Source organism: Polypterus senegalus, chromosome 11, assembly GCF_016835505.1.
Source record: "Polypterus senegalus isolate Bchr_013 chromosome 11, ASM1683550v1, whole genome shotgun sequence".
In the NCBI taxonomy this organism is placed as follows: domain Eukaryota; kingdom Metazoa; phylum Chordata; class Cladistia; order Polypteriformes; family Polypteridae; genus Polypterus; species Polypterus senegalus.
The window spans coordinates 10,357,391-10,429,479 of record NC_053164.1 but is presented as its reverse complement, the minus strand read 5'-3'; the positions used below and the strand labels follow the sequence as shown (position 1 = coordinate 10,429,479).

The 72,089-nt window shown below is 43.5% G+C and overlaps 1 protein-coding gene across 1 annotated transcript; it reads right to left on the bottom strand.

The window, feature by feature from the left end:
• Nucleotides 1–49,991: 49,991 nt before the first annotated feature.
• Nucleotides 49,992–63,133, bottom strand: rhoub (ras homolog family member Ub). Its single transcript, XM_039768044.1, has 3 exons — nucleotides 62,698–63,133; nucleotides 55,944–56,002; nucleotides 49,992–52,452 (listed from the first exon to the last, which is right to left on the bottom strand). The coding sequence occupies exons 1-3, from the start codon at nucleotides 62,912–62,914 to the stop codon at nucleotides 51,997–51,999; spliced, it is 732 nt and encodes a 243-aa protein (XP_039623978.1). The 5' UTR covers nucleotides 62,915–63,133; the 3' UTR covers nucleotides 49,992–51,996.
• Between the last annotated feature and the right edge of the window lie 8,956 nt (nucleotides 63,134–72,089).

Sequence of the window (72,089 nt, the reverse complement as noted above, 5' to 3'; positions counted from 1 at the left end):
TCTTCTTCCGCTGAAGGAGTACTAAGAGTAGGCAGTGGGTGTCTGGGTGTGCGGCTGAAGAACATCTTGATCGGCAGTTGCTGGCGCTGTCTTTTCATATGCGTGAGGAGGCTTTTGTAGGGTATTGCCATCTTTAATCATATCCAAGAGTTTCACCTTCTCCTGGATAGTAAACATCTTCCTCCGGTGCTTAGTTTTATTGTCAGAAGGCTTAGAAAAAGCAGCACATTTAGTAGCCATCATAGGGCTTAGATAAAAGTTCTCAGAAAGCGCATGCGTAGTGACGTAAGCGTGTATGAGAAAAAAATCGCAATAGAGTGAAGCCGCGAAAGTCGAAGCGTGATGTAGCGAGGGATCACTGTAGTGCCTTTCTCATGCTCAAGGCACTTCGTCCTTCTTAAAGCACTCTGCTTCTGTTTACTAAACCCGATTGCTCCTTAAAAGACCTGGGAGAAGTCTGAGCTTTTTCTAATATTACCACAAATGTTTTTGATGCGCCATCTGTTGGAGTGATGAATGCATTCTTTTTTTATTTCTGGAGACTAATGGTTAGGAGCAAGCGCTGATACAGCATGTTGCCCTCCACATGACCCGGAAGCCGTCCGGGTGTCCCCTGTTGTCTTCCCCCACACCAAGAAGTGCTGGGCTCCAGGGATATTCAGGCACTGGGGTGCCGCCTGGCGGTGGCCACGGTCCCTACAGGGCTGGGCTTCCAAGCCCTTTACTCATGGCCCCCAACATAACCAGGGCGGATGCCCCCTCGTGGTCTGAAGGAGGTACAAGCCCTCCTCCAGTCCTCCTGGGAGTCCCTGCCAGGCTCCAGCCCCGGCCGGATGCCTTTCATATCTATCTATCTATCTATCTATCTATCTATCTATCTATCTATCTATCTATCTATCTATCTATCTATCTATTTATCTATCTATCTATCTATCTATCTATCTATCTTATAGTGCCTTTCATATTTATCTATCAATCTATCTATCTATCTATCTATCTATCTATCTATCTATCTATCTATCTATCTATCATATAGTGCCTTTCACATCTATCTATCTATCTATCTATCTATCTATCTATCTATCTATCTATCTATCTATCTATCTATCTATCTATCTATCTTTTCTATAGTGCCTTTCACATCTATCTATCTATCTATCTATCTATCTATCTATCATATAGTGCCTTTCATTTCTATCTATCTATCTGTCATATAGTGCCTTTCATCTACAGGCACTTTGATGCGCCATCTGTTGGAGTGATGAATGCATTCTTTTTTTATTTCTGGAGTCTAATGGTTAGGAGCAAGCGCTGATACAGCATGTTGCCCTCCACATGACAAACCACCTCTACATGCATTATAAAATACATTCCAGCAGATGCAATTGCAATGCAAATGTTATTGCTAAGCTCAATATCGATTACTTAGATGTCAACCCGTCTTAGATGGATAGCACAGCTAGTGCAATAATAAATGCATGCAAGGTTAGGAAGTGATTCTAGCAAGGACGTAAATTGTTATTTATAGCGCCTTTCACACTCAGGTGAAGGACCAAAGCCTTGTGCAAAATGAAGTGTGGAAGTGCCGTCACGCAGCCTGCATGTCCATTAAGCAAGCGGCCTGAAGAGAAGCCACTTCAGCCAGGGGGTCAGCCACGTGCGTTTTACTTGACCCGTGAGCAGGCTGGGTTCTCCATGAAAGCCTGACTTGTTGGGAATTTCTCCTTTCATTTGCGCTTCTTTGATCAATTGCTTCCTGCTCTTTTGACAGCCCGGGCTCTCCTTGTTTGCTTTCTCTCTTCCTGTTTTGTTTTACTTCCTTTGTCCAGCGCCGCGGCAAAAGATTAATCACCACAATCAATCAAAAATAAAGGCAGCCGAGATCCTTTCAGGACTGTGAAATTATTCTGGTGGGATTTACCAGCAGGAAATGTAATAAAATCCCCCAAATAGACGCAGCGGCAGGTTTAGATCCCGGCTCTTTGAATGCGGGAATTTACAGTTTAAATGGATAATAAAAATTTTCCACTCGTGGAATTTTGCCCGGTTGATTACCGTAAAACAAAAGTGTAATTATTGCAAAATTACTGGGAGGCAAAGCATTGGACTGATGTTACATACCCTCTGCTCCGTCTTTTGTTAATCTCCTATACTAGTGAGTGTTTGAAGACACCATCTAAACTTTATTACTAACTTCATCCAGATCCATCCATCTTCGACTGCTTATCTGGGTCCAGGTCTCAGGGGGCAGTCTAAGTAAAGATGCCAGGATGTTCCTTTTCCCCCCCACAACCTCCTCTTACTCTTCCAGGGAGACACCAAGTTGTTCCCAGGCCACCTGAGAGATATAATCTTGTCTGCATGTCCAATGTCTGGCTCAAGGTCTCCTCCAAGTTGAACATTCATGAAGAAACCTCCATAGCAAGGAGCCCAGGTGGCATCATAATCAGAATCACCTCAATGGGCTCCTTTAGATGCCATCCTCTCCTTTGGGTTTCACCTGAAGGTCTGTGCTCCTCACACTGCCTCTAAGGCTGAGATCATGTTTGCTGCTTGTTATCTTTGGTCACTTCCCAAAGCTCAGAGCCATAGGTGACTAAAGGGATCGTAGATTGATCGGTAAATCGAAAGCATTGCCCGTCTCTCATCACCATGTCTGACCAAATGCTGGCACCACTTCCAATCCACCTGTAGATATCCCACTCCCTTCTTCCCTCCCTTGAGAACAAGACCCCATGCCTTAAAGGACCCCCTCCTCCCCAACCTTGAGATGGCACTCCACCCTTCACTAGATGAGAACAAGAAGAAGAAATACACAACGACCCCCAAACATATGTAAGGACTTCTGCCCCTGATGAGATGATTGGGAGAGGCAATAAGATGGTCAAATCTGTCCTGACGTACCACAGCTTTACAACTTTTGAATACAGCAGGTCCACAAAAGGAAGTCTGCTCCATCGAAAGAAGACACAAACATTCAGATGACTCCAAGTTGAGATGTCAGTGAAACATCTACACTAGGGGTTCTTAATCTGAGGTACGTGGACCCAGATGGTTTCCGAGGATTTTTGAGGGTCAGATAAAAATGAACATTTATATTCACAATTGGGGGCAGCCAAAAGGTCCAAAAGCCAGTGAGAACGCTTAGGGGGCTGGAAATGAGTGTTAATGCCTTTTCTCCTCTTCCCACAGACCTCCAGAAGTCTAATCTCACTTTTACACCCCAATATGAAGAAAACAAATGAATTAAGTCACTTCTGTCCACCCTCCGATGATGTCACTTCTGGCCAATTCTGGTGACGTCACTTCTGGCCAACATCAACATCGTCACTTCTGGCCAAACCAGATGACGTAACTTCCGTCCACCCTCAGATGATGTCACTTCTATAGTGCCTTTCATATCTATCTATCTATCTATCTATCTATCTATCTATCTATCTATCTATCTATCTATCTATCTATCTATCTATCTATCTATCTATCTGTTATATAGTGCCTTTCATATCTATCTATCTATCTATCTATCTATCTATCTATCTATCTATCTATCTATCTATCTATCTATCTATCTATCTATCTATCTATTGTGGTAGAAGGCCTGGACACAGACAGATGGACATCGTTTCTTCACCCAACACACTTTTATTTACACTAATTATATTTACAATTTAGTTCAGTGCACTTCCCAGTGCCTCCAGCACCGATCCCCCAAAGTCCAGGCCTCACAGTTCTTTGTGCCTTTCTCCTGGCCGTCTCCAGTCCCCTCTCCAGCTCCGTCCTCTTCCACCCGACTTCCGCCAACGACTGAAGGGAGAAATAGAAACCCAGATGGGCTCCAGCTGCTTCCTGGCACTCCTCCACAGACACACCCCAGTGTGGCAGAAGTGCCGGCTGAGCATCCGGAAGCCATCCGGGTGTCCACTGTTGTCTTGCCCCCAGCACTTCCTGGTGTGGCGGAAGTGCTGGGCTCCAGGGATATTCAGGCACTGGGGCGCCGCCTGGCGGTGGCCATGGGTCCCAACAGTGCTGGGCTTACAAGCCCTTTACTCGTGGCCCCCAACATAACCAGGGCGGATGCCCCCTCGCAGTCTGAAGGAGGTACAAGCCCTCCTCCGGTCCTCCTGGGCATCTATCTATCTATCTATCTATCTATCTATCTATCTATCTATCTATCTATCTATCTATCTATCTATCTATCTATCTATCTATCTATAAACCACCTTTGCTGTATCTCTGATAGTCAATGGTATTTTTTTGTTACAAACGTCTCTTTTTGACTTCTCCACGGCAGGAGATAATATGCGGGTGCTCTTTTAGACTCTTTATTTCGTGATACTATACAGCCCAGTGCTGTTGATTTTTGTCACATGACGTTTCTCGGTGTGATTTTTGGTTTACTAGGTGAGGTTCACTTTCATCGGTGGTTTCATTTTGCTGATGTGCTCACCTCTGTTGTTTATCAGCGGCTAAGCGAATTTCTCTCTTCTTTGTGATTTCACTTTGGTGACAGAGTCGATTTCTTTGAGCTTCATACTGTAGCCTCGTACTTACAGGCTGGACAGACAAAGACACACTTCCATACATAGACATTTACATATAAAACTAGGGGACATTACCCCCTGCTTGCTTCACTTGCCCACAGGGATCACACTACACGCCACTCACTTTGTGTCTCTGCCGCTCACGTTGTGAAGGGGGCTGCACGTACGCTAAGGAGATGCGGACGGATCAGCTGCTGTCTTTCTCCTGCTGCTGCCAAGCTGCGTGTTCTGCTTGTCGTGCTGCGCGTCGATCGTATAAAAGCCTGTACAGCAGCTGTCCTTTTGTCTCACTGCCTTGTCTCCTGGGATGTTAAAGTGTCTTTCTGAGAAGATGTTAAAATGTCTCTCGTGGGACGTCAAAGTGTCTTTCACGTCTCTGCCCAAGGTTTTTTTATTATAATAGAGAGATTTACTAGCTGTCCCCCGTGACTCCACCCACATCGCAGTATAAAAGTACAAACTTTAAAAATCAATTAAAAAAATAAAATAAAATGTCATTCTGGCCAAGCAGAAGGTGGACACTCCCTAACGTCAGACATTGGCACTGTATCTGATCATGTTCAGCTCTTTCGGGAGAGTGTCCCCCAATGTGGGGAGAAAAGCACGTGGCCGTGATATCTCCGCCAATGAGCACCTACCCTCTGAAACACACGTAGCTCTGATCTCGCTCTCAAAAATGTCAAACGTTACTCCTTCATAATCTGTAGATGATAATGTCTGCTGAGCAAACAACGTATTGCAAAATAAGTGGAGGCAAGGTGCGCTCCAACACATGGCGAGAGGTACAGCGACTCGAATGGAGATTTTCAGAATAAATAAATCGGCACCGCAAAGCAAACTATGATAAGCGTGGTGAGAGAAGTCGCAAAATCAACAAGGAATGTTCTTGCAAATTATAGAAAAAAACCCAATGAAAATCTGTTAAGTAGTTCTCTTGTGAAAAGTGGACAGACATGCAGACAGACAGACTATGGATTTTATATATACAGTCATTTGAAAAGGTTTGTGAAGCCCTCTCAGCCTCCATAATAATTGACTCTCCTTTCAACAATAAAGATACCAGTGGTATGTCTTTCATTTCCTAGGACCATCTGAGCACTGCGGTGTTTTCTGAACAAAGATTTTTAGTGATGCAGTATTTAGTCGTATGAAATTAAATCAAATGTGAAAAACTGGCTGTGCACAACAACAATATTTATTTCTATAGCACATTTTCATACAAACAGTAGCTCAAAGTGCTTTACATATTAAAGAATAGAAAAATGAAAGACACAATTATAAAACAAAATAAATCAACATTAACATCGAATAAGAGTAAGGTTCAATGGCCAGGGGGGACAGAAAAAAAAAACTCCAGACGGCTGGAGAAAAATAAAATCTGTAGGGATTCCAGACCATGAGACCACCCAGTCCCCTCTGGGCATTCTACCTAACATAAATGAAACAGTCCTCTTTGGATTTAGGGTTCTCACGGAAGGGCTTGATGATGATGATGGTCACGTAGACTTCTTCCTTTTAATCCGTCCATCATTGTTGGAGCATCATGAAGCTTTGAGTAGGTGGAGGTGGCGCAGGCGGAAAAAGAAACAGAAAAGAGAGTAGGGGTCAGTACCGATTTTAGAGCCACCATGAATAGTTATTATGATGAATTGAACATACAGAGTATCAGGATTAAGTTAAATTACGATTAAAATGAAGTTATAAAAAGGCCATGTTAAAGTAATGTGTTTTCAGCAGTGTTTTAAAGTGCTCTACTGTATCAGCCTGGCGAATTCCTATTGGCAGGCTATTCCAGATTTTAGGTGCATAACAGCAGAAGGCCACCTCACCACTTCTTTTAAGTTTTGTTCTTGGAATTCTAAGGAGACACTCATTTGAGGATCTGAGGTTACGATTTGGAATATAAGGTGTCAGACATTCCGATATATAAGATGGGGAGATTATTTAAGGCTTTATAAACCATAAGCAGAATTTTAAAGTCAATCCTGAATGACACAGGTAACCAGTGTAGTGACATCAAAACTGGAGAAATGTGTTCTGATTTTCTTTTCCTAGTTAGGATTCTAGCAGCTGCATTCTGCACTAGTTGCAAACGATTTATATCTTTTTTGGGTAGTCCTGAGAGGAGTGCGTTACAGTAATCTAGTCGACTGAAAACAAACGCGTGAACTAATTTCTCAGCATCTTTCAGTGATATAAGAGGTCTAACTTTACTTATGTTTCTTAAGTGAAAAATGCTGTCCTAATGATCTGATTAATATGTGATTTAAAATTCAGATTACAGTCAACAATCACCCCTAAGCTTTTTACCTCCGTCTTGACTTTTAATCCTAATGTATCCAGTTTATTTCTAATAGCCTCATTGTATCCATTATTGCTGATCACTAAAATTTCAGTTTTCTCTTTATTTAACTTGAGAAAATTACTATTCATCCATTCTGAGATACAAGTCAGACATTGTGTTAGTGAATCAATAGAATCGGGTCATCAGGTGCTATTGATAAGTACAGCTGTGTGTCATCAGCATAGCTGTGGTAGCTCACGTTGTGCCCTGAGATAATCTGACCTAACGGAAGCATGTAGATTGAGAATAACAGCGGACCCAGGATAGAGCCTTGTGGAACACCATATTGGATATCATGTGTCTTGAGTTGTAATTCCCACAACTAACAAAAATTTTCTCCCTGTCAGGTAGGATTCAAACCAATTTAAGACACTGCCAGAGAGGCCCACCCATTGACTAAGGCGATTTCTAAGAATGTTGTGATCAATGGTGTCAAATGCAGCACTCAGATCTAAGAGGATGAGAACAGATAAATGGCCTCTGTCTGCATTTACCCGCAAGTCATTTACTACTTTAACGAGTGCAGTTTCTGTGCTGTGATTTGTTCTAAAACCTGACTGAAATTTATCAAGAATAGCATGTTTATTTAGGTGGTCATTTAACTGCATAATGACTGCCTTCTCAGAACTTTACTTAAGAAGGCAGGTTAGAGATGGGTCTAAAATTTTCAAGAGCGAGGGTCAAGATTATGTTTCTTAAGTAGGGGTTTAACTACAGCAGTCTTAAGACAGTCTGGGAAGACCCCAGTATCTAGTGACGAATTTACTATGTCAAGAACATTATCAATTAGCACGCCTGATACTTCTTTGAAAAACCTTGTTGGTATCGGGTCAAGGACGAGGTGGAGGGTTTTAATTGAGAGATTATTTTTGTAAATCAGGTAAATCTATCCTAGTGAAAGAGTTTAATTTGTTTATAACAGGATGCTGGGGTTTAGGAGGATCCTTAGTGTTGGGGAGATATACTATGTTATTTCTAATATCATTAATTTTTGATTGAAAATACAGCGACAGCCTCACAGGTTTCACTGGAAGCACTTAGGAGGCATTCCTTTGAGCTACCTGGGTTTAGTAGGCGATCAATTGTTGAAAATAAGACTCTGGGATTACTAGCATTGTTATTTATAATCTTGGAGAAATAGCAGCGGCTCTCAAGACGGACAGTGTTATTGTATTCTGTTATTTTGACTTTTAATATTTCATGGTGGATAGTAAGTTTAGTCTTCCTCCATTGACGCTCAGCTCTCGGCATGTTCTCTTTAAATCAGACACTCTTTGGGTCTTCCATGGTATAACAATGCTAGAAGATTTTTTCACTGTCTTTTCAGGTGCAACTATGTCAACAGCAGCTCTCACTTTAGAATTAAATCTTTCCACCTTACTATTTACATTATCCTCGCTATTATAGCTGGCACTATAAACGGACTGATTGCTTAAAATGTTTGTAAGTTTTAAAGCTGCTGCGAGTCAAAGAAGCGTTTTTAACAATATGCTTCTCATGAGTGTTTTTATCATTATTTCTATATTAAAAGTAGAAGAAAATGGTCTGATAGACCAATATCAATGATCTGTTTTATATCAACTTTCAGTCCTTTAGTAATCACTAAGTCTAATGTATGACCTGCTTTATGTGTAGGCTGATTTATGAGTTGTCTCAAATCAAAAGAATCCAGGAGGTTCATAAATTCTTTTACTTTTAGATCACACTGATTATCTATATGAAAATTAAAGTCGCCAACTATTAGGAGTGTGTCATAGTTAGTAATTAAAATTGACATTAAGTCAGAGAATTCCTCAAAAAGCGCGCTTATATTTAGGAGGTCTATACACGGATAGTACTAGAACTTGAGAATCTCCATGAATAACAACGGCGAGATACTCAAAGGACTTGAACTTACCAAAACTGACATCTTTACATTTTAATCGCTCGAGTAAATGTTAGCCAATCCCTCTTTTTCCCTGGCGGTTTGCGCGAGTAAAACTGTAATCCGGAGGCGCAGATTCGATTCGATTGAGCTAAGCCATGTTTCATTTAGTGCAATAAGATCTATTTTTTATCACTAATAAGATCGTTGATAAAAAACGTTTTGTTAGTTAAAGCTCTAACATTTAATAGTGCCATATTTAATGTTTCGAGGTGCAGAGATGAGTACTATGTGCGTTATTGTTATTTGGAATAGGAACTAAATTATTATTATTAGCGCTCTGTATGATTTTTTGTTTAATCTGTGATCTGTTTTATAGTTTTAATACATTGTTCCTCTAAAATAGTGATTTTAATTAGATTATTGGAGTTTATGCCGTATTTCCTAGGTTTTCTACGTGCATTGAGATTGCTTATTACAGTATTAATGGTGTGCACTTTAACGGAAGACTCTATTAAACATTCATCATGTCCTGGCACAACAGTATTATTTCGGAAGGGGTTAAGAGCAGAGATAGATAGTCAAGAAAACGAATTACCTTCGATATGTTTTCGGAGAGGACCCGGGCGCCAAACTGTTCGGATGCAGGCCATCACGCTTGAAGAGACGCGGCCTTTCCAAAAAGAGATTCCAATTGTTGATGAAACCGACATCCTTCTTCTTGCAGAAACCCTGTAGCCAGTTGTTCAACCCTAGCAGACGACTGTAGTACTCGTTGGATCGTCTGACGAGAGGTAGTGGACCCGAAATGAAGATCTTTGCCGATGGGGTCCTCTCCTTCGTGTCTTTAATCAAAGCTGCGAAGTCAGCCTTCAGGATTTCTGATTGTCGGTGCCTTATATCGTTTACACCGGCATGCAAGACGATTGATCCAACTGCCCTCTCCTTGTGTTTCTCGTAGACTGCTGGCGCACGTTTCATTACATCTCAGACACGAGCACCGGGAAAACAAGAAACAAACAATTTTGCATTAGGGCATGCGACATTAAGGTTTCTAACGATAGAATCACCTACCACTAATACATCACCAGGTGCTGAAGGCGAAATGGGGACGTGGAGAGGGTCAAACCGGTTCTGAGATAAAATGCTCGCCTGTGCCGATGGAGGTGCTCTGGCCTTGAACCCCCGCCTGCATAGCTGAAATCCACCAAGGTCAGCAGCGGCGTGCTCCTACGAGACTCGGGGGTGAGGTCGGCACAACGCGGGGTTGATGTTTCGCCGGTTCCAGATGGCAAGGACGGTTTATCCAACAGTCAGGCCTTCAGATTTATCAGGTATTTCCGTCGGGACAGGAGTTTCTGAATCTGTTCATCAAGTGCTTGGAGTTCCTCAACTACGATTTCAACACGAGTTACCCCACCGTCGGCCATTTTCTGCTTCGTGCCCTATGAAGTGTTTTTAGTAAATGCTGCACAAATGTGGGTCCCCTTTGTCATTGTGCTGATTTGAATGCCTGTCAACGCTCAGTGCTGATTACTTACAACACCAAATTGGTTGGATGAGCTCGTGAAGCCTTGAACTTCACAGACAGGAGTGTCCAATCATGAGTGGTCAAAGGTATTTAAGGTGGTCAATTGCAAGTTGTGCTTCCTTCCCTTCGACTCGCCTCTGAAGAGTGACAGACAGCATGGGATCCTCAAAACAACTCTCAAAAGATCTGAAAACAAAGATTGTTGAGTCTCCTGGTTTAGGGGAAGGCTACAAAAAGCCATCTCAGAGGTTTAAACTGTCAGCTTCAACTGTAAGGAATGGGATCAGGAAATGGAAGGCCACAGGCACAGTTGCTGTTAAACCAACACAGCAGGTCTGGCAGGCCAAGAAAAATACAAGAGCGGCATATGAGCAGGATTGTGAGAATGGTGACAGACAACCCACAGATCACCTCCAAAGACCTGCAAGAACATCTCGCTGCAGATGGTGTATCTGTACATCGTTCTACAATTCAGTGCAATTTGCACAAAGAACATCAGTATGGCAGGGTGATGAGAAAGAAGCCCTTTTTGCACTCACGCCACAAACAGAGTCGCTTGTTGTATGTCAATGCTCATTTAGACAAGCCAGATTCATTTTGAAACAAAGTGCTTTGGACTGATGAGACAAAAATGGAGTTATTTGGTCAGAACAAAAAGTGATTTGCATGGCAGAAGAAGAACACCGCATTCCAAGAAAAATACCTGCTACCTCCTGTCAAATGTGGTGGAGGTCCCATCATGCTGTGGGGCTGTGTGGCCAGTTCAGGGACTGGGGCCCTTGTTAAAGTCGAGGGTCGGATGAATTCAACCCAATATCAACAAATTCTTCAGGATAATGTTCAAGTATCAGTCACAAAGTTGAAGTTACTTAAGCAGTGGTTGGATATTCCAACAAGACAATGACCCAAAACACAGTTGGAAATCTACAAAGGCATTCATGCAGAGTGAGAAGTACAATGTTCAGGAATGGCCGTCACAGTCCCCTGACTTGAATATCATCGAAAATCTATGGGATGATTTGAAGCAGGCTGTCCATCAAATTGAACTGAACTGGAGAGATTTTGTATGAAGAATGGTCAGAAATACCTCCATCGAGAATCCAGACACTCGTCACAGGCTGCTGCCGGCAAATTGCGCAGCACTTCGAACATTTAAAAGCCCGTACAGCAACTGTCCGACTCTTTGTCTTTTATTTCCAGGCCCTGAGCGTGGTTAAATCTCTTGGCACAAAGTCTCGTCTTGCGAGATGTGAGTTCTTGATATTTTTTAGTTTAGAATTTAAAAACGGAATAAGAATCTGAAAATATAACAACATCATATTAAAGCGCGATACATTTTGAAAAGAATGATACCAAACATACATATTGTGGTCTATGGCCGACTTATTATCCCGGACAATACCCCCAGGCCGCCAGATGGAGCCCTCCCTGCAGTATGGAGGTGCCCCGAAGACCAGCAGGGAATTATGGACAATGGAGTTTTCATCCACAGCTCTGCTGGATACCCCAGGGGCCACAAGAGGGAGCTGCAGGGAGGAGCAAAGAGTCATATGTGCCCTATGACCCGGAAGTGCATCATAGGCAGAGCGACAGCAGAAATGACGTACTTCCGGGGTGAAGAAAAGGACTTTTGATCTGACACGGAAGTAATAGATGATCACATGGACTGGGGATTGGAACACTTCCGGGTCAGGGACTATAAAAGGATTGTGGAAGCTCCCAGATGGCGAGCTGTGCTGGGTGGTAGGAGGGTAACACGTCTGGGAGTGGTGGAGAGTTTATTGTGATTAGTATTGTGTATTCTGTGTGTATAGTGGAGGAGAGGGTGCTTTGTGCACTGTTGTGTAGTAATAAAGTCAACTATTGGACTTTTACTTGGTGTCTGGAGTCTTGGACAGGGGTTCAAGGGAGCGATAGCGCCCCATATCTGTCACAATATGTAGGATTTAAAATAAACCCAATTTAGTGTGACAAAAAACGTGATATAAAATCGTTGCACAAAATCATTGCACTTTTAGGCTTAGGATTTTATATATAGAGAGTAGATATACTGTATATATATATATATATATATATATATATATATATATATATATATATATATATATATATATATATATATACACTGTGAATGGAAAAAAAACACACCAAAATGTTAATCATCACATCTTCAACAATAGTCGGCTGATTTACTTAATGTTTGATACAAAGTGTATGTAATATGTTTTCCAACAACAGCTGTATTAACTACTCACAAGTTTATACAATGTTCCAAATTTTATCAAAATCGGCCGACTATTGTTGAAGATGAAAAACATTTTGGTGTGTTTTTTTTCCACTCACAGTGTATATATATTACTGCTTTGCACACTCTTGGTATTCTCTCAATGAGCTTCAACAGGTAGTCACCTGAAATGGTTTTCCAACAGTCTTGAAGGAGTTCCCAGAGGTGTTTAGCACTTTGAGCTACATTTTTTTTGTATGAATATGTGCTATATAAATAAATGTTGATTGATTAATTGATTGTTGGCCCCTTTGCCTTCACTCTGCAGTCCTTCACTATTTTGAAGAAACTAGAATATAAAACATGTTTTCAGTTATTTCACCTTTTTTTTGTTAAGTACGTAAATCCACATGTGTTCATTCATAGTTTTGATGCCTTCAGTAAGAATCTACCAATGTAAATGGTCATGAAAATAAAGAAAACACATTGAATGAGGAGGTGTGTACAGACTTTTGGCCTGTACTGTATATATATATATATATATATATATATATATATATATATATATATATATATATATATATATATATATATATATATATATATATATATATATATATATATATATATATATATATATATATTTATGTGTTTATAGAAATATATAATTAATATTATTGCTTGTTAATTTATATTTAATCTTAAATCTTATTAAATGTATATACTAATTATATATTTAACCTGATTATATGCCATATGCCATTTCCCTGTTTCCCTACACAAAGTATACTGCTCAAAAGAATTAAAGGAACACTTTTTAATCAGAGTATAGCATAAAGTCAATGAAACTTATGGGATATTAATCTGGTCAGTTAAGTAGCAGAGGGGGTTGTTAATCAGTTTCAGCTGCTGTGGTGTTAATAAAATTAACAACAGATGCACTAGAGGGGCAACAGTGAGATGACCCCAAAACAGGAATGGTTTAACAGGTGGAGGCCACTGACATTTTTCCCTCCTCATCTTTTCTGACTGTTTCTTCACTAGTTTTGCATTTGGCTACAGTCAGTGTCACTACTGGTAGCATGAGGCGATACCTGGACCCTACAGAGGTTGCACAGGTAGTCCAAGTTCTCCAGGATGGCACATCAATACGTGTCATTGCCAGAAGGTTTGCTGTGTCTCCCTGCACAGTCTCAAGGGCATGGAGGAGATTCCAGGAGACAGGCAGTTAGTCTAGGAGAGCTGGACAGGACCATAGAAGGTCCTTAACCCATCAGCAGGACTGGTATCTGCTCCTTTGGGCAAGGACAAACAGGATGAGCATTTCCAGAGCTCTACAAAATGACCTCCAGCAGGCCACTGGTGTGAATGTCTCTGACCAAACAATCAGAAACAGACTTCTTGAGGGTGACCCAAGGGCCCCATGTCCTCTAATGGGCCCTGAGCTCACTGCCCAGCAGCATGCAGCTCGATTGGCATTCGCCATAGAATACCAGAATTGGCAGATGCACCACTGGTGCCCTGTGCTTTACAGATGAGAGCAGGTTCACCCTGAGCACGTGACAGAAGTGAAAGGGTCTGGAGAAGCCATGGAGAACATTATGCTGCCTGTAACATCATTCAGCATGAGCAGTTTGGTGGTGGGTTAATGATGGTCTGGGGAGGCATATCCATGGAGGGTCACACAGACCGCTACAGGCTTGACAAAGGCACCTTGGCTGCCATTAGGTATCAGGATGAAATCCTTGGATCCATTGTCAGACCCTATGCTGGTACAGTGGCTCCTGGTGCACGACAATTCCTGGCCTCATGTGGTGAGAGTATGCAGGCAGTTCCTGGAGGATGAAGGAATTGATACCATTGACTGGCCACCACACTTTCCTGACCTAAATCCAATAGACACCTCTGGGACATTATGTTTTGGTCCATCCAATGCCACCAGGTTGCACCTCAGACTGTCCAGGAGCTCAGTGATGCCCTGGTCCAGATCTGGGAGGAGATCCCCCACAACACCATCTGTCATCTCATTAGAAGCATGCACCGATATTGTCAGGCATGTATACAAGAACACAGGGGCCATACAAAGTGCTGCGTACAATTTGGAGTTGCTGCAATTAAATTTGGGCAAAATGGACTAGCCTGCCACATCATTTTTTCACTCTGATTTTTGGGGCGTCTTTGAATTCAGGGCTCTGTAGGTTGATCATTTTCATTTCCATCAAACGATGTGGCATCCTTTCGTTCCTAACACATTACCCAGTCTATATCAGTATAGATATCCACGAGGATTTCTTTTTCCCATTGAGATCTGATGTGTTTTCAAAGTGTTCCTTTAATTTTTTTGAGCAGTTTATATAACACATTTTAGAGGCAAGTTTGTAATCAGATGCCTCATTCAATGAGAACTGTGCAACTCGTTAATGATTTGTTTACAAATCAAACCAATGAGAATCAGTCACCTGATTTTCAGGTAATGATTATTTTTCAAACCAAATGAACGATCCTCGTTAAACTGATTATTGAGTAGTAATTAGTTTGCAAATCACAGAACTGAGAACGGTTCAACTGATTCTCGATTAGTGATCTGTTTGTGAGTCAGATGAATGAGAATTTTCTCATTTGAGATTCATTCTCGAAATCCAATGAACAAGAATCCTTGGCCTTGTTATCGGGTAATGATTTGTTTGTGAATCAAATGAACAAGAAATGTTAGAAAGATTCTCGGTTAGTGATTTGCTCATGAGTTAAGTGAATGACTATCATTAGCATGATTCTCAGGTAGTGATTTGTTGGAAATTCAAATGAATGAAAATCATTAGCCTACTTCTTGGGTAATGATTCAATTGTGAATTAAATTAATGTGAAACAGTAGCCTGATTCTTGGGTAGTGAAATGCTCATTAAATGAATTAAACAAATGAGAATCGTTAGCCTGAATCTCAGGTAGTGAGTCGTTTGCAAATCAAATGATCGAGAATCCTTGGCTTGGTTATTGGGTAGTGATTTGTTCACGAATCAAGCAGAAACGAATTGTTAGCCTGATTTTCAGGTAGTAGTTTGTTTGTGAATTAAATGAATAAGAAACAGTTGCCTGATTATCGGGTAGTGTTCTATTCGCTAATCAAACGAACAAGACTTGTTAAACTGATTTATTGTAGAGCTTCATTGTCAAATCAAATGTACAAGAATCCTTGGCCTGATTCTCCGGTAGAGATTTGTTTGTGATTTAAATGAATGAGAATCGTTAGCCTGAATCTCAGGTAGTGAGTCGTTTGCGAATCAAATGATCGAGAATCCTTGGCCTGGTTATTGGGTATTAATTTGTTTGCAAATTAAATGAAAAACAATTGTTAGCCTGATTCTCGGGTAGTGATTCATTGGCCAATCTAATGAACGAAAATCATTAGCCTTGTTCTCGGGTAGCGTTTTATTAGCAAATCAAACGAACAGGAGTTGTTAAACTGATTCTGGAGTACTGATTTGTTTACAAATCAAAAAAACGAGAATCCTTGGCCTGATCCTTGGGTGGTGACTGATTCACAAATTAAACAACCAAGAATCATTGAATCATTAGCCGTTATCTCAGACAGTGATTGGTTGATGAATTAAACGAACATTAGGCTTATTCTTGGGTAGTGATTTACCGAGATAAACGAATAAGGATCATTAGCACGATTCTCAGGCAGTGAGTCTTTCTCAGATCGAATGAACAAAAGTCATTGGCCTGATTCTCCGGTAGAGATTTGTTTGTAAAATAAACGAACGAGAAACAATAGCCTGATTCTTGGGTAGTGATTTGCTCAGTAGTTGAATGAATGAGAGTCGTTAGCCTGATTCTCAGGTAGTGACTCGTTTGTGAACCAAATGAACGAGAATCCTTGGCCTGGTTCTGTGGTAGAGATTTGTTTGTGATTTAAATGAAGGAGAAATAGTAGCCTGATTCTTGGGTAGTGATTAGCCCAGGAGCTAAACGAATGAGAATCGTTCATCTGAGTCTTAGGTAGTGATTCGTTGGCAATTCAGATGAACGAAAATCATGAGCCTGATTCGTGGGTAGCGACTCATTTACAAATCAGATGAATGTGAATCCTTGGCCCGATTGTCGTCTGTTGACTCGTTCACGAACTAAACAAACGAGAATCGCTAGCCTGATTCTTGCGTAGCGACTCGTTTTGTGAATTACCTGAACGAGAAACTGTAGCCCGAGACTCACGAGTTCAGGCAGTTCTTGTTCAGACACCGAAAGCAAAGGCGACGGTGACATCACGCAGGACGGGCGTGCACTTTAGCCGTCGGGCTTCCCAGAACCGATGCGTTCGTGCTCAAGAATCGATTTATGTGATCGAAAGTCCTTGAAAATGGCTCACGGATCGCCAATCAATTCAAGGCGATTGCTGCCCACCGGTCTATATGCGATTCTTTCTCTTCTACAGTATTTGTGCCCGTCAGAGTAGTTGTAATCCATTCAGAAGAGGGTTCTACCTGAAGGTGGCTTAAATTGGACCCATCAGGCTCTGAAAAGAAAGATAGAAAGAAAGATATAAGCCACTCCCCTTTATATAGCACCTTTCCCAGGTAACTAAGTATCCTGTTGAGTTATGCCTGCCAGCTGATCGGAGTTTGGGAGGCCCAATCTTTGCTCAGCTGACAGAGTTCAAACTTTCAAAGGCTTATCGCTGCAGTCCTAATCATCAAAGGCCCCATCTCAAGGTGAGCTGATAAGCGGAGAGGAAGTTCCTGCCAAACAAGACCAGATGGAGACTATCAGCTTTTATTTTTATTTCTTTCTATTTTTTTTCGCCTGAGATAAGAAGCAGGCCCATCCCCCACTGCCCCCATAAGAGCATGAGATCAGACTTCACCCCGCCTTCTTTTCATGTGCCCGGCAGCCAATGAAAGCGGCCGCCGCCACCACCCGGATTACACCACGCTGTATGGCCCCCCTACCCCAGGACACCCCGGCACGGTCTTCACTCCTTTGGAGTCCCACCTCAATAACGTACATCTAATCTGATCTCATTTCTCTGCCTTTAAACCGAATGCATCCATCCATCCATCCATCCATCCATCCATTATCCAACCCACTATATCCTAACTACAGGGTCACGGGGGTCTGCTGGAGCCAATCCCAGCCAACACAGGGTGCAAGGCAGGAAAGAAAACCCCGGGCAGGGTGCCAGCCAACCACAGGGCACACACACACACCAAGCACACACTAGGGACAATTTAGTATCGCCAATGCACCTAACCGGCATGTCTTTAGACTGTGGGAGGAAACCCACCCAGACACGGGAGAACATGCATACTCCACACAGGGAGGACCTGGGATGCAAACCCTAACTGCGAGGCAGCAGTGCAAACAACTGTGCCACCGTGCCACCCTACCGAATGATCCAAATTCACTTTTCTGAATTCTGATTCGTAAAATCTGGGAAATGGGCTTGTAACGGTCAGGGTCTTTACACATGAGGAGGGCTTTAAATTATTACAATGGATTCAGGATGTACAGACGTGGTACCCCTCCACGAAAACAGAAGAACCCCCACACACACACACACAAACACAAGTGTCTCTGAAATAACTCAAAACTGACCTGAAGTCATTGGCACCCGTCATTGTTTATCGCGTATTCAACAAAAATCGGAATTTGCTTTAGAGTTTTGATTCAACAGAATATTCCAAATAAGAACACCAAGGGACAAAAATGATGGGACCCTCAACCAGTCACCGCACACAAGCGATTCCTGGAGTTCTCCGTGAGACGTCTGCACCTGTCCAGGGGTCGTTGGGCCCACTTGTCCTGAGCAAACTGCTCAAGCTGGGTCAGGTTTGAAGGGGTCTTCTCCAGCCTAAGTGTTTCAGTTCTTTCCATAGATGTTTGTTGGGGTTCAAATCAGAAGGCCGCTTCACAACAGTCCAAGGTTTTGTTCTCAGCCATTCTTGGGTGTTTTTCGCTGTATGTTTTGGCTCCTTATCATATTGGAAGGTCCATGACCTGCGACTGACACAGAGCTTTCTGACCCTGGGCAGGACGTTTCACTCCAGAATATCTTGATGGTCTTGAGATTTTACTGTTCCCTGCAAAGACTCAAGGTGCAGCAAAGCAGCCAAGAAACAAAACCAAGTCTCCTCCATGTTTCACAGTAGCCATGGTGGTCTCCTCTTTGTAAGCTTCATGTTTACATCTGTGAACACAGAACTGATGTGACTTGTCAAAAAGCTCCAGTGTGGTTTCCGCTGTCCAAAGGACCTTCTCCCAGCAGCACTGTAGCTTGTCAATATGCATTTTAGTAAATTCCAGTCTGGCTTTTTTATGTAGAATCCTCCTGGTTGAGCCCACTGTCATGTAATATGTGACAGATGGTGTGATCAGACACTGATGGACCCTGACCTTGGAGTTCAGCTTGAAACTCTTTGGAAGTTCTTCTTGGCACTATTCCTGTTCCCTTTCTGGGGTCGATTTTTATCTTGTGAAACATCCAAGGAGGTTGACTACAGTCCCATGGACCTTCAACTTCTTCATAATATTTACAACTGTTGTCACAGGAACATCAAGCTGCTTGAAGATGATGGTCTTCTAGCCATGCTGGTCTATCATTTCTGATCTCCTCAGACGACTCTCTCCTTTGCTTTCTCTGGTCCATGTTCAGTGTGCCACACACGATGACACCAAACAGCAGAGTGACAACTTGTCCCCATTTAAATGACTGATGGCAAAATTGGAGACGTGCATGTGATCCGAATTCAAGAAAACAGCGAGTATGAAAAGCCACTCAAATCCAGAAATGTAGGGTCTTTTCTAGGGGTCCAAACAAATGTGTGCAGGTCATTTTAGAAGATCTTTGTAGAATAAGCAACACTTGATCTCTTGTCACACTTACTTAGAGTTACTTGATGACATATCAAAGATATGTAGGTCTACAGGGGACAACTGAGTTTCATGTCTTCACATTTCAGGGGGCAGACAGCACCGTTTCAATGAGCTGTAAAGGGTAACAATAAAATATGTCCACACCTGCACACTTTAATGTGTGCTAGATTTAATTTTAAATGGATGACTTTGTCATTTTTTCCAATCAATCTGCACTCCTCAGGTGGTGCTGTGTGGTGCAGGAATTCTTTATATGTTTATAATGTTATTATTGTCACGTGTACAAAATATAGTGACATTCTAACTGCAGTAAGGGAGCCTGAGCAGCAACACAAACACAGGCCACAAGGGGGCACCGTGTGGTGCAAGAATACTTCATATGTTTATAGTGTCATCATTGTCACCTGTGCACTGCTCACTTATAATAAACAAAAACCCCAGAGTTGCAATACACACCCAGTCCAGAGGGGGCGCCGTGTGGAATTTGACTTGTTCATGTTTAATGCTTAAGGGGTTTCATTGCATGGAGCAGAACATTTGCCCTAAAACTGCAGAAGGGGTCCAGTGCAACAAACAGAAATGAACTTCTCAGGCGGTGCTGTGTGGTGAGGGAATTCTTCATATGTTTATAGTGTCGTTATTGTCACGTGTAGACAATATAGTGACATTCTGACTGCAGTAAAGGAGCCTGAGCAGCAACAGAAACACAGGCCACAAGGGGGCGCTCTGTTAACTGTGCACTGCTCACTTATATTACACAAAGACCCCAGAGTAGCAATACACACCCAGTCCAGAGGGGGCTCTGTGTGGAATTTGTGTTTTTAATGTTTAATGCTTATGGGTTTCATTGCAAGGTGGTGCCATGTGGAGCAGAACTTTACCCTAAAACTGCAGAAGAGGTCCATTGCAACAAACAGAAATGTACTCCTCAGGCGGCACTGTATGAAACAGGAATTCTTCACATGTTTATAGTGTCATTATTGTCACATGTACACAATATAGTGACATTCTTACTGCAGTAGAGGGGATTGAGCAGCAATGAAAGCACAGTCCACAAGGGGACGCTCTGTTAACTGTGCACTGCTCACTTATAATACACAAAGACCCCAAAGTAGCAATACACACCCAGTCCAGAGGGGGCACTGTGTGGTGCAAGAATACTTCATATGTTTATTGTGTCATTATTGTCACCTGTGCACTGCTCACTTATATTAAACAAAAACCCCAGAGTTGCAATACACACCCAGTCCAGAGGGGGCGCCGTGTGGAATTTGTGTTCTTCATGTTTAATACTTAAGGGATTTCATTGCAAGGTGGTGCCATGTGGAGCAGAACTTTACCCTAAAACTGCAGAAGGTTTACACTGCAACAAACAGAAATGCACTCCTCAGGGGGCACTGTGTGGAACAGGAATTCTTCACATGTTTATAGTGTCATTATTGTCACATATACACAATATTGTGACATTCTTACTGCAATAGAGGGGCCTGAGCAGCAATGAAAACACAGTCTACAAGGGGGCACTCTTTTAGCTGTGCACTGCTCACTTACATTACACAAAGACCCCAGAGTAGCAATACACACCCAGTCCAGAGGGGGCGCTGTGTGGAATTTGAGTTGTTCATTTTTAATGCTTAAGGGGTTTCATTGCGAAGAGCAGAACATTTGCCCTAAAACTGCAGAAGGGGTCCAGTGCAACAAACAGAAATGCACTCCTCAGGGGGTGTTGTGTGGTGCAGGAAATCTTTGTATGTTTATAGTGTCATTATTGTCACGTGTAGACAATATAGTGACATTCTGACCGCAGTAACGGAGCCTGAGCAGCAACAAAAACGCAGTCCACAAGGGGGTGCTCTGTTAACTGTGCACTGCTCACTTATAATACACAAAGACCCCAGAGTAGCAATATACACACACTCCAGAGGGGGCACCGTGTGGTGCAAGAATACTTCTTATGTTTATTGTGTCATTATTGTCACGTATACACAATATAGTGACATTCTGACTGCAGTAGGGGGTCTGAGCAGCAAATAAAACACAGTCCACAAGGTGGCGCTCTGTTAAAAGTGCACTGTTCCATTGCATTTCAGGTGGGACGCTGAATGGCAGTGCTTCCTGACCTTCTCTATATTCTGCACCCCTAGAGAATGTTTGACATGTGTTCGCACCCCCTATAAAAGTAATATCACATCTGAAAAATGAAGAAGTCAAATTCTAATTCTAATTGAACCTCATACAGTACTTTGGGTGAACAAAGTGAACTCAAAAAAACATTAACTCAGTGCTTAAAATGAATATATGAATTGAACGATTTGCCTTTATAAATGTCAATAATCTTATAAGTGTGTCTCTCATGAATTTGAAATACTCAGGAGTTGGGGTATCCCACGAAGTCTCAAGTGCCCACCAGAAAATGACACACAATCAACGACCGAGGGGTTTAGCGGGTTGGAGACCCCCCAGTGAAGCAACATGTAAGTACTGAGAGACAGTTGATGAGCTTTAAACCATCGCCCTGCCGGATAACACCTGCACCACAGTTCAAAATCAGTTAAAATGTCTGCTCTACTGACAGGACCACCAGCAGAAGTGATGGACTAAGTGTAAACAGCAGGTGTTGCATCAAATTCAGTCCCCCCGGCAACAACATCAATCAGACATCAAAATCAGTGGCGTTTCATGATCAGGGCTTGCACAGAAATCAACACGAGACCTCGGCCTAATCTACAGGTAATTTCCAGGTCCAAATTCTGTTGTCTTAAAATAAAAAAAAGTAATTTGACTTTTCAAACGAACCAACCGGAGAAAGGAACCCGTGAGGACGAGCATTCCTGTGGCCCATTCACATCTGACAATTGTGCGTGAAACGCTTGATTCTTTTCATATCACAGAACAGGAGCAGAAATTAATCAATGACCAACAAGTGATGGCCCGCTGCAAGACACCAATTGCACCAGGATTAAGTGTAGAAGAGGCAGTGGTCTGCTATGTAGAGTGTGGACACTGGCCTTGTACTACAGAGGTGGTCCTGTGCCATAGAACAGACACACAGAGATTTGAAGACCCTTAAAGTCCTACTGTCCACCACACTACTTGGTCTCTAACTCCATGTTTGTGTGAAATTTCCCCTTCACAAGTTTCCAACTGTGTCCCCGTGTTCTTGATGAACTCATTTTAATGTCACCATCTCAATCCACTGGACTCATTCCCTCCATAATTTTAAACACTTCAATCAGGTCTCCATTTAATCTTCCATCCATCCATCCATTTTCTAACCCGCTGAATCCAAACACAGGGTCACGGGGGTCTGCTGGAGCCAATCCCAGCCAACACAGGGCAGGAACCAACCCTGGGCAGGGTGCCAACCCACCACAGTCCTCTTAATCTTCTTTGTCTTAAACTGTAAAGGCTCAGCTCTTTTAATCTTTCCTCATAACTCGTCCCCTGTAGCCCTAGAATCAGCCTACTCGCTCTTCTCTGGACTTTTTCTAGTGCTGTTATGTCTTTATGGAGGCCAAAACTGTACGCAGGACTCCAGATGAGGCCTCACCAGTGTGTTATAAAGGTTAATCAGAACCTCCTGTGACTTGTACTCCACACATCAAGGCGCTATATAACTTGACATTCTGTTAGCCTTCTTAATGGCTTCTGAACACTGTTGGGAAGTCGATAGCTTAGAGTCCACTACTTCCACTAATCCTTCTCATGAGGTGGACTCTCGATTTTCAAACCCCCATTGTGTATTCAGACCTCACATTTTTACTTTCTATGTGTAATTCTTTACATTTACTGACATTAAATTTCATCTTCCACAAATCTGTTCAAACCTGTCTGCTGTCCAAGTCCTTCTGTGATGATATAATGGATTCCAGATCATCTGCCAGCCCACCTATATAATAGATAGATAGATAGATAGATAGATAGATAGATAGATAGATAGATAGATAGATAGATAGATAGATAGATAGATAGATAGATGCGAAAGGCACTATATAATAGATAGATAGATAGATAGATAGATAGATAGATAGATAGATAGATAGATAGATAGATAGATAGATGTGAAAGGCACTATATTAAACATGTATGTGATGTGCTCTTTGTCCGTCAGCTCAATCTCAGATCTCGTTGCTCATTCTTTTCTCACTCCCTCTTATTCTCATCCTAGCCCTGCAGTTCTTGCTGGACGTCGAGGAGGACGTAAGTTGTCACTTCCTCTTGTTTCCCCTGAGGTTCTCTGTGTCCATTTTCATGTGTTCAGCTTTTCTTCCCAGTTGCTCTTTTCTTGTGATGTCTGCACATTTGCAGTGAGATCACAGCAGACACTCAATATTCCCCTCTGAGCTGAATGGCTGTCTGTCACATTCAGTTTTCTGTGTCCCTTGGCTTGTTTCGTTTTAGTTTTTTTCTTTTTTTTTAATTTTATTAATTTTATTGTAATCATTCCATAAAAATCTGATATACTGTATACAGTACCATATCATCGGCATAGAGAGAAATTATCTGTTCCAGTCCTTCTCTGATAATCCCCTTTATCTGATCTGTATTTCGACAGTGAACCGCCAGTGGTTCAATGGTGATTGCAAATAGCAGTGGTGATGAGGGGCATCCTTGTCTGGTACCACGTTCTAGTTTAAAGTAGTCTGAACAAATGTTGTTGATACAAACTGAAGCTTCTGGATTGGTATACAATAGTTTGATCCATGCAAAAATGTTTGGGCCAAACCCAGATTTCTCTAATTTAGTGAAAAGGTATTTCCATTCAATCATGTCAAATGCTTTTTCTGCATCCAATGATAATAATATTTCTGGGGTGTTTGACTTTGTTGGTGAGTATATTACATTAAACAGGTGTCAAAGATTGGAAGATAAGTGTTGACCCTTGATAAAACCAGTTTGATCCTGTTATATTACCGAAGGCAGCACTTTCTCCATCTTTCTAGCTATGATTTTTGAGAGTATCTTAACATCATCATTCAGAAGTGAAATTGGTCTATATGATGCACATTGTAATAAGTCCTTATTTTGTTTAGGAAAGACGGTGAGTAATGCTTGGTGAAAAGTCTGAGGTAGAATTTGATTGTCTCTGGTTTCTGTAAATGTTGCTAATAGGAGGGGAGCTAGCTGAGCGGAGAATCGCTTATAAAATTCTGCAGGGTAGCCATCAGGGCCTGCTGCTTTCCCGCCTTAAAGTGACTTTATAATATCTAGTAATTCTGATAGTGCCAGAGGTTTATCCAGTTCCTCCGCACTAAAAGTTTCTATTTGTGGTATCTGTAATGTATCCAGAAATGTATTAGATTGTGTGTTGTCTTCTTTAAACTCAGTAGAATATAAGGATTTATATTTTTATTTTTTTCAAGCAGCATTTTCCTTGTATGTAGCGCCTTTCCAGACTCTGGGTCTCCCTTTCTAGCTCCCAGTCTGTACACCTTGCACTTTTCTTATCGGTGGTTTCATTCACAAGTGAAAGTTGTTTGCCCTCCCAGTCGGACTCTACCTGCTCTCAGAAGTTTTTTTTTAAATCAAGGGTCTTTACTGCATGAAACGAGAAGATTAAACACGAATTCCAGATAAGACTTCATTCCCTGGAAGCCGCTCCCTGTGTCCTTTTACCGTATGTGTGTGTTTGTTTGTGTGTGTGTGTAGGAAGTGGACCGCCCGGCTCAGATAATCTTTAACCTCTTGTGTAAGATATTCTGACAGTTTTGCACTTTGTATTCTGCAGCAGATTTCCCCGGTGAGCCCCTACAGGGTGGCAGCTCTGAACACCAACAGATCTCCAGGTTACTCTAGCGTTGTATGGCAGCACGTTGAGAGTTTACAGTACGCAGTTCCAACCCCACACCAGTTCAGTTTTTCCAGATCAAGTTTCTATTCCAGAATCAGCTGGCTTTTGGTGGTCCCCACAACTTTCACTTCTGCTTCCCAAGTTCCTTCTGTATTTGATCTTCACTGAGAAGATGTTCAAAACATGCTGATGGACCCGCTCATATACTTTTTCCCCGAATCTACAAAACAAACATAGAGTTATCACAATGCCATGCACTCTTTAGCAACTGAACCGGGAGAAGAGTTGGTCTGCTGCTTCGTGACCAGGGTGGGTTCCATGTGGTTCCTCTTCTATCTTAGGTTCAACCATCAAATGGAGCCTTCCATCTTGCATATGCCCTACGTAGAATATGGAGGAGTGTGATCTCATTGTAGTTGGAACGCTTTTCATAAATATGGAGACCACCACAGCAGTTCAAGTGTCTTTAATTAGACTTGCATATGAAGTGCTGCAGAAACATGGAGTAACAGGGTCACTTCCTGTGTGATACTCGTTGCTTATATGAGTTCAGTGAGAGCTTTGTACGAATACAGTGGTGGACAAAAGTTTGGAGAATCACACAAGTGTTGGTGTTCACAAAGTTTCCTGCTTCAATGTTTTTAGGCCTTCTTGTCAAATGTTCTGCGGTGGGCTGGCGCCCTGCCCAGGGTTTGTTTCCTGCCTTGCACCCTGTGTTGGCTGGGATTGGCTGCAGCAGACCCCCGTGACCCTGTAGTTAGGATATAACAGGTTAGATAATGGAGGGATGGATGTTAAATGTTTCTATGGTATACTGAAGTAGAATTACAAGAACTTCAGAAGTTTCAAAGGCTTTTATTGACAATTCCATGACGTTTATGCAGAGAGTCAGTATTTACAGTGTTGGCCCTTCTTTCTTTTTCAAGACCTCTCCAATTCACCCTGGCATGCTGGCAATCAACTTCTGGGCCACATCCTGACTGATGGCAGCCCATTCTTACATCATCAGAATTGGTGGGTTTTTGTTTGTCCACCCGCCCCTTGAGGATTGACCACAAGTTCTCAATTGGAGTTCCCTGGCCATGGACCACAAATTTTGATGTTTTGTTCCCCGCGCCTCTTAGTTCTCACTTTGCTTTATGGCCCGGTGCTCCATCATTCTGGATTATTCATTGTTGGTCACCAAGCTGTTCTTGGATGGTTATTAGAAGTTGCTCTCAGAGGATGTTTTGGTCCCATTCTTTATTCATGTTTGTGTTCTTAGGATAAATTGTGAGTTAGCCCTGCACTGCCTTGGCTGATATGAATGGTCTCAGGATGCTTTACTGTTGGCATGACACAGGACTGATGGTAGCGCCGCTCACCTTTTCTTCTCCAGATGCCCCAAACAATCAGAAAGGGGATTCATCGGAGAAAATGACTTGACCCCAGCAGTCCACGACAGTCCAATCCCTGAATATCAGTCTGTCTCTGATGTTCTTCTTGTCTTATTTGCTGCCCTTCTTGACAACCAGGCCATCCTCCAAAAGTCTTCACCTCCCTCACACCTTCCTGCTGAAATTCCTGAGCAATCTCTACACTGGTGGTGCCCACAGCTAAATCAGCTTTAGGAGACGGTCCTGGCGCTTGCTGGACTTTCTTGGGCACCCTGAAGCCTTCTTCACAACATTTGACCCTCTCTTCTTGACGTTCTTGATGATCCAATAAATGGTTGATTTAGGTGCTGTCTTACTAGCAGCAATAGCCTGTCCTGTGAAGCCCTTTTAGTGCCAAGCCATGATGACTGCACATGTTTCCTTGCAGGTTAGCTTGGTTAACAGAGGAAGAACAAGGATTTCAAACACGAGCCTTCTTCTGGAGCATCCAGTCTGTTAGTCAAACTCAATCAGCAGGACAGAGTGACCTCTGGCCTTGTCCTCATCGACACTCTCACCCGTGTTAACGAGACAATCATCGATGATGACGTCAGCAGGTCCTTTAGTGACAGGGTTGACCTGCAGTGGTTATTTTGGGATTTAAGTTCATTTCCATGGCAAAGAGGGACTTTGTAATTAATTCCAAATCATCTGATCCTTCTTCAGAACATTCTGGAGTCGATGCAAATATGCCATCATAAAAACTGAGGCAGCAAACTTTGTGAAAATTCATATTTGTGTCATTCACTTTTGGCTGTGGCTGTACGTCGTTCACTGTTGGGGTGGGACTCCATCCAGAATGTGTCTCCTCGCCGTTCCTCTTAGTGGTTTCCGTGAACAGGACGTCAAGGTGCAGCCTGATATGTGAAGGTGTCCAGTTGGGGAGTTTCATCTTTCCTTTATGGAGATAAAGTTGTTCTCTTTACCTCCTCTGACTGTAACCTTCATGACACACTTGAGCGATTACCTGCTGAGTGTGAAGTGGCAGTGATGAAGACCAGCACCCCCCAAGTCTGAGGTCCTGATACTTTCTCATAAAAGAGTGGACTGTTCTCTCCAGGTGAGCCCTTAGCGGAGGAGCTGAAGCATCTGGAGGTCTTGTTCACGAGTAATGGAAGAAGAGAGCTTGAGATCTAGTAGTGGATCAGAGTGGTGACTGCTGGTCCAAGGTGGTCAAGCAGGTGATGACCCTAAGAGACAGTTTACTGTTCATTGAACTTCCTTGTCATCACCTGTGGTGTCATCTGTGGGTAATGACCCAAAGAATGAGATCACGAGTACGAGTGACAGAAATGAGTGTGACCCTCCATGATGAGCTGAGAAGTTCAAGGATTTGGGAAAACCTCAGAGTAGAGTCGCTGCATCTCTGGATTGAGAGGAGAGAAGACAGTTGAAGTGGTTTGGGCATGTCATGAGGATGTCCCCAACCCAGGTGGCTCCAAGCGCTGCTCTGGACACGTCACACCAAGCAGAGACACTTCAGAAAACCCGGGACACACTGGAAGGATTACATCAGTCGACTGGATTCGGACTCCCCTGGGAATTTCTCTGGAAGAGAAGTCTGGGCTGACCTGTTTGGTGAGCTGCCACCACACTACAGGTGCATCTCAATAAATTAGAATGTCATCGAAAAGTTCATTTATTTCAGTAATTCAATTCAAAAAGTGAAACTCGTGTATTCTATAGATTCATTACACACAGACTGATCTATTTCAATCGTTTATTTCTTTTCATTTTGCTGATTACGGCCTACAGGTAATGAAAACTCCAAATTCGGTTTCTCAGAAAATCAGAATATTACATAAGACCAATAAAAACAATGATTTTTAATACAGAAATGTTGTCCTACTGAAATGTCTGTCCATGTAGGCACTCAATACTCAGTCGGTGCTCCTTCTGCATGAATGTTGCGTGGCATGGAGGCGATTATCCTGAGGCACTGCTGAGGTGTTATGGACGCCCAGGATGCTTTGATGGCGGCCTTCAGCTCGTCTGCATTGTTGGCTCTGCTGTCCCTCATCTGCCTCTTGATAGATTCTCTATGGGGTTTAGGTCAGGCAAGTTTGCTGGCCAATCAAGCCCAGTGATACACACCATGGTCATTAAACCAGGTATTGGGACTTTTGGCAGTGTCCAGTCCTACTGGAAAATGAAATCAGCATCTCCGTAAAGCTTGTCAGCATGAAGTGCTCTAAAATGCACTGGTAGACGTTTTGGACTTGATAAATAAAACACAGTGGAACAACACCAGTAGGTGACATGGCTCCACAAATCATCACTGACTGTGGAAATGTCACGCTGGACCCTCAAGAAACTTGGAATTCTGAGCCTCTCCACTCTTCCTCCAGACTCTGGGACCTTGATGTCCAAATGAAATGCAAAATTGACTTTCATCTGAAAAGAGGACTTTGGACCACTGAGCTGTTAACAGTCCAGTCCATGTTCTCCTTAGCCCAGGTTAGACTCTTCTGATGTGGTCTCTGCTTCAGGAGTGGCTTGACACGAGGAGTGCTGTGAAAGTTGTAGCCCATGTCCCCGATACGTTTATCTGTGAGTGGTGGCTCTTGACGCAGCCCACTCCGTGGGAATCTCCCCCAAATTCTTCACAATCCTCTCAAGGCTGCCGTTATCCCTGTTGCTTGTGCACATTTTTTCCTTCCTCTCAACTTTCCATTAATTTGCTTGGACACCGCGCTCTGTGAACAGCCAGCGTCTTTAGCGATGACCTCCTTGTGGAGTGAGGGTCTCAATGACTGTCTTCTGGGCAACCGTCAAGTCAGCTGTCTGATTGTGGGGCCTACTGAACCAGACTGAGAGACCATTTCAAGGCTCAGGACCCCTGTGCAGGTGTTTTGGGTTAATTAGCGGTGTGGAGTGGGACACCAGGAGTCTACAAGATTGAACTTTTTCATGATATTCTCATTTTCCGAGAGAGTGAATTTTGGCTTTTCATTACCTGTAAGCCATAATCAGCAAATAAACACTTGAAATATAGCACTGTATGTGTAATGAATGTCTATAATATGTGAGTTTCACTTTTTGAATTGAATTACTGAAATAAATGAACTTTTTGATGATATTCTAATTTACTGAGATGCACCACATACCTTCACCATGACCAGCATTTTGAGATGATGAGATGAGGTGTTCACTATGAAAGACACTCTATAAAACCCAGTATGATTGATTGGGAGGCAGCACGGACAGTATGGGGTGAAATGGTGGCACAGTGGTAGCCCTGCTGCTTCACCATAAGGAGACCCGGGGGGTCACATGTTCACTGGATGTTCCAGTTTCCTCCCACCTTCCAAAGACATGCAGGTTAGTTGAACTGGTGACATTAAATTGACCATATTGTGTGTCTGGTGTGGTGTGTGTGTTTGCCCTGAGATAGACTGGTGTCTTCTGAAGGGTTTTTGTTCCTGCCCTGTGCTAGTTAGGATAAACTCCAGCACCTGCCGAGACTCTGATCTGGATTAAGCTTTGTGGACACCAGGGGGCGCACCAGCTCCCCAAACCCAACACAATAGACACAGGGCACAAGTTAAGAGCACAAAGAGCCTTTACTTGTGTGGGAAACTCTTCAAACCAGCATTTCCTACCACCACAGCCATGGAGTATAAGAGCAATATAATGTAGCACACAAGGACTCTTCTTTCCTTCTTAGTCTCTGCATCCTCCACTCCTCCCAGCAAGCTTTGCGGGGAGGCAGGCTACTCCTTTCATGTTGGCCAACCTGGAAAGCCCCATGCCATAGAGCTCCTCAGTCCTTGCAGTGCTCCCTGGCGGCAACCATGGCACCCAACAGGGCTGAGGTAAAGAACTCCAAGTCTCACGATGCCCTTTAGAATCCCGGGCACTGCTGCAATCCAGGGGAGTTGCCATCTAATGTTCTGGGGGAGGCAGTGCCACCCCTTATAGTGGGTTAGAAAATGACATTACATCACCCTCAGTCTATCTGTCTATCTATCTATTGTCACACACGTGATTTTAGGAGACAAGTAAAGGGCCTGATTACATGTAATTCCACGCAGGACCAGGGGGTGGCGAAGTGCACTAATTCTATCTCTTGCTTCCTTACAGACCATTCTAGGGAAATCCTGCCATCACTGCTGGTTCTGGTCCTGATGACATCACTTCCCATACTGCCTTTAAAGCCGCCATCTTGTTTCAAGTAAACCAGTTGTGTGAACATGTCTGTTCTTTTGAATCAATTTTGCACCCAGGAAAAATTATACGGGTGGCTGTCTCAAACCTTGTCTGTCTTAAACCCCTTGGGATTAATAAAGTATCTATCTATCTATCTATCTATCTATCTATCTATCTATCTATCTATCTATAGTGACTTTAATTTTTCTATCTATCTATCTATTTTTCTATCTATCTATCTATCTATCTATCTATCTATCTATCTATCTATCTATCTATTATATAGTGCCTTTCATATCTAAGTTTTCAGATATGCCAATGGTTTTTAATGGCAGATTTTGCAAGCTTTGTACAACTTGCTCGATATGAGATATCTCAATGAAAATTGAACTGAGAAATGTAATTGAAGATCAAATGTGTCAACTCTGAACTAAATTGCTCAACTGGGATCTGAGTTGTTTCACGTGGACAGACCACCAGACAGACAGACACGGCTAACTCAGGGTGCCGTTCACGTTGTACCCTCGGAGCTCATAGTCTTGTGATTCTTCTGTTTAGCTGACACCACAAAAAGCAAACTTGTTTGTCATTTCCTGACAGACTCGAGTCTTTTATCGGACAAACTCACGTCAATACTGTAACTTGGATACCGGAGGCTGCATAAACAGACTGTCAGGGTAACTTTTTGTGGACTCACTCAGTAACTTTTCTTTTCCTTGATTGCTTTTCTATTCAAGGCTTTACTCGAGTGTTTGTTTGCTGATTTAACACAAGGCGTTAATTAGACTGAACAGCCGTGCACTTGCAGACTTCACTGCCATAAAGTCGCCTTAAAGTTCATTTGGGGGGCATTTATTACGAGATGAAGTTATAAAATACTTCATGTCCCCATTTTGTGTTTACTGTAAACCATTCATGCACAGTACCTGAGGATATTATTCCCTCTTAGAAGGCGCTATATTACGTTACACAAAATTGTGGGGGCCTGTTCACCCCCTGTAAATAATTGTTGTAACAAAGGCGCTATATAGGTGCCTGACCCGACACAGAAAGACACGGAGGCACGTATAACAACACAAAGACTATTTTTCATCACCCGTGGGCGCACGTCTTCCCCATGACCCACAGGCAGTACACAGTCCCAAAGTCCCACACTGTACTCTTCCTCTACCACCACTCCTCCACAAGCGTAGTCCTCCTCCTCCCGACTCTGGCTCCTCGAGTGGTGGTGGCTGGCCCTTTTTATAACCCACCCGGAAGTGTTCCAGGTGCTTGACCACCTGGTCCTAATGGCACCTCCGGGTGGGGCTGAAGATTCATCCAGCCAGGCTGCTGAGTCCATGCAGCTCCCCCTTCCGGCCACCCGGGCCCCCAACAAGGCTGTGGAGGACTCCATCTCCCATGGAGCCCTGCGGGTGGTTGGGGAATCACCATCAGCCATGGAGGCTGCCACCAAGCATCCCGGGGGAGGTACTGGACTGCCCATGGTGGCTCTCCCGGAACATAAGCAGCCGGGGTGTCAGGGGACCTGGCTGTCCTTCACACTGTGCCACAGCTGTAGATTCTCTCGGAATGACATCCAGTCTCAAAAGGCGCTAAATAAAATGCATTTTGTCTGTCCATACAACTCCCATAAAATCTGAGCTCATCACCCCAGTCTGAGCGTCGTTACACTGGTTACCTGTGTCATTTAGAATTGACTTTAAAATCGTGCTGATGGTTTACAAAGCCTTCAATAATCTCACTCAGCCTGATATTTCAGAATGGCTGTCACCTTACACTCCAAATCGTAACCTTAGATCTTCAAATGAGGGTCTGCTTTGAATTCCAAGAGCTAAACTTAATAGAAGTCGTGTGGCGGCCTTCTGCTGTTAGGCACCTCAAATCCAGAATAGCAGACTGATAGAAATTCGCCAGGCTGATATGGTGGAGCACTTTAAAAACTGATAAAAACTCAGTATTGTAACGTGGCTTTCTCATAGCTTCATTTTAGTGTAACCCTGATATTCTGTGTATGCATTGAATTATCATTTTTATCATATCTCCACAATCCGTACTGACCCCCACTTTCTCTTCTGTTCTTTTTCCATTTTTCGGTGATGTCGATCTGCGCCACCACCACCTGATCAAAGCACCGTGAAGTCCCTACATTGATGGATTGAAGGCCAGAGGTCCACCATGAGGACTGATTGAGGTCATTTATGTCAGCTAGAATGCCTAGAGGGGCTGGGTGGTCTCGTGGTCTCGGAACCCCTGCAGATTTTATTTTATTTTTTGTTTTTTTCTGTCCTCCCTGGCCATCAGACCTTACTTTATTCTATGTTAATTTGTGTTGCATAATCTTATTCTTAAATATTAGGGTTAGGGTTAGGATTACTGCTGTATAGCACTTTCAGATACATTTTTTGTATGAAAATGCGCTCTAGAAAGAAATGTTTTTGTTGTATTTATACCAAAGCTGTGAAGTACCTTGAAAGTCATTCATTCTTAGAAGACGCTATATAAAAAACTAAACACTTGGCCTATATGATTTGTGTGTGTGTGTGTCAATATAATCCTTATTTATTTCAATTCTTTGTCTGCTTTTGTCCTTTTAAGCCAGGGGTTTATGGCTCCCCTCTCCCTTGAAGGACATTTTTGTATTTTAAGAATACTTTGATTCTTTAACACACCTGAGCCCCATTTTGAGGAATGTCCATCCAAGAACAACTTGACCGTAGTCAGGAGGCAATAAAGGGAATGTGAGGCTTTCAAAATGCTCCACAAAGCAGACCGCCCGGCCCACCCTAACCAGCCTGCCCAGATAAGGCTGACCCCTCAGCACCCCAACTGTCACGATCAGGTGAATTTTGGGGTCCTGTAGCCTCTTCCTGTAGTGGAAGCCACTTTGCATCGCGTTATTCGGGTTGCGTCCAGTGATTCTAGGGGGTGTGGTCTCCAGGGGTCGTGACCTCGAGTTCATCGGTGAATGGGATAATCGCTTGACGGTTGCACTGATTAGATCTGCAGATGAATCCTTCTCAACCTTTACAGCAATCCTCTTTGTGGTCGTTTTTTGTGTCTTGCCTGCTTTTTGAATTTTGACTGTGATTATTGCCTCTTGTCTGGGTTTCGGTCCGTTTTATTTCATTTTTGTTTTGCCTTCTGCGCACTCACAAAACAAGTTCTCTTTTTACCAAGCCGAGTCAGGATCCTCCGATTCCAACCCGCATACTTCGGCCTACTCGGGCCTAAAGATTGTTCTGATCTGGAAACTTTATTTACTTACTTCCTGTAACTGTCCGAATAAGAGAGAACAATTCTTAAAAAAGAAAATGTAGTCAGAGGCGTGCAAAGCCTGTTAACCCGAAGGCAATCCGATCTTTCATTAAAAGCAAAACCTAAAACCTAAAATGTTGTCAAAAGTCAAAAGGAAAGAGGTCTTCTAAAGCCAGAAAACTGAAAGAAACAATCGGCCAATCGTTTGTAGGTTTTTATCCAGTCACAGATAAATCAAAAGTGAAATCGTCACATCAATGAAGTCATCATCACTCCATTATGAGGAATTGTGGGAAACATCACCAGAGTAACGAATGGCGCCACATCCAGAAAACTGCAGTGCCCTTTTCCCTTACAACATGGCTTTTAATGATCATCCATCCATTATCCAACCCGCTATATCCTAACACAGGGTCACGAGGGTCTGCTGGAGCCAATCCCATCAATTAAAAAAAAAAAAAAAGGTAATGCACTTTTAATAAATAAACTAAGAGCGAAATTGACTCCTTGGGTCTCAATAGACTCCCATGCACTTTTGAAAAAGTGCACAAAAAGATGACAAAGGTTCAAATGACTTTACAAATTTCCCAAATTTAACAAACATTTCGCACAAGGGAGAGGGAAACCGTAAACCCCTGGCTTGTTTGGACAAGTGAAAAAGAAGAATTTTTATCAATACAGAAACGTGTTTAAAAGTTAAAAAAGGACAAAAAAGTAATGGTGTCCAGGTTTACCTCAGAGGCTAACTAATCCTAGGCCATAATCAAATGAGCAGAACCCAACTATAGAACAGAAGAATCCAGAAATACAGAAAGAACGAACGAAAATCAACACTGGGGAGCCTCTCAACCCCCACCAAGGTTATTATAGTTAATGAAAACTAAAATAAAAACTGAAACTATTATTAACAAAAAAACATTTTCGTAAACTGAAATAAAATAATTAACAAAACCGAAATGAAAAACTAAAACTAAACAAAACTATTAAAGTAGCTGGAAAGACAAACTGAAATAAAATAATTTACCAAAAATATTTTTAGTTTTCGTTTTTGAATGAATATTCTCGCCGTTATTCTTTAACCCGTGTAACTTTTAACTCTAAAACAGAGAGTCATCCACCGCAAGCCACTCACATATATTCATCCAGTGAACAGCAGCTGGTGACGGAGGACGGGTGTCCGCACAACATTTGCGAATACGGGCACGTAAAGCGTGTGAAATAAAAAGCGATTAACTGTGCTGCTTTCCTTTGCGCTTGTTGTATATCAAGATGTAAATCAGAATGTGCTGGTCAACAAAACCTTTATTGTATGGACAGAAAAATCACAAATGAGTAAGGTTTCAGTTTATTTCTCAGGTGTCGGCTTTTCATTGACAGTAATTCATCTGTCAGTGTACACAGGAGGAATCATTTCTACTTTCTTGTATACGAAGTATAGAGAAAGTAATCATGAACAAATTCGACCTCGAGATTTTGATGAATTCCAACACTTTACAACAACAACAACAACAACATTTATTTCTATAGCACATTTTCATACAAACAGTAGCTCAAAGTGCTTTACATATTAAAGAATAGAAAAATGAAAGACATAATTATAAAAAATAAATCAACATTAACATCGAATAAGAGTAAGGTTCAATGGCCAGGGGGGACAGAAAAACAAAAACTCCAGACGGCTGGAGAAAAAAATAAAATCTGTAGGGATTCCAGACCATGAAACCCCCTGACCAGTCCCCTCTGGGCATTCTACCTAACATAAATGAAACAGTCCTCTTTGGATTTAGGGTTCTCACGGAAGGGCTTGATGATGATGATGGTCACGTAGACTTCTGCCTTTTAATCCGTCCATCATTGTTGGAGCATCATGAAGCTTTGAGTAGGTGGTGGTGGAGCAAAGAAACCGGAAAAAGAAACAGAAAAGAGAGTAGGGGTAGGTACGGATTTTAGAGCCACCATGAATAGTTATTTTGAGGAGATTGAACATATAGAGTATCAGGATTAAGTTAAATTACGATTAAAATGAAGTTTGCACATCTGTATTAACTTTTAGGCCACATCTGGAAGTGGTACTTTACCTGAATTGATTTTATTTACTTGATTTTTTTTTTTATTTATTTATGCAGCTGAAGAGTGCGATTTATTCGACTTTACTTTTATAATAATTCCATCCATCCATCCATCCATTTTCTAACCTGCTGAATCCGAATACAGGGTCATGGGGGTCTGCTGGAGGCAATCCCAGCCAACACAGGGCACAAGGCAGGAACCAATCCTGGGCAGGGTGCCAACCCACACAAACACACCCACTAGGGCCAATTTAGAATCGCCAATCCACCTAACCTGCACGTCTTTGGACTGTGGGAGGAAACCCACGCAGACACGGGGAGAACATGCAAACTCCACACAGGAAGCAAACCCGGGTCTCCTAACTGCGAGGCAGCAGCGCCACCGTGCCACCCCTTTATAATAATTGTTCAATATATTATTAATTTGATTTGATTTGCTGCTGATGGTTTCTTTAATGTGCATAATATAAAATTATAACCATTGTCTTGCGGTTTACTCCTCAGATATCCATCCCCATATCTGTGTACATGAGAAAGTCAAGGGGAGACCACTCCCGATTTTTGAAAATGAAACGACACTCACTGAGAGACTGACAAGGTCATCATACAAGATCAGCATATTGTTACTGGCCAATCACTTTTCCAAACTATGTAGTGTAGCTTCCACTAACATTAAACTCGTATCCAGATCTGTTAAGTGTACACTTCTGTCTGATTGCGACACCAAACTAAACTCCGTTGGAGCTCCATTGCCATAATTACTAAAATTAAAACTGAAACTAATAGCTATAAAAATAAAATAGAAATGCCTTTGAGAAATAAAAACTAAATTAAAACTAAAATACATGATAAAGGAAAACTAAAACTAAACTGAATTTCCAAGTAAGGTCAGAAAAAATATAGAAATATAAAAACACAAAACTATAATAACCTTGACCCCCCACCGTCAATAATTATGACAGATGGGGACAAATCACACACGGAGCAAAGGGGATGGTGGAAAAAGTGTTCCGTACTTTAATTAAAAAGAATCCACGCAAGAGCAAAAACAGTGTCCACAGTGCAGTGCTCAAAAAACGCCATAAGAACAAGTGAATGGTGGGGGATCAAAAACACAACAAAGAAATCCATTAAAAGCAGAGGTTCAAAATGCAGTCACTGGCCAGCCTGCCTCCTCCATCTTCGTCACCCATAACTCAGCAGCCATGGTCTTCATCCCCCAACCCCATTACAGCACTGCCAGACTGTCCGAGGTGGGCACTCCTCCCGTCATCCTTCACGCACCCGCACTTGTACGTCGGATCTCCGGGGAGGTCACCTGCCATGTTTGCCCATGTTCAGTGCCCCTAGAGCCCCTTGAGTGCCACAACCTATGCCCACTGTTCGCTCTGCCTTTACCCTCTAGGTGGCCGGATTGTCCTCACCGAGACTGCTCATCAGCCGCCTTTTAACCTCATTTCCCTTCCTCACTCCTTTCCATCTTCTTCCCAAGCTTCCTCAACTCCCGCTGCCTTCTCATCGTCCACAGTTCCTGTCACGCCAGCTCTTCTGAGCCGCTCAGCTGGGGCGATCGCTTCTTACTGCCCCCCGAGTGTTGGCCAAACACTGGTTTTGGTTTTCTGGGGCTCTCCATGCCATGAACCTCCCACACCGGCTCTTAGCACCTCCTGCCTTCTTCTCTTTTTAACCTCCCTCCTTGTCTTTCCTTTTTTATTTTTCTTCCTTCTCTAACCTCCGCACTCTTTCTCTTTCCTTCTCTCTCTCTCTCCCTCCACACTCGCGCTTCTCCTATTTTATGTGGGCACGTGGCACAGGTGTGGCGATTAGCAATTCCCAGCCTCAATTTCCCAACATTGTGCACTTAAGTGAGGAAATGCCTGCACCACATCGCACCCGGGAACTGCTCCAGCCACATTATCACGAAGCCACACTACCACGGCCCCCTCCTTAAGCCGTGAGTGTGCCGGTTATTTATTTTAAAAGCCAATGAGCTTCTGCCAACCTCACTTGACCAGAAATAAAATCAATGATCCGCTGCCGGGGTCCTCTCTCTGTCTCTCAATACAGGCAAAGGCAGGAGAAACGACATCAAGGTGGCCCTGCCTCCTTGGGTTCCAACCACAAATCAGAACTTTTAAAGTGACAGCACGTAAGGATTGAATAATAAACTCAAAAAAATGAATTTAGAAAACATGAAAAGTCTCTCTATTATAATAAAAAAAATCTTGGGAAAAGAAACGAGACGTCATTTTTTCAGAAAGACACTTTCAAGTCCTGTGAGATGAGACTTTGTGCTAAGAGACTTAACCAGACGTGTGGCCGGGAATAAAAAACAAAGAGTAGATGACAAAGTAGAACATCATGAAGAATTCGAAAATGTTGACGAGGTACACATGCAGAGCAGGTTAGAGATAGTGGAACTACGAAAATTCGAAAGTCTCAAAAAAATTATAGTAAAGATCGCATTAGTGCAAACAAGCAGAAATTATTACTCGGTGAAATAACAGAACGGCGTAAAGAGACCGAATACAATATATTGTACAGATTTCAACTTGAACTCGGAGACTTGTATATCGTCTAAATCGTGTTGCCATCGGAGAAAAGTAGTGTTTCTTCCCAATGAAGAAATTAAAAGATTTGTTGTTTGGTGAAAGTGAAATCCACATACGCACGCAGCAGAGATGCAAAGTGGCTGGCACGTAGCGCAGGCTGGGGTTGCCCCCTAGTAATACATTAAAATACATTAAAATTATAAACAAAAAGAAAACAGCGAAGATGCACATAACAGCCTGCCTTTTCAGTTTTTAGGGGTCAGGCTGCCTGGAGTTCTGGGTCTATATTTTCAGGCCCCATTTTTTTATTTTTGAACCAGGCCCGGGGCCAGAAATAAAAGACAAAGAGTAGATGACTAAGTAGAATTGTTATTGTTATTTTGTGTCTGGCGCCCCCTATCTGAGGATACACGTCTCTCAGGGGCTAAACACCTTCATCCTCTAGAAATCACAACGATCTCTCGCTCTCGCACTCTCTGAGGAGGGTCCCTCACACACACAGAGCACATTTTATTCATTTGGACGTTTTCATTCTGTCAATTCAAGATAAACACGAGGAAGTGCCAGTAGCTTGATCCTTGCCCTTCTCTGGCTTAATTCCATCGCCTTTCTCAGAACCCAAGCTTTTCCCGCACACCCTTGAGATGTTTTTCTTGCTATCACTTTTGTGACGTCCGCTCTTAGTCGTGTTTGATCTGCAGCTCCTTTTATGATGTTTTGAAGTTCAGAGTCCTCCTTGCTGCCACCCGTCAGTTTCTTCTATGCGGAGTGGGTGGTAACTGTGCCTGTAGGTGGCGCTTGCTGCTTAAGGGGTGTGATAGACAAACCGGATGTCCAGATGTCCAAACACACTCTATTTATTGTCTTCTTCATGCACGGCACCTCACAATGCCCTTCCAGCCAACCTCAGCCCCTTCTTTTCTCCACTCTTCAATTACTTCAGCCTCCTCTACTCCTCTCCTCTCAAGCTCTGCTTTCTCCCTCCCGACTCCAGCTCGTCCAATGGAGTGAGACGGCCCCTTTTATAACCCCGGATGTGCCACAGGTGCTCCGTGACGATCTGCATTCCAAGGCTCCATGATCGTCTGGGCACTCCCTGGCAGTGGCCACGGACCCCAAAAGGGTTGAGCTTCTATGCTCTGGTCCCGTGACCCCCACACAGAGCAGGGAGGCTGCCCTCTTGTGACCCAGGGGAGGTATGGCATCCTTCTCCCAGTCCTTTCAGGCGTCCGCCACAGGGACTAAACAAAATGGGCTGAGAAGGGCTTTCAGTGCAGTGACCAAAGGAGTGGACATATTTTCTTTTTCTATGGAATTACCATTACGGTACCCCACCTGCAGAATGGATCCATCTTCCCAAAGGAGAACCCTTGGATCGGCTGCAGTTTCCGTTCCAACACCTTCGGTTTCCCATTTGGGGACACAAACATTCACAGAGGAATGGCAGTTTTGTTTTCGATTGGTCTCAGTCCCAAATGTCGGGAAGGCCACTCGGTGTCCACTTTATTAATTATACTGGCTCGTTCTTGTGAAGTGCCATTGTGAGGTGACAACTCAACATATGTTACATGTAGACGTGCTCAACGTGTTGTTTGTCAAGATGGATGATCTTGAAATGAGGAATGACGGTCCAGGCTGGTGGCAGCGGAGGTGAAATGCTGTGGGGAATGCTTTCTGGGCACATTTTGGTGCCATTAATACCACTGCTTGAAAGCCACAGGCCTATCTGAATATCGTTGGTGACCATAAGGACACATTTTATCCATCTCTTCTAATAGCAAGTGACGTCTGTGGTGTTGTGCTATTTACATTTAATACATAAAGGAGCGCTCTGGCTTTGGAAAGGTGTAGAACAGCTTTGATGGGGTAACCGGCCGATCGTGAGCAGAATAACGCAGTTTGGTCGACTGCCTCAGTAGTGCATCGGGTTCTGTAATCAGTGCCAGCGCACATGCATCCCTAATAGTATAAAAAGTGGCTGAGCAGGAAACAGGGAACAACAGAGGAAAAAATGAAAGGAAAAGCTCAAGAAAAAGAAAGCATGGAGGTTGAATCAAAAAATATTGGAAAGGGGAAGGTAGCATGGCTGAGCTAGTGTGGGCAGTGAGAAGGCAGATGGTCAGGACTGATGCCCCTTGAGGAGCACATGGCTGGTGCTCAACATACCAAGAGCAGGAGCGTCCACCCAGGGCCATCTTAACAGCATCATAGCCCCCCACAACAGGCAAAGTAGTGCACCAGGACCCCTGTTTTGATAGCAAAAGAGAAACATACATAGACATCAGAAATATCATGGGCCCTTATGCCCATACATTAAGATGGCCCTGTGACCAACCTCTCTGAGACCCTGTGGGTATGGCAGCAAGGGACAAGTGTCAGGCATGGGCACCCCAGCGGTGACCAAATATGGTGGCTGAATTGGAAAAAAAACCCTTATGAGGGCTGACTGCACTTTGTCAGTGGGTGGTCTCTGTGGGCTGAGTTGACCCTCAGGGTGGGAGAAGGAATCACCATAGCTCTTATTATTATTGTTTTATTGATTTCTTATTTATTATGACTTTTAAATTCCACTTTGACACCTGCTTTAATTGATTATTTATTTATTTATTTATAAAGGATAGAGCACAGCACAATTTGCACTTTTTTGTTTGAAAATAAAAGCACTATGCACCTTTTGCACCTGACTCTTGACTGTTTACATCCTCATTTGTGCGGCTCATCCCAGTCACAATTACTGACGGCATCCAGGTTCGAGAACGGTCGAGCCAACCCGGACCATGGTGTATGGCCCGATGATATACAGTACTGCGTCACAAAATATAAGTCACCTCAAACTGGCTTCCTGAGCATGATGATGGGTTCAGTGGTCTTCAGTGGCCTTGTCCTGTCGCCGGCTCTTAATCTGGTGTGCTAGAACAAGAGATGCACAACTGTAGGAAGGTTTAGAGTTTAGGGTCCTTGATACCAGGGCCAGATCCAGCAGCAGTAGGCACAAGGCAGGAGTCAACTGTGGTCATAGTGCCAGTCCGTAACAGGGCACACCTTAAATTGGGCAAATTTACAAGGGTCAGTGCACCTCATGGGCACATCGACGAGATGATGGTCAACACCCAGATGGGGGCAAAACCCAGTATGCTGTTAGTCAGCAGTGGTCCTCTGAGCCACCACTCAGAATTCAGTAGATGAGATCAACTTTATTAATCCCAAGGCCCCGTGACCCTGTAATTAGGATATAGCGGGTTGGATAATGGATGGATAGATGGATATTTAAATACATACAGCATATATAATATATATATACAATATATCTATATAGCATATAATATTTAAATACATGCAGCATATATAATCTAGCATGCATAATACACAAAACAGCATATATAATATATATACAATCTCTCTCTCTCTATATATATATATATATATTTATTGTGGGGAACAGCCCGGACACAGACAGGTATACATTGTTCTTGAAGCATCACACACATTTATTTACACTATTTACACACACACAACCCAGTGCCTCAGCACCAATCACCCCAAAGTCCAGGCCTCTCTTCACAATGCCTTTACTCTTCAGGCTGCCTCTTTCCTATCCTCCCAAGCTCTGTCCTCTTCAACCAGACTCCAGCCTCGAATGGAGGGAGGTAGCCCCTTTAATATACACCTGGATGTGCTCCAGGTGCCTCCCGGCACCAGCACTCCCCAGTGTGGTGGAAGTACCGGCTCTGCATCCGGAAGCACCCCGGGTGTCCCTGATCCTCTTCCCCCCAGCACTTCCAGGTGTGGAGGAAGTGCTGAGGTCCAGGGCTCCATAGACGCCCCCTGGCAGTGACCACAGGCTGGGTAGCAGTCCCAGCAACTCGCCACAATATATACAGCTTATAATATTTAAATACATACAGCTTATATTATATAGTAAGAATAATACATAATACAGTATATATATATAATATACAATATATCTATATATACATCATATACCATATATAATATAGCATACATAATATATATACAATCTATCTATATATATATATATATATATATATAGAGAGAGAGAGCATATAATATTTAAATACATGCAGCATATATAATCTAGCATGTATAATACAGCATATATAATATGTATACAATCTCTCTTTCTCTATATATATATATATATATATATATATATATATATATATATATATATATATATATATATATATATATATATATATATATATATATGATCTGCTTCTTGCAACTGAAAGAGGGCACCGTGGCGGATGTTAGCCGACTTGCTGACCAACCACATGCGTTACCTGGTAGGTAACCACCCATACAATCAGATTGTGATTCAGACTACGAATTCCATGAATGTAATTACCCCGATCTACATGCTGTCAAATGAATGGACCACACGCCATGGAGCAACCTTAGAGGCTTCGTCTCTAGCGCTGAAGTTCGAGGGTCGATTCCCTGAGAGGGGTGTGCAGTGAGTGTGTATGCCTGATGAGTCCAGAATTAGGATGAAACATGTGTCGCGTACTCTTTGCATTATTTGACAGTAAAAACTATTTCAACCAGTCTATGGTCTGCTTCTCGCAACTGAAACAGGGCACCGTGGCAGATGTTAGCCGACTTGCTGACCAACCACAAGCGTTACCTGGTGGTTAACCAGATTGTGATTCAGACTATGAATGCTATGAATATATATATATATATATATATATAGCATATAATATTTAAATAAATACAGCTTATATTATATAGTAAGAATAATATGTATCTATATATACAGCATATATAATATATATACAATATATATGTATATACAATATATCTCTATATATACAGCATATAGCATATAATATAGCGTACATAATAGAGCATATATAATATACTGTATATACAATATATCTATCCATCCATCCATCCATTATCCATTACACTATATCCTAACTACAGGGTCATGGGGTCTGCTGGAGCCAATCCCAGTTAACACAGGGCGCAAGGCAGGAAACAAACCCCAGGCAGGGCGCCAACCCAATATATCTATATGTGTATATATATATATATATATATAGTGGTGAGTGGCTGGGGCTACAACCCGGTCGGGACGCGTGGAAGGACCGGAAGGTGGCATGTACGTCCTCCGGGCCACGAGGGGGCAACCGCCCTGGAATACAGGAGGACCACAGTAGAGGAACAAGGAAGCTTACACCTATTGGAACCTGTGGCCACCGCCAGAGGGTGCCCTGAGTCTCAGAGGTCCCGGGATTGATTTACTTCTGCCACACCCGGGAAGATGGAGGAGAATCCCTCCAGGGACGACCGGAGTGCTTCCGAGTGCTCTTCCGCCACACCAGGAAGTGACGTCAGAGGGAGCACCTGGAGTATAAAAATGGAAATAAAAGGGCCCACCTATCTACAGTCGGGGAGCTAGAGTCAGGAGTAGGAGCAGGACAAGGCTCCCACAGAGAGAGGAAAGGCTGTCCAAGGAAAAGACTGACAAGGGACAGAGTGAGAAAGGCCCAGTATTAAGGTGATTGGGGCAAGAAGGCCCAGTGGACTGTGCGGGACTGAGTTGTGTATTTATGATGGAGGACAAAATAAAAGACCTTTTTATAAAGATGCAGTGCATGTCTGATGGTGTCCAGGCATGTCTCACAATATATATATATATATATATATATATAAAGTAAACTTTGACCCGGACACAGACAGACGGACATCATATTTTCACCCAACACACTGTTTATTGTACAACTATTTACAAAAGTCACGTGCTCACAAAACCCAAGTGCTTCCAGCACCGATCCCCCAAAGTCCAGGCTCACAGTCCTTTGTGCCTTTCTCCTGGCCGCCTCCAGTCCTCGCTCCAGCTCTGTCTAATACCGCCCGACATCCACTGCTGACTGGAGGAGGCGGCCCTTTATAGGAACCGGATGGGCTCCAGCTGCTTCCGGCAATCAGTCCTAGCCACACCCCAGTGTGGCGGAAGTGCCGCTGCGCACCGGAAGCCGTCCGGGTGTCCCTGTCGTCTTCCCCCCAGCACTTCCTGGTGTGGCGGAAGTGCTGGGCTCCAGGGTTCCTCAGGCACCTGGGCGCCGCCTGGCGGTGGCCACGGCCCCTACAGGGTTGGGCTTCCAAGCCCTCTACCCGTGGCCCCCAACATAACCAGGACGGACACCCCCTCGCGGTCTGGAGGAGGCACAAGCCTATAAATATATGCTGCTCAAAAGAATTAAAGGAACACTTTTTAATCAGAGTATAGCATAAAGTCAATGAAACTTATGGGATATTAATCTGGTCAGTTAAGTAGCAGAGGGGGTTGTTAATCAGTTTCAGCTGCTGTGGTGTTAATGAAATTAACAACAGATGCACTAGAGGGGCAACAATGAGATGACCCCAAAACAGGAATGGTTTAACAGGTGGAGGCCACTGACATTTTTCCCTCCTCATCTTTTCTGACTGTTTCTTCACTAGTTTTGCATTTGGCTACAGTCAGTGTCACTACTGGTAGCATGAGGCGATACCTGGACCCTACAGAGGTTGCACAGGTAGTCCAACTTCTCCAGGATGGCACATCAATGTGTGTCATTGCCAGAAGGTTTGCTGTGTCTCCCTGCACAGTCTCAAGGGCATGGAGGAGATTCAACGAGACAGGCAGTTAGTCTAGGAGAGCTGGACAGGACCATAGAAGGTCCTTAACCCATCAGCAGGACTGGTATCTGCTCCTTTGGACAAGGACAAACAGGATGAGCATTTCCAGAGCTCTACAAAATGACCTCCAGCAGGCCACTGGTGTGAATGTCTCTGACCAAACAATCAGAAACAGACTTCTTGAGGGTGGTCTGAGGGCCCAACGTCCTCTAGTGGGCCCTGTGCTCACAACCCAGCGCAGTGGAGCTCAATTGGCATTTGCCATAGAATACCAGAATTGTCAGGTCCACCAATGGCACCCTGTGTTTTTCACAGATGAGAGCAGGTTCACCCTGAGCACATGTGACAGACGTTGAAGGGTCTGCAGAAGCCATGGAGAATGTTATGCTGTCTGTAACATCATTCGGCATGACCAGTTTGGTGGTGGGTCAGTGATGGTCTGGGAGGCATATCCATGGAGGGACGCACAGACTTCTACAAGCTAGACAAAGACACCTTGACTGCCATTAGGTATCAGGATGAAATCCTTGGACCCATTGTCAGACCCTACGCTGGTGCAGTAGGTCCTGGTTTCCTCCTAATGCACGACAATGCCCGGCCTCATGTGGCAAGAGTATGCAGGCAGTACCTGGAGGATGAAGGAATTGAAACAATTGAATGGCCTTCACGATCCCCTGACTTAAACCCAATAGAACATCTGTGGGACATTATGTTTCGGTCCATTAGGCGCCGCCAGGTTGCTCCTCAGACTGTACAACAGCTCAGGGATGCCCTCATACAGATCTGGGAGGAAATGCCACAAGACACCATCCGTCGTCTCATTAGGAGCATGCCCGACGTTGTCAAGCATGCATACAAGCTCGTGGGGCCACACAAGATACTGAAAAGCATTTTGAGTAGCAGAAATTAAGTTTTTGAAAAATGGACTAGCCTGCCACATCTTCATTTCACTCTGATTTTAGGGTGTCTACACAATTGAGCCCTCTGTAGGCAGAAAACTTTTATTTCCATTAAAAGACTTGGCATCCTTTTGTTCCTAAGACATTGCCCTGTCGTTATTTGTATAGATATCCAACTTCATATTGAGATCTGATGTATCTAATGTGTTTCTTTAAAGTGTTCCTTTAATTTTTGTGAGCAGTGTATATATATATATATATATATATATATATATATATATATATATATATATATATATATATATATATATACATACATACACACATTATACAGTATGCAACATATAATATTTAAATACATACAGCAGCAGAAACATAGAAAAATAACAAAGATACAGGCTCACAGTCCAATTAATCAATAGATAGATAAATAAATAAATGATCTATAATTAATACATGCTTGTGCAGAAATGCAGTTCACATATGTGTTTTGGGATGTCTGGAGGAAGCAATGAATTGTGTGATAACTGTGGACAGAAAAGACCCCCAAAGGCACTTCTTAGCCCACCTTGGAGGAATAAGCCTGTGGTTAAAATTACTCCAAAAGAGCACCCACCACCTGGAGGGGAATTATCATGATGGCATCCACAGGGCCCACAACATCTCCTTATGTGTCCAGGGGTTCAGTGCAGTGTATGATGGAGGAGTCATCTGAGAATTCCTGTAGGTGACCAGCGCTGGTTTTATTCTGGAAGTCTATATTGTGATGGGTAGGCTGGAGAGGAGATATGACGTCATGACAATGGTAGGCCCGTGGTGGCTGCCAGTCCATCACAGGGCACCCTTTTGTATTCAGTGGGCTGCCAATCAGGCCAATGAAGTTGTGCAAAAGAAGGCAAACCCACCCAGACTCCCGAGCAGGATTTGAACCCAGGCTTTGGAGCCACACAGACCTCCATATCATCTCACTTATTCTATATAGTGTTTGTATGATGAGCGCCATCTTTAATTGCTTCATATACAGTGGTGTGAAAAACTATTTGCCCCCTTCCTGATTTCTTATTTTTTTGCATGTTTGTCACACAAAATGTTTCTGATCATCAAACACATTTAACCATTAGTCAAATATAACACAAGTAAACACAAAATGCAGTTTTAAATGATGGTTTTATTATTTAGGGAGAAAAAATCCAAACCTACATGGCCCTGTGTGAAAAAGTAATTGCCCCCTTGTTCAAAAATCACCTAACTGTGGTGTATCACACCTGAGTTCAATTTCCATAGCCACCCCCAGGCCTGATTACTGCCACACCTGTTTCAATCAAGAAATCACTGAAATAGGAGCTGCCTGACACAGAGAAGTAGACCAAAAGCACCTCAAAAGCTAGACATCATGCCAAGATCCAAAGAAATTCAGGAACAAATGAGAACAGAAGTAATTGAGATCTATCAGTCTGGTAAAGGTTAAAAAGCCATTTCTAAAGCTTTGGGACTCCAGCGAAACACAGTGAGAGCCATTATCCACAAATGGCAAAAACATGGAACAGTGGTGAACCTTCCCAGGAGTGTCCGGCCAACCAAAATTACCCCAAGAGTGCAGAGACGACTCATCCGAGAGGTCACAGAAGACCCCAGGACAACGTCTAAAGAACTGCAGGCCTCACTTGCCTCAATTAAGGTCAGTGTTCACAACTCCACCATAAGAAAGAGACTGGGCAAAACGGCCTGCATGGCAGATTTCCAAGACGCAAACCACTGTTAAGCAAAAGAACATTAGGGCTCGTCTCAATTTTGCTAAGAAACATCTCAATGATTGCCAAGACTTTTGGGAAAATACCTTGTGGACTGATGAGACAAAAGTTGAACTTTTGGAAGGCAAATGTCCGTTACATCTAGCGTAAAAGGAACACAGCATTTCAGAAAAAGAATATCATACCAACAGTAAAATATGGTGGTGGTAGTGTGATGGTCTGGGGTTGTTTGCTGCTTCAGGACCTGGAAGGCTTGCTGTGATAGATGGAACCATGAATTCTACTGTCTACCAAAAAATCCTGAAGGAGAATGTCCGGGCATCTGTTCATCAACTCAAGCTGAAGCGATCTTGGGTGCTGCAACAGGACAATGACCCAAAACACACCAGCAAATCCACCTCTGAATGGCTGAAGAAAAACCAAATGAAGACTTTGGAGTGGCCTAGTCAAAGTCCTGACCTGAATCCAATTGAGATGCTATGGCATGACCTTAAAAAGGCGGTTCATGCTAGAAAACCCTCATATAAAGCTGAATTACAACAATTCTGCAAAGATGAGTGGGCCAAAATTCCTCCAGAGCGCTGTAAAAGACTCATTGCAAGTTATCGCAAACACTTGATTGCAGTTATTGCTGCTAAGGGTGGCCCAACCAGTTATTAGGTTCAGGGGGCAATTACTTTTTCACACAGGGCCATGTAGGTTTGGATTTTTTCTCCTAAATAATAAAACCATCATTTAAAACTGCATTTTGTGTTTACTTGTGTTATATTTGACTAATGGTTAAATGTTTGATGATCAGAAACATTTTGTGTGACAAACATGCAAAACAATAAGAAATCAGGAAGGGGGCAAATAGTTTTTCACACCACTGTATACGATCCCATCATTCAGTTAATGGTCCAGGCCTGGTGAGGACTGAGCTGACAACCTTGTGCCTTTAAAAAGTCCGATGTCTCGGCCGCTTGGTTTGGGGGGAGGCCACAGTCACACGGCACACCACCAGATGGGTCTGTTTGGGTCTCCAAGCACGTGGTGAGCAAGCAGCCAAGGAGAGCCAAGGAATTCACAAGCAGCTTACGACGGGCAGCGCGAGGCGAAGCCGAACAACAGAGGAGAAAGAAGCAAAGCAGCGGAAGGCGGCAGGCATGCGGGGGCTTGAGCCAACTTGAAATCATACAAACAGAAGCCGCCCAGCCGGCTCTGCAGGCACTCCAAGGATGAAGTCATCTCTTGATGTCTTGTTATGTGTGTGATGTCTCATCCTGGGGGCCCCACGCTCACTGCTGTCAACTTTTGAAGAGAGACGGAAAGAAGAAAAGTTTGGGAGATGTGTCAACCTCCCCACTGCAGAGTCCCGGGTTCAAACCCCAAAGTGGTCATTCAGTGACACAGAATTAGGCGTGTAGTAGAGAACTTGGACAAGTGGAAGAAACAACTTGCAAAGGTAAAGACATCACATAACAGAAGAAGACGTGGCCAAGTCAGACCCCCTGCAGTCAAACCCTAGGGTGGGAGAAGATCAAAAGTTCCATACGGCCCACAACACCAGGACCAGACATTAGAATGTTGGTTGAACGTGGGAGGAGGGCTGGAAGAAAGCAGCAGGGAGACAGAAGCTTGCCCAGGAATGTCAGGATAAGGGGTGGTCAACAGTTGAGAGGTTCTGACAAGTCGGTGTGGATCCTGCTAACAAGAACTGGAGTGAGAGGCCATGAGAAGAAAACTTCATGCAGAGCTTGCTGTTGGCACTTGTTTAAGATGGTGGGAGGCACTTTAGGTGGAGGTCTGGAGGGCAGCGGAAGTGATTGTCCACCACCGCAGACCCTCTGACTGGAGAGTAGTGTTGTGGTTATGGGTTGAAACACTCAGTGAAGGTTAGTAACCACCTGATGATCTCTCCTCCTCTTCCTCCTCCTCCTCCTCCATCCATTCAGAATGGCCACCTGTGCCAGCAAATTAACTTGGCGCCACAATGGACTGGCAACTCAACCAGACTGAACAAACAGCATCGCAAAAGACAAAACCAGCTTAAGCAGGTCCATCGATAGGAGGCACAGCTCAAATAAATAGGCCAACAACGGAATCCTTCCTTTATTTTCTTTATTTCATCGTTAAATATCGACAAAGTCCAAGAACATTTCTGCTTACAAAGCAGGTAGGATTGAACCTCACGAGAAATAAAAAACAAAACTGAAATGACTGCAATGTAAAATTTTGGCACAGCCCGGTATCAGTGATAAACCCTGACCAATAGGAGTGGGAAAGAGGCGGGGAAAGGGAAAGGGGCGGAGGAATGGAAACACCTGGGTCCGCCCACTAAGGTTAGAGATAACAGCATAACAGCACACTTTGTCCTGTGTTGACTATGATTGAGCAGACTGGTGGGCACTGAACTGCCATCCTCACACTTCCTTTACTGTATGGATGAGTACCCCATTTCGACTTTAACTGAATTAATAATTTTGAGATTGGAAACTATTGTTTTTGGATGGTGTTTTATAACATCCATCCATCCATTATCCAACCCACAATATCCTAACTACAGGGTCGCAGGGGTCTGCTGGAGTCAATCCCAGCCAACATACGGCACAAGGCAGGAAACAAACCCCGGGCAGGGCGCCAGCCCACCGCAGGTTTCATAACATTTGAGGTACAACTGGTTGCACCTTGAATCACATAGACAGGTGAAGTGACTGGCTCAGGGTCACACGGTGTCAGTAGTGGGATTTTAACCCACCGTTTCTGGGTTTGGAGTCCAAAGCTTTAATCACTTTATCACTGTATAATAGCATAAACATTATACAAAAAATTCCAATGACTGGACCTTTGTTTTATACAGCCCCACTTACAGAATCTATAATCAGACAGCATCTCCATAACTTTAAATACACAGTGAGAAAGGCGCTATATAATACAAGGCTCAGCTCGATCATTCAAAATAATTTAGTTCAAATGATTTTTAAAAGTGAAACGCACTATATAAAGTAAAGATTCACTCAACAAACTTGAATTTATACTACATGTGATTTAATTTAATAGCTGGTGTGCACTAATAAAAGGCGCCATATAACTTCTGTTTTAATGATTTTTACTCACTGGCCATTGACTGCTCGGTAAAGCGGCCATCAAACAGCTCACATCTGAGTATTCGGATCCTGCCATTGCATTTGGCATGACGTGAACTTAGTGGGTGAGATGAATCAGGCGTTCTACACCCAATTCCTCATTTTGAAAGGCGCTATATAAAGACTAAGATCTTTTCAATAGAAACAGTTGAGGGTTAAGTAATAATAATAATAATAACAATAATAATAATAATAATAAATGGTACAACCAACCAGCTCGTCCATTTCAACCTCCCGCCTCCCTCTCCTTTTAATCAGACCCCTTCGGATTAAAGGCACCATATAATATAAATTCTGACTAACTGCCTGGCTGATTCACTTTTGTTTGTTTTCACTGTGCCTTTTCCGACCAAATCATAGCCAGTCATTCACATTGCTTCCCCTCCAGATACCATCAGGTTTTAATCACTGATACACATCATTACCAAACTTAAAATATATTTTTTTAAAAAGACGCTTCTTAAAAATGAGAAGCTCAATGCTATTTTACATAACGCCTGTCCCCTAGCGGTCAGCAGGATGTCTTGTGGGTTGTGGCTGTGGTCACATTCGGGAACAGATTTATTTTGGTCCTGCCGCTCCCTGGGTGGCCACAAGAGGGCAGCAGAGAGAGAGAGAGGTGGTGAGGCAAAGGGGCTGCAGCCGGAGCAGCGTCCATTGGAGCGGCGCCACCACGGATTCTAGGAGTCACATATTGCTTCTGCATTTAAGTGGAAATCCATAGGACTTAAAGACTTCCCTCCACTCTGAGAAGAAGAAGAAGAAATTTATTGCAGATCCATAATTTAGTGCAAACAGGGTGAGTAGATGTAGCATCCAAGAGCAACTGAGCTGGGCCAGCATTTTTGAGATGGAGGATAGAAAAAAGGGGGAGGAGCCTTGTATGGTCTTAATTTTAAAAAAGTCTGCCCCTCCCCCCTCATTCAGGTCCTGCCCCTCCCCCGCTGTCCCCCCTGGCCCCGATGTCACTGGATGCAGACATATTTCTTCCACCAGGACTTGGAGAGCGTTTTCATTTTGTCCGCCGTGTTCCTCATCTTCCTCTCCTTGCGTGCCCTCCTCTCGGAGAAGCGCAGGCCGGAAGAGATGGCGACGTCAAAGACCTCCTTCAGGTTCTTCTGGGTCAGCGCTGAGCACTCCACGTAGCAGATTGCGCCCACTTTCTCGGCCAGGGCTCGAGCGCCGCTCTCGGACACGGGCTTCTCCTGCCGCCGGTTGAGCTCAATCAGAACCTTAACGTCTTGCCTCAGGTCACATTGGGTGCCCACCAGGATGACAGGCACCAGAGGGCAGTGCCGCCGGATTTCAGGAACCCATTTCTCCCATATGTTCTGGAATGAAGCCGGGTTGACGACACTGAAGCAGAGGAGGAGGGCGTCGGCTCGAGGATAGCAGAAGTGCCGGAGCTTGTCAAACTCGTCCTGAAAGAGGAAGAAGACAAAGATGGGGTCTTAAAAGAGTGAGCCGTCCACATCCAATGTCCACCCGCCAAATCACGTTAGTAACTTTTTGAGTTCTCCATACCTTGCTATCTTATTTTTTAAGCAGTCAATACTGCTATAGACACACGTGGCCAGCCTCGTCCATACCTGCAGGATCAATTGGTGGCTTTGTGGACAGAAGGCTTCCATTCCTCACTTACCACCAGACCTCACTATTATGGAGCAAATTTCAGTTTCTTTCAACCTTCACAACATGCCAGGGGTTGGCAGTTATCCTCCCCTTTGTGGACATTTTATGGTGTTTTTGATATCTCCCAGAATTTTTGCTGAGCTTAGAACAGGCTCTGGACATCATGATGGGGAGTTGGGGATTATGATGGATTATTATGTCTGGGTATTAATCGTTGATTGAACTCTGTCGACATTTTGTTACCTATTGGATGTTCCCACCTTTTCATGGCCTAATAAGGCCATATCACATTAGACAAACTTTCCAGCGACTTTCGTTTCCATACACAGTTGGCAGCATGCTCCTGTGATGTGTGGGCATCTAGTATGGCACGCCCGGCAACTCAGTCCACCACTCACCCAGGTTTGACTGGGTGTTTAGTCGTAGGTGTGGCCACTGTGTGCACGACGGCTGACAACCAATGAATGCTCAACATGTAGAATGCACCATATGAGAAATAAGGAATGGACCCCACAGACGGAAGGTATGAAAACAGGTTTGAACTGGTCTTTAGTTGTAGGTGTGGCCACTGTGTGCACGACGGCTGACAACCAATGAATGCTCATCTGGACGCATAAGGCATACAAGGCAATGACGAGGAACACGGAACACACGTGTTTTGGATCTCACCAATGGAAGAGAAGCGTGTCATCTGTCTGAAGATTCGTGTTTCACAGACTCAGTGCCAGTGCTACATTATTTTGCGCCCTATGCCAAGCTCATTGGTGTGCCAGCTAACTGTTTGGCAGCTAACCCCCTTGGCCGGGTTTCGCCGTCTTATGATCTGCACACTAGGTCAATGCCTAATTCACCTTAATGGACGTCCTATAACAAAATGGAATAATAATATATATTTTTTTCATTTATTTGGCTTCTTTATGTATGTATTTGCTCTCTTTATTTTCACATTCCCAAACTTACTATTTTACATTTGTTTGCCTGATTCGCCCTATTTGTGTATTTCTTCACTCCTTTGTCCTTATCTGCTCTTTTGGCTTATTGTTATCTATCTGTGTAGTCATTTGCCTGCTTGACGAGTTTGTTTTGTCTGCTCATTCACTAGCAGATCATTTTCTATTCTTTTTAGAATTGAGTTTTTACTGTACACGCCTTTACACCTAATATTTACTTGTGTCTATTTATAAGTTCACCCCTGTATGCTTTGGTTTATTTGCCAGGGCTTTTAGTTATTCTTTCCCTTGCCTATCTACTGGTTTGCTGGTTGGTTTCTTTCAAGGCCCAGCTAGGACTTGGATGGGAGACCATCTAGGAAAAAGCTTGGGTTGCTGCTGGAAGAAGGTGTTCGTGCGACCAGCAGGGGATGCTTACCCTGTGATCTGAGTGGGGATCCCAATGCCCCCCAGTGCAGTGATGGGGCACTGGGCTGTAAAAATGGTGACGTCCTTCAGATGAGGTCCTGACTCTCTAAGCATTAAAGATCCGTGCGTAGCCTTCATAAAGAGTAGTGTTGATCCCAATGTCCAGGCTAAATTGCCCACCATGGCCCCCTAATCATCCCCTGTCTCTAATTGGCTATCTCTCTCTCTCTTTCACCCCTTCACCATCTAAAAACTCACGTGTGGTGAGTGCAGTGGTGCAATAATGGCTGCCGTCGCATCATCCAGATGGATGCAACACATTGCTGTGGGCTGAAGTGGCTCCACACTCCCTATGAAAAGCACTATATGAACGTAAAGTATTGTTATTATTATTATTATTATTATTATTATTATTATTATTATTATTATTATTATTATCCATCCATTTCCTAACCCGCTGAATCCGAATACAGGGTCACGGGGGTCTGCTGGAGCCAATCCCAGCCAACACAGGGCACAAGGCAGGAACCAATCTTGGGCAGGGTGCCAACCCACCACAGGACACACACAAACACACCCACACACCAACCACACACTAGGGCCAATTTAGAACTGCCAATCCACCTAACCTGCATGTCTTTGGACCGCGGGAGGAAACCGGAGCGCCCGGAGGAAACCCACGCAGACATGGGGAGAACATGCAAACTCCATGCAGGGAGTCTCCTAACTGTGAGGCAGCAGCACTACCACTGCGCTACCGTGCTGCCCATTATTATTATTATTATTATTATTATTATTATTATTATTATTATTACACCAAACACAGACCACAGCAGCAACCAGGACCAGTGTGGAATCACCAGCTAACCGAAACGGAACATCAACCACCAACACCCATGGTCCCTAAACGCCATTACATTATATCAGAAGACTAAGAAAATGGCACTCCTTGAAAAAGGACAAGAACTCCAAACAGTGACCCCAGCATGAGACACCAGGGGGGCGGGCGCTTGATGCATCAGTTGTGTGGAAACATCTGCATGTGTCCTGACCTTCAGTGCCTGTCCAAATGTGCAAGAGGGGGAGAGCGCGTCAGTAAACCTCGGACACCGGTTGACGCCAGCATGCCATTCTTATTATAAGGGGAGTGAAGTTCACCCTTTTCTAAGCTGCTTAACTTTGTGTTGCACTCTTATCTGTTTTTCTATGCTGACCCTCAAAACTACGCAAATCAGACATTCATTTTATTTGATAGGCAAATCGTGAGCTTGTGTGCGAAGTGACGCGCTGGCATCCGAACAGACTCCGTCCCTTTTTTTTTTATTTAATTGCCGTCATAAAGCCGCGAACGCGCACAAGCCCGCGCTGTCCCGCAGATGCTTTTGGCAAGCTTACTGGAAACACTTCTGCATTTTCCTACATCATATCTAGAGAATCCTTCCAGAGCTCTTCGACTTTGTATATTTTTCCTATTGCATACTGACAGCATGGAAAATATGAAAAAGGACAAAGATAACATTTGGGGTCGTTTAGCGTACACCATCATCAAACCGCAAGTGAGTGCGACGGGTTTACAGCCTGCAGTACGAATAAAGAAGCTGACGGAAGGATTTACTTAAACGCACTCAGGCGCCGCAAGTCATGAAGGACGGTACGTCACACATCACGATTAAACTGAAAAACTGGTGTGTGCAGTTTGGGGTCGCAGGACTATATTGAAGCCCCAGCCCACCTCTCCGGCATCGTGCCCGATTGATTACTGCAAAGGGAAAGGAAAGGAAAGTGGACGAGGTGCCATTGTGCCACTGATGATGGACTGTCCTTCCTCTTGAACTTCTCGCCGGAACGATTCAACATAAACAACACTGAATATTATTTACAGGTTAAAGGAATTCAGTCAAAAAGTAGAGCCAAGGACTCACCTGTCCGGCAGTGTCACACAGCTGTAATCTGACTGGGGTCCCATCCACTTGAACGACAGCTGAAATAAACAAAGAAGGGTACACGGGGTTAGGCTGTGCAAGCTCAAAACAAAATGGGGGATTATAAAAAAATAACTGCAAAAAGTCTGAGAGGCTGTAGGCTCGATAACATGGAAGAAGCAACAGAAAGAGACTATGGGGAGGCATGGCGGCGCAGCGGTTAGCGCTCATGGATCCGAATCCAGCGCTGAACACCTTTTAACATCATTCAAGGGGCTATATGAATAAACAGTGCTGCAGTGCAACTTTAAATGTCTTTTAGTGTCATTCAAGGCTTTATATAAATAGTATTGCATTGTAAATTTAAATATCCCTTTACAGCAGTCAAGGCGCTATATAAATAAATAGTGTTGCATTGTATATTTAAATATCTTTTAGCGTTTTTCAAGGCGCTATATAGTGTTTTACTGTAAATTTAAATACCTCTTTACATCAATCAAGGCACTAAATGAATAAATAGTGTTGCATTGTACATTTAAACATCTCTTAACATCATTAAAGATGCTCTATGAATAATAGAGCTGCATTGTATATTTAAATATCTTTTAGCGTCATTCAAGGCGCTATATAAATATTGTTGCATTGTACACTTTAACACCTTTTAACATAATTCAAGGCACTATATAAATAGTGTTGTACTGTAAATTAAAATACCTCTTTACATCAATCAAGGAGCTTTATAAACAAATAGTCCTGCATTGCAACTTTAGATATCTTTTAGCGTCATTCAAGGCGCTATATAAATAAGTAGTATTGCAGTCCATATTTAAATATCTTTTAATATCATTCAAGGCTCTGTATAAAATAAATAGTGTTGCATGGCAAATGTGCACTTTACCTTTCAACATTATTCAAGGCGATATATGAATAAATGGTGTGTAAACTGGACTATATTGCCATATTAATCAGCAGCCTCCCAAATGGCGCCTCGACACCGGAGGCCGTGCACAAAATGTGTGCCCTAATGGCATCCCGTCCGGTGTTAGTTCCTGCTCCCCGCGTTAGCCTAAAATCGGATTGGCGATTTCAAAAAAACGCTTGGATGCCAGTTTTGTTGATTTAGATTCCCGTTTGCCGAACTCAGCGATTAAACTATATACTTTGGAAGGTGATAAACGTAATGGTGACAACCCCTCACCGTCAATCTGATTGTTTAAATGGAGAGTCTTTGAAATTCAAACCATAGGATCCCACCCGTCCCGACAGATCCATTCGGAAAAAAAAAAAAAACAGGACAACAATCGCTCCTGCAGATCGGGGGATGGGCAGCTCTTATCGGACGGCGCTGGAAACCTCGTGGAGCCGAACGGAAAAAACAGCGTAGCGTCTCACGGTGGTCGGGTCAAGGGTGAGGGGTAGGAGCCAGCGAGTCTGCTGCATTTACGAAGGGGTTGATCTGTCAGCCTATTGTTAAAAAAGGAGGAAAACAACTTTCCAAAATTCTAGCGATGATGGACAAAATGAGTTCGATATGTCCATTAAACATAACGAGAAATCACAGCAGCGTTAGACCGGGGAGATGAGGGGGTCATCTTTGTGAGTGTGCGCGCATTTTATGTGACAGTACGGACAGCTGAGAGAAAGCGCGCCGATCGGCACGGGCAATGTGGGGGTGAGGGGCGTTGGAGGGTCTGGGTTTGAGCCCATAGACACCGGCAGTTGCTACCTTGCCAGCATGACGTTACAACCGCACGGTGTACGCCAGAATTTTCCCCGCTTTTCACGGGTTCATAATCCACGAAGATTACTAGAATGACTGACCATTACCAGAATGACGTAATTTAATCCGGCGTGAATGTGTGTGTGTGTGTGTGTGTGTGTTGTCTCCTCTTCCTTTAAATACACACGAAATAAATGCAACAGGGCCCGACTAGTCTTTTCAGCCAGCAAGCCCATTCAGAACACTTGGGATTTGTAGGAACCGCAGGTCTAAAGTTAAGCAAACCAAACACGCCATCGTTTGCGCAATCAGCCGTTCTTATACCTGCAGTTTTAACACGAATGGGGCTTCTTCACAGCGACTGTTTACATGCGTGAGGAAGAAAGGAGGTGTTTTAACAGCTTCACTTTGTAACGCAAATGACATTAACTCTTTCAAGTCCATCATCGACTGCCGCGTAGGTGCGAGTGTCGCCAGGAGTCTCTGATGTGCTCCGCCGTCCCGTCCAGAACTGCACAGACCTCCCAGTGGGTTCGCAGAAGCGGGATAAAGTCTTTGATTTAAAACCCTGGAATGCCTTTAAAATGGCACAACACTTAAGCCTCGGGTCTGTTTTAAGGAGTTCGAGTTTTAGCGGATCGCCAGCACCTGTCTGCTAATAAAGACGCAATTCAGGACCCACTCGTGGATGGGACGCAGATCTGAGGCAGAGCATACACGTGACGTGCAAAGCCACTTTGTAGCATGTATAGATTATATAACTGTAACTAAATATTCATTCACAGCATCCACCCATTAATTAATCCGCTGGTCATTCGGCAGCACAGCGCATGCGCTAAAATAATCCGTATAAACGGCCACTGGGTGCTGTGGCTCCTTATAGAACCCTTGCTTGACCGAAAAACGACAGAAGAACTCTTTGCTTGTGCAGTTTATTTGAAAAATTTCCTGATATGTAATTAAAAAAATGAAATTGTCCATGTCTAGTATGGCTGCAGTATTATGAAGCGAAAGTCCTTTAAACTTTTGTTATCATCTATCCATTGTTATCTACGGAGCCCAATACAGATCCAACAAAACAAAGGCTCTTTTTGGAACTTTCGTGTGAATGGATATCTAGGGTACTAAAAATGGTTTTCCTATATGGCATTGCTCGGAAGAATCATTTTGGACTTTAATCATGTTTTATGTCCTGGGACAGACAGTGTGCCTTTTGAGAGAAGAGGCTTTGGACTTTAAAACCTGAGGTCATGGGTTTAAATCCCACTACTGACACTATGCTAAGGATAAAGGCATCCGTCAAGGAATAAGGATATGTTTTAAAAAGTCATTCATGAATAAAGATTTAATATATTCAGGGCTGACTTTATACATTTAGACGGTGATTTTATTTTAATATTAATCAGTAGCCTCCCCAAAGGAGTTTTGTCACCTGCAGCTGTGAGCACAATATTCTCCTGCTTAACATCCCATAATAAATATTTATTAATGTACCATGCCTGCTTTAACCAGAGCAGGTTCATGGGGAAGCTGGAGCCTATCCCTAAACAAGATGCCAATTCATCATAGGGTGAAGGGCCATCTTAACATATGGGCACAATGGGCACCTACCCGGGGGCCTCAGGAGCATTGGGGGCAAGTGTTGTTTCTGATGCTTGTGAGTGTTTCTGTTTTGTTATCGACACAGGGGCCCCAGCGCATCACTTTGCCTGTTGGTCTATGATGCTGGTAAGATGGCACTGGGTGAACACACAGACATACATCATGGGTTGCATTAACATTGCCTGTCCACCTAACCTGTTTGTCTTTGGACTGTAAGAGGAACCCCACATGAACAAGGGGAGAACATGCAAACCACACCAGGTGGGCCCGGGATGTGAACCACTTCCTCTTTGTTGCAATGCAGCAGGACTATACAGTATACCACTGCACCACCGTGCCACCCAATATACATATAAACACACTAATAAAAGTAAAGGTGCCAGAGTGGTTCTTCAAATAGGGGGGCCATATTTGGTTTCCAAAAGCCCCATCCGTATGAAGGTTCCAGAAAGACCCTTTACTTATTTAGATCAGTAACAGGCTCCATTCAGTGAATAGATAAGAGATTTAGGAAACACCAATGGGTCATGAACTTAAGGACTCTTCCCTCATGAGCCAACTTCATGGCAGTATATTAGAAAGTTTTTCAAACCACAAAGGACCACCTTCCTATGCAGAGAACCCTTCCCAGAACAAAATGTTGCAAGGGTTCAATAAGGAATCACGCAACCCAGAATAATAAAACCCAAAATAATAAAATACTATTATTTTGAAGAGTGTACATACTGTAGATTCATATATAGAGCCTTACCAGTAAGGGATGCATAATACAGTCAGTCAGTCATTTTCCAACCCGCTATATTCTAACTACAGGGTCACGGGGGTTTGCTGGAGCCAATCCCAGCCAACACAGGGCGCAAGGCAGGAAATAAACCCCAGGCAGGGTGCCAGCCCACCACAGGGCATACTCACACACACTAGGGACAATTTAGAATCGTCACTGCACCTAACCTGCATGTCTTTGGGCTGTGGGAGGAAACCGGAGCACCAGGAGGAGACACGGGGTGAACATGCAAACTCCACGCAGGGAGGACCCGGGAAGGGAACCACATGTCTCCTTACTGCGAGACAGCAGCGCTTCTACTGCGCCTATGCACAATACAGTATTAATACGATTAATTATTATCAATGGCAAAAACATTAAAATAAAGCATCACTACAAATAAACCGGAGGCACTTTCACGGTTTCAAAACATGAAGTAACTTAAATGTCGGCGACATTCGACGTCATTCATCTGTGAGGATCTTCCCTGAGTTACAGAGGGGAATTCTTTATTGACCTCCGCCTTAAGTCGCCACTTTTCCTCTCTCTTATCTTAAAACAGCTCTTTAAAAATAAATAACTATATACAGTAAAGTGTATTTTACAAATATTGCGATGAACTGGCGTCCCGACCAGGGTCTGTTCCAGCCTTGCGCCCAATGTCAGCTGCGATAGGCTCCACCCTCTAGAAATAGGACTGGCTGATATTTTACAAATACGGTTTCCCTGCCTGCTCCTCCCGGTATCCGTCGGTGTTTCTCCGCTTATTATTTTCTGCTATAATGTCTGCTCCCGTAAAGCGCTGTCTGAATTAGGCGCTATATGTACAAACTGACCGATTATAAAGCGCTCTTCACGGCTTAACATCAGGCGTCTTACAATAATACAATTCACAGTCGTGTGATGCAATCCGTCCATTCATCCTGCACAACCTCATTTTGGGCAAACGGGAACGATTGTAATTCATTACACGGTGAAGTACACTAGAAGGACGTGCTGAGACGATTCGCCATAATAAGCGTGAATTATAACACTAATAAAATATTACTAGCCAAACAGTAATTCTTCCATCCATTTACTATACACGGCAGGTCCAACTTTAAAGCCACAGATTGTGTTTCCCAACCTGAACAGGACCCCGCCGTCCGGCTGCCAGTTCACCAAACGGTCTCTGTGGTGGCGTGAAAAGAAACGTGTTTTGTGGCTAAGACAACTTTAAAACGAGCCCCCGTATTTCTCCTTTTAAGGTGCTGTTATTTCCCAAGATGAACCCCTGCGTTAACACAAGGCTGCTGGCATGCGAAAGGTCCGCCAGAGCGTCAACGCTGCAGATGAATGGCGATCCGAGCTCTTTGAACGCTTACAGTGCTGAGCACGGAGGAGAAATGGAAGCAAGCAGCGAATTGGCGCAGCACCCGCTTTAAAAGGCCGGCAGTGTGACCGATCGAACTTTAAAGCTAAGACAAGTGACGCGCCACTCCCGAGTTCTCACTAATGCGGTTTAAGCGCGGGGGCGCGGCGGAGCAGATTTACCACAACGTTAACGTAAGCTGCGCAAGTCCATTCAAAAGCATGGAGTCCGTTAAGCGTCGCGTCCGTGTTATATGTTTGCGTTTTAACGGGTCGCCAGAGCCTGTCCGATAGTAAAGACACAAGGCGGGACCCCATGCCGGCCGGGACGCACTTCTATCGTAGAGCATACACTTGTAAGAAGCCATTCTTTATATAAATCCGGATATCCAGTTACAGCACCCATCTATGAATTAATCCGCTCATCACCCCGAAATTCCGCAGGCACCCTTAGGAATGCTGGCTCTAAAATGACACTTCATTGGGATATGTGGTCCGTTCTTTGAATCCTGCGCTTGACAAAGAACCATTTCATTCTGGGAAGATTTCCACGAATATGACACGGGGGTCTTTGGGCTTCGAAAACGACAAAAAAAGGAAATCTTTAATGTCGAATGTTACTTAGCAGGATATAAGAGATAAATACCATTCATGATGAGTGTGTTATTGTGTGCAGCACGAGTCTTTTTAAAAGCGGGACCCCAACATTAATTATCGTGGTTATCGTGGCTATTTGTGGATCATGTTTCATAGCTAAATAAATAAATGGGAATGTGGATGGTGCTATTTGGAGCCAGAAAATGGTATCGCACATGCACTTAGGCACCTTTTATTTTTAAAGTCGTGGGACTCTAATGTGTCGCCAGGGACACTTACTACGGGTCAATTTAGTGTCGCCTAATAACCTGACAAACGATGTCTTTGGGGGGTGTGGGAAAAAAAAACACCAGAGTATACGGAAGGGGGACCCCCGTAGGCCAAGTGAGAACGCGAAAAATCCAAGGGGACAACGAATGTTGTCACTGCTACCCAATGCGCCACCCAGCCGACCTATATAATAACAACACTGTCATACTTATACTATATATGCACCATAAAATATATACAAGTACAGAATAGATCCAGATATATATATATATATATGTACACACACGGTGGTATATCAACACGCATAGACACATACACATATAACCGCTCTCCTGCATATATTATTATTATTATTATTACTGGTTTTATTATTTGTATCATTGTTTCTTGCGCTTCTCCTGAATGCGCGCACTACTTCATCGTAGCCCCCAGAACTGTTAACGATGTCTTACCTGAAAAGTCGTCGAATGCGGTGGGCACGTATTTCGTTGGATAGCCGTTCGTAGTGTAGCTGACCACCAAACTGGTCTTGCCCACGGCCCCGTCTCCCAGTAGGACACATTTCAGGTTTCGCTCCTGTCCTTCCCACGACCTTTTTTCTTTCGGCTTGTGGGGGGGCACCGGCGGGGCAAAAATCGGCCTGTAATCCGAGGGCATCTGCGATAGCATCGTGCTACTATCAATGATTCTCTCCAGAATTGCAGGAGTCGCACGGCGGATGAACTACAACATTAAAGAACTCGGGTCCAAGTTGACACCTTCTCAACACGAAAGCGGCATCAGTGTAAGTAACAAAAAAGAAAAAAAAAAAAGACGACGGGTTTGGATGAAAAGTCTCACGTGTCGTCTCACTAACCGCGAATAAAGTCCACCTCAGCCCAACGTCAGTTTAAAAAGCTCAGCTGATTATCTTAGCCCGTCCCACAGCCACCCCCACCCCCTCCTAATATCCACACAATAGGCGCACAGAGCCCTCCCTGACTGCATCTCACGCTCCGTTCATTGCGGATCAGTTCCCTGCTGGGGAAACAGACTTGTATACGTTACAACCCCCTCTCGGTTTTCAAAAGCGTCCGAACCGCCCCTTCATACCCCCCACCCCACCAAACCCCCCGCCTAAGGTGTCCCTCAGCAGCAAGAAGTGCCTGGCGCTTAGCGACGGGACCGCCGCGGCCGGAGCAAAAGACTCATTCATTGTAAGCGCTACACTGCGGACGAGCTGTTGAAGTTACGGGATAGCAGATCGGCAGCGTTTACACCGAAAACGGAAACTGAGGCGCTCCTCGCCCGAACAAAACTACCTCCGCTCCTGTGAAACGGGGTGGACGGTGGGGGGTAATGGGTTGGGGGCACTATATATTAGCACACTAAAGTGTACAAAGCTGAATTTTTAGTTTTTAAGAAGACGATAATCATAACAATTAAAAGTTTTACATTGTACTACGCTAGCCAAGACGGGACTGGGCACAGCATGGCACACTGACCCACACCCCGGGCAAGGATAATGCTGGCCACCAGTAAGGGGAGAACGCATGCGCACGGGGAGAACACACAGACTCTACACAGCAGGACACACTCAGGAGGACCAAACCAGGGTGCAAGGGCAACTAAACCCCTTGAACACAAAAACAAAGCAGTGTATTGTGAATTTAATGGGAACATCTGTCTATTATATAATACCTTTCCAATCTATATGTTATATAGTGCCTTTCACATCTATCTATCTATCTATCTATCTATCTATCTATCTATCTATCTATCTATCTATCTATCTATCTATTATATAGTGCCTTTCATATCTATCTATCTATCTATCTATCTATCTATCTATCTATCTATCTATCTATCTATCTATCTATCTATCTATCGCATATTTAACATATTTTTGCATGATATTTCAGGGTTCCATATCATACTGTCATAATTTCCGTTGTGGTTGGGCCCTCAATGTCTGACCCAAAACAGTTATTTTTGGTGAGGAAAAAAATCTTTGACTTGATGCTTTGTGAGTTGACCACTTGGCTGTTTAGGCCCATGCAAGTGCACTCTTAAAAACTAAGGTTGCCGGAGTGTTTTTTCAGAGAGATGCCATTTTTGGTTCTTAAAAGACCCATGTGTATGAAGGTTCAGTGTATTTAGATGTTTTTGCACAGTCCATATCCATGCATAGACGGTAACAGATTTATGAAATACAAATGTTTTGTAATGGTTCTTGATTTTAAAAGGACGCTTGCTGCCTATGTACAAAAGTACCTCAGGCTAAGTCCAGGTTTTCTTACTCTGTTAAAAAAGTTTTTCAAAAGACAAATAACCAGATTTGTATGAAAAGAATCCTTGACAGAATAAAATAGTACAATGGCTCTACAGTGTAAGGAATGGCACAGCCCAGTAAAGAAGCATATATTACTATTAAGGAGCCAGTATTGCAGATTAGGCATCAGCAGTATTCATGGACATTTTTTCCAAGTTTGGGAATATTATAATGACCCTAAAGTTACACCCACATTTCCAAAAAAAAAAAAAAAATTTAAAAACATATAGAAAGTAAAGTGGGGACTAATTTGTGCCGAGAATAAAGACGTCCTAAACCGTTCTATGTATAGTGGCCCTTGTCCCCTTTTGAGCCAGTGCCCACCAGTAGGTGTGTATGCGCCCCGATGTGGACTGGCGCCGGCCCGTCTACGCTTAGTTCCTGCTTTATGTCCGATGCTCCCCAAGAACAGAAAATTGGATTAAACGATGTCATTAAATGGGAACTCTTTTGTGCGCAGATTTTAATGCAGGCGTTTTAATTAAATGGAGCTTGTTATTGTGTTCCCTCGCCCAATGATCATCTAGATCCAGATGACGCCTGATGTGTCCTTTTTGTGTAGTGGACGACAACATATATGAATCTTCGTTTAATCTGAATTTATCTAAAAGGGCTGTGGCGTTTGGTGGTCAGCATTTCAGAAATAGTACTGTATTCTTTACTTTATTTCAGCGCTTTAAACAAACGCAGTGCCCTCCTCAGCGGGCAAAGTCAATTTGCGGATTTCCTTGGGGACAAAGCGTTTTTCTTTTTGTCTCCCCGCGGCGTCTGACGCGGCTTTAAAAGCCTCACGGGACCGCGCATTGCGCGTCTTCGCGCTTCAGCAGTTTGGCGAGCGTTTGTCTCCCCCTAGTGGAAGATGGTGAGCATGAGGCGGATTTCACCTAAAAGCCTGGTGCAGTATTTATTAGGTTATGGAAAGGGTAGTTCGGTGGAAGGCAAAAATGTATGAGCTGCTGGTTGTGTCTGAACATCACGGTGAAAACTGACATTGTCCTAAACTGCAGCATAGACAGGACGCTTTGTCTGCTCATGATCATGATGATCATGTTCAAACAAGACACCCCAAAGACCACCCAGAAATGTAACAGGGTATGTGGTGTTGTATGATGTCAAGGTAGCATGATGACTTGCGGCTGTGCAGAGTGTGTCACGTTGCCATCATGTTGGTCAGAGACTTTGACAAAGGAACGTTGGCCAATCATATTCCTGCTTCTCCTTCTCCTCTTGTTGGTGTCAACATTAAACTCACCTGTGCCACCTGTGCCACCATTCTGCCCTGGCCTATAGTCAATTCAGTTGGAATCGTCACATCATTAGAAACAACTGTGGACAGTCCACAGTCATTGAGTGGAAACGGTGACATCTGTGCCGTAATTGTGTTCAAGTTCTGCCCCCTGAGTTTACCCTTTTGGATCACAAGTGAATCACAAGGCAAACGGTGAATGAGGTACAGAAAAGGTGAATCAGGGCTGCAAATTGTTTCTAACAAAGTGAACATGGGTTAAGGGTTGGCCTAAAGGTTAAATAAATGAATTGGGGCAGCTGAGTTCTGAAAATATGGGATTTAGTGTTCAGAAAAATATGTAATAATAATAATAATAATAATAATAATGACATATTGAATATTCATGTATACAAGAGCAGTTTACAGACATCAATGACACTATTGTCATTTTCATTTTCATTTTCTAATCTGCCCAGTCCTGAACAGGGACCCTGGTGAGGATGATGAAGCCTATCACAACTAGCATTGGCCACAAGGCAGGAACAAACCCTGGACAGGGCGCCAGTCTATCACAGGGCAAACACACACACACACACACACACTATGAACAAATTAGGGTAATCAATCCTCTTATCTTGCATGTCTTTGGACTGTGGGAGAAAACTGGAGCACCAGGAGAAAACCACAAAGACATGAAGAGAACAAGCAAACTGCTCACCAGGAGGACTCCGAACGTGAACCCTGGTGTCTGTACAGTGAGGCAGGAGCACTGGGACCCTGACCTTATCCTAATATCGGCATATTATTATTATTATTATTATTATTATTATTATTATTATTATTATTATTATTGGGATTGGCTCCAGCAGACCTCCATGGCCCTGTAGTTAGGCTATAACAGGTTGGATAATGGATGGATTATTAATAATAATACACTTAGTTTAAAAATGTTATTACTACTACTACTACTGCTATTACCACTACTGCTACTAAAAATGATAATGATATTGCTACTGCTATTATTACTACTACTACTAGTAATAATAATAAAGTATGGAACATTAATGCATACAAAAGCCATTGATTACACTGATGTAATAATAATAAAAAAAACATTATATTAAACATGAATGTATGTAAGTGTTATTAAACTGCTTTTTATACATTCATGTTTAATATGATGTTATGATTATTATTATTATTATTATTATTATTATTATTATTATTATAAAATACTTAAATTTATAGAATGTTGATACTGCTATTAGTAATAATAATGGTAATGTATTGAACATGAATACATAAAAAAAGCAGATTAAAAACATCAATGACCCTATTACATTATTATTATTATCCATCCATCCATTTTCTAACCCGCTGAATCCGAATACAGGGTCACGGGGGTCTGCTGGAGCCAATCCCAGCCAACACAGGGCACAAGGCAGGAACCAATCCTGGGCAGGGTGCCAACCCACCGCAGATAATCATAATCATAATCGCAATAATGATAAATTGGTTTAAGAATGTTACTACTACTACTACTGCTACTACTAATAATAATAATGATGATGATGATGATGTTCTGTGATCTTTTTATTTTATTCTGATTTTATTCTCATTTCCTTTGTGATTTTTTTCTTTGCTATCTCAGACACAAACACAATTTGTTTAAGTCACCTTTTCACTTATTTATATTTATTATCTTTAAGTCACCCATCTCTGTCTCCGTTTGTCTTTCTTTATCTGTGTTTGTTGCCCTCCCTCCCACTTTCCATATTTATTTTTTCTCTAATAATATTAATAATAATACATGTTATTTATATAGCGCCTTTCCCATGCTCAAGTAAGAACCGTGTGCCGTGTGTGCTCTTTGTTGTTCCACCTTTGTCCCACCAATGGGACGCTTCACTTCCACATCCCAGATTTCCCAGGAGTCTTTTCTCCTGCTCCTCTAGTATTTTGCTGCCATGAAGCATATGGGCTGTGCCAGTCTGCCAGTGTCCAACACTGTGGCTCTCTTTTACACAATGAATGCTCACCTCCTCCACTTTCAGACTTTTTGTCTTCTCATTCACTGGGTTCACTGGGTGGCGTTTTATGTCCTCACGTTGCCTCGATGGCCTGGCATTGCCATTGTTTTCATGGTGTTGGCTCAAGCCAGTTTCTTATGCCATGCCTGACCTCAGGCCCCCATGACGGAGGTCAGCTGCCCGGTGGGCTCCACTCCTCTCAGCAGCAGGATGTCTGTCGAGCGTTGCTGTACTTTCTTCATTTACTAGTGTCCAGCCGGTGGACCACTCAGTTGAGACAAACAGGGGCACACACTGCATGTTTAAATCACAAGTCTGTGTGAAGAGCACCCTGGGTTTGCCTGGTGCACGAGGCGGGCTCCCCGGCCTGGGAACAGGACCCCCTCATTTACATTCAATGGTGGGTCTGTCTTCTTGCTCTTATTTGCCTTCCATTGTGTTGAGATAGCAGCTCCCATCCCGAGCTCTCACAAAGAGATCCCCCCGGCCTTTAAATCTCCAAAGCTCATTAGCAGCCCACTGACCAAACTTCTGAGCTTTGATGTGCTGGGAAAGTTTGTCCATAAAGACGCAGACAGAGGCGACGATCTCCTCCACCACCAGCCGATGCCTGCGTGTGAAAGGCAAACGGAGAGCTTCTCAAGAAAAAAAACAAATGTTTAAGTAAGTTGATTAGAAAAAGATCAGTTTGAAGAAAGCTTCTGAGCGTCTGCATGTGCTACCTGGGCAGACACGGCCATCAGTGGACCAGTTAAAGAACCTGAGCATCTCGGGCAAACAAATAAAGAATAGAAATGGTGGATCAGGCCGGGAGCCCCCCCAGTGACGCATCACAAAGGTCACCACTGTGAGTAAAAGACAACGCAAATACACAACGGCGGTGGATCGAAGTGAGGCTTCTGTGATCAGTGCATTATGGGAATGAATAATCAATGCAAACAATTTATAAAGACCCTCCATTCATCTGTCCAGGACTCGCATTTCTTCGGTCAGATGGAAGATGGTGCAGAAAGTGGGAGTAAAAGGATCAGAACGGCAAAGCTTCAAAGCCGAAATGCAGACGTCACCTGACATAAACGATAAACGTTATTTACAGAAAAGAGCGGCGCCGCTCACCAATTCTGCAAACTAACAGACCTGGGGGGCGCTGACTGTCAGGCCATCGATGGGACAAAGGTGGGCCAAGAAAGGTGCAGAAGAGCACACACGGCACACAGTGTCAGTCTCTAAGTCCGTCTGTCTGTCTGTGTGTCCCAATGCTGTCTGTATGTCTGTCTGTCTGTGTGTCTCAATGCCTGTGCGTTCATCCATCTGACTGTCTTCTTTGTCTGTATGCCAGTCCACTTGTTTTTCTGTCTGTCCTTCTGTATGTCTGTATGTTAGTCCATCTGTTCATCTGTTTGTGTGTCTGTCCCAATGGCGGTCCGGTCATCCGGTCATATGTTTGTCTGTCTGTTCGTCTGTCCATCCTTTTGTCTGTCTGTACACCTGCCCGTTTGTCTGTCTTGATGTCTAAATAGCTGTACATTAGTCCATCTGACTGTCTGTCTGTCTGTCTGTCAGTCTGTTTAATCTTCTGTATGTCTGCATGTGAGTCCATCTGTTTGTCTGGTCTGACTGTCTGTCTGTCTCAATGCCAGTCCGGTCATCCATCTGTATGTCTGTATGTTAATCTGTCTGTTGGTCGATCTGTCCTTTAGTCTGTCTGTACACATTTCTGTTTGTCCGTCAGAATGGCTGAATGTTAGTCCATCTGTTCGTCCATCTGTCTGTCTGTCTATATGGCAGTGCGTTTCTTCTTCTGTCTGTCCTTCTCTATGTCTGTATGTTCGTCCATCTGCCTGCCTGTCTGTCTGTCTGTCTGCCTGTCTGTATGCTTGTCCTCTTGTCTGTCTGTATGTCTCAGTGTCTTTATATTTGCCCATCTGTCTGTCTGTCTGTCTGTATGTTAGTTTCTTTATATGTGTGTATGTTAGTCCATCTGTTCGTCTGTCCGTGTGTCTCAATGCCTGTGCATTCATCCATCTGTCTGTCTGTCTGTCTGCTTGTCCTCTTGTCTGCCTGTCTGTCTATATGGCAGTGCATTTCTTCTTCTGTCTGTCCTTCTCTATGTCTGTATGTTCGTCCATCTGCCTGTCTGTATGTTTGTCCTCTTGTCAAACTGTATGTCTCAGTGACTTTATATTTGTCCATCTGTCTGTCTGTCTGATAGATAGATAGATAGATAGATAGATAGATACTTTATTAATCCCAAGGGGAAATTCACATAATCCAGCAGCAGTATACTGATACAAAAAACAATATTAAATTAAATAGAAATAAAAATGAAAAAATTTAAAATAAAATTAATGTTCGCATTTACCCCCTCAGGTGGAATTGAAGAGTCACATAGTGTGGGGTCTCCTCAGTCTGTCAGTGGAGCAGGATGGTGACAGCAGTCTGTCACTGAAGCTGCTCCTCTGTCTGGAGATGATCCTGTTCAGTGGATGCAGTGGATTCTCCATGATTGACAGGAGTCTGCTCAGCGCCAGTCGCTCTGCCACAGATGTTAAACTGTCCAACTTTAATCCTACAATAGAGCCTGCCTTCTTAACAGGTTTGTCCAGGCGTGAGGCGACTTTCATCTTTATGCTGCCACCCCAGCACACCACCGCGTAGAAGAGGGCGTTCGCCACAACCGCCTGGTAGAACATCTGCAGCATCTATCTGTGTGTCTCAATACCTGTATGGCCGTCCATCTGTATGTCTGCATGTTAGTCTGCCTGCTTGTCCGTCTGTCAGTTGCACTGGAAATCAAGCACATTAATTAAAGAAAGAAGCGTTTCCTCTACTGGGACAGGTTTAATAAAACCTTTTGCAGGAGAAAATCTGCTCATTGAGTCTTTCATTTCTCCTCAGCAAGGCATTAGAGGGAGCATCCAGCATGGCCGTCTGTCACAGCCTGGTCAGAATGATCAAAACACAAAGGGTGGTCACTGAATTTCCATACAGCGTCCATATCAGTGCACACGTTTTACTCTGGCTGGTTTCCGTGGCTTACACATCAGATCGCTTAGGAAGTAAAAGTCTCTTTTTGTTACACTCCTGCTCTTCTTATATCTTTAGGTTTAACTATTAATCCTTGAAATGATATTTCTGCGTATGTAAGGACTACCCAGTTTTTTATTTAAAGGACCTCTTCTGATTTCTTAATCAGTCAGTCATTTCCCAACCCGCTATATTGATCCCACGCTCACTCGCCTGACCTCAATCCAATAGAACACCTCTGGGTGGGACGTTACGTTTGGGTCCATCCGACACCTCAGACTGTCCAGGAGCTCAGTGATGCTATGGTCCAGATCTGGGAGGAGATCCCCATGTAGGACACCATCCGTCATCTCATTAGGACGTTATCAGGCAAGTAGGGGGGCCATACAAACTACCGAGTAGGATTTGGAGTTACTGCAATGAAATTTTGGCACAATGGACTCGCCTGCCTGCCTCATCATTTTGTCCCTTTGATTTTGGGGGTGTCTTTGAGTTCAGCCCTCTCTCTGTCGGTTGATCGTTTTCATTCCCATCACACGATGTGCCATCCTTTCGTTCCTAACACATTACCAGTCCATAGCAGTAGAGACAGCCGGCAGGATTTGTTTTCCCCTTTAGATCCGATGTGTTTTCCGAGTGTTCCTTTCATTTTTTTTGAACAGTTTATGTGTTTCGTTTTATCGCCCATTTACATTTTTATTCCTGTGAGTGGCTGTGTATGTAGAGGTCCCCGTGCACTGCAGGGCCTACAAAGCTGTTAAGATGGCCCTGACCATAGCTGACTGGTGTGAGCAGATGCCGCTGTAACTGGACTTTCTAGACAGACACTGGCTCATGTCTGATGGTGCATGAAGATTCATGAGGGGATCTTTCAGGACAAACAAACGAGAAGAAGAAGATCTCTCTTATGTTTAGCGACAATAGTAATATCAGTGGCCACATTGGCTGATCCTTCCCTCCGCTCATGTTCTGTTTCTACCTCAAGCTGACCGGCCGCGGGCTTCAGAAGGCACTTTCTACGGACGCACCCGTCTGCTTTTGATCTCCGCCGGCTCACCCTGCAGCCGCAGTATCTTACAATCAAGACAACCCTTCGTGTTTTCTTTTGGATGACTGAAGGAAAGTCAACACGGCGCCACAACAAAGCGGGCCCTCTTTGTGTCTGTGAGCCCTCGCTTTGCCGCGTCGCTCGGCTCCTGCTCTCTGAATGGCTTCTCAAATCTCCGTGACGTTTGTTTTTGTCTAAGC

Coding starts and splice junctions, on each gene's coding strand:
- rhoub (XM_039768044.1), bottom strand. CDS start 62,914: ATGCTATCGCAGATGCCCTCGGATTACAGGCCGATTTTTGCCCCGCCG. Junction 56,003..62,697: donor CGCATTCGACGACTTTTCAG/GTAAGACATCGT, acceptor TGTTTATTTCAG/CTGTCGTTCAAGTGGATGGG. Junction 52,453..55,943: donor TGTGTGACACTGCCGGACAG/GTGAGTCCTTGG, acceptor TTCCTCTTTCAG/GACGAGTTTGACAAGCTCCG.